Below are 62,296 nucleotides of genomic sequence, written 5' to 3'. Positions count from 1 at the left end.
TTACTTCAATACTTCCCACAATTATGTCAAGTTGGCTGGATGTCCTTTGGGTGGGGGACCAGTCTTGATACACACGGGAAACTGTTGAGCGTGAAAAACCCAACAGTGTTGCAGTTCTTGACACAAACCGGTGCGCCTGGCACCTACTACCATAATCCATTCAAAGGCACTTACATATTTTGTCTTGCCCATTCACCCTCTGAATGGCGCACATACACAATCCATGTCTCAAGGCTTAAACATCCTTCTTTAACCTGTCTCCTCCCCTTCGTCAACACTGATTGAAGTGGATTTAACAAGTGACATCAATAAGGGATCATAGCTTTCACCTGGATTTACCTGGTCAATCCATGTCATGGAAAGAGAAGGTTTTATTAATGTTTTGTACACTCAGTGTATATTATAGGTACTTAGTTTTAGTAGTTGTATTAGTAGTAGCAGTAATTGTACTATTTGTAGGCCTATTAGTAGTTATATAAAACTTGTTATGCTACTAATGTTCATTTATTTTAATATTACATTGTTATTATTAATATTCAACAGCAGTTGCCATATTATTATTGTTACTAAATATTGCAGGTTAAAAAAAAATCATTCGGACACTTGAAAACGAGATATATCTCAAGAGATTTCATAAAAATTACAAATAAATAAATAAACTGTAAATAACTACTGCTGTACACACCTTTCCTATTTATAGCCTACTGTCTATAAACACCATCGTATACATATATTTTGTTATATTCCAGACTCTGAGATTGCTTGTTCAGATATTTCTTAATTGACATTTTGGGTATTTGTGTATATTGTTTTGTATTGTTAGGTACGCTGCACTGTTAGAGCTAGAAACAGAAGCATTTCGCTGCACCTGCGATAACATCTGCAAAATACACTACATGACCAATGGTATGTGGACACCTGCTCATTGAACATCTCATTATAAAAATCATGAGTATTAATATTGAGTTGGTCCCCCTTTGCTGCTTTAACAGCGTTCACTTTTCTGGGAAGACTTTCCACTTGGGAAATTGCTGCGGGGACTTGTGTGCGGCTGCTCGGCTATGGAAACCCATGAAGCTCCTGACTTAACAGTTTTTGTGATGATGTTGCTTCTAGAGGCAGTTTGAAACTCGGTAGTGAGTGTTACAACCGAGGACAGACGATTTGCTACACGTTTCAGCACTCGACGGCCCAGTTCTGTGAGCTTGTGTGGCCTACTACTTCTCGGCTGAGCCGTTGCTTCTCCTAGACGTTGTCGCTCCAAGATGTTCCCACAGCACTTTTGGGAAGCTCTTGCAGGGCCTAAAACTGACCTGTGGAGCGGTGCCAAGTTGAAAGTCACTGAGCTCTTCAGAAATGCCATTCTACTGCCAATGTTTGTCTATGGAAATTGCATGGCTGGTGTGCTCGATTTTATGCATGTGTCAGCAACGGGTGTGGCAGAAATAGCCGAATACACTATGTTGAAGGGGTGTCCACATACGCGACCAATACAATTTGATTGATTTGAAGCTTGCTGTAGCAAAGCACCAGCACGCTTCCATTCAAAGCCTGATCACGTGAAAAAGTAGTGATGGGGCGGGATTAAATAATGTACTGCTACACATCCGCCAATCACAGCCTTTGTTTTGCGGCTTCCCATTCGACGATAAACATTCTGACCTGTCGCTGTAGCATTCGGTGAGGCAAGGGGTGAAGGCGAGCAATGTAAGAGTCGGGCTGAAGGTGTGTCGGGGTATAAGTATAGCACAACGAATTGGATTCATTCACTAGACAAACACATCCACCATGGCAAAATAGTATCTCTGTTAACACGGAAGAGACGCAAAGTCACTGTCGTAACCGCGAAGTTTTCAGTCAGGGGAAGGCAACGGTTAGCCTGGGAAGCTAGGTACTGTAGCTAACGCGTTACATATACTCGCTTTTGCTAGCAACTGACCTCCAGCACAACACGGCGCATTGGGCTAGTGATCAATAAGTTACCCATTCATTGTCGTCAGCCCCCCTTGTCTCCGAACCCAGAGTGGTGCCCTGCGTCCGGGTCCTGGGAATATGAGACAGAATGAGTCAGAGAGATACCCTAGTTCATCTGTTTGCTGGAGGGTGAGTATCATGGCTAATCGCTAGTTAGTAATACAGTCCAGTGTAACGTTAGTTACCATCATGGAATGGAAGACGAAACTAGCTAGCAAGCTATATAACATGCAAAGATGTCTAGTTGGCTAGCACGTTAGATGTTGCTAGTCTAGAGGTATCCATGATGATGTGCCTGCAGCAGCTGTTTTGCTAGCTAACATTAGCTAGCTGAATTCAATGACATAGCTGACGCTGTCTAGTTTTGGTAGGGAAATCTATTTTCCGGTACTATGTAAAAGTTTTTCACCCACATAACATTGCCAGCTCTTCAATTGTATACGAGTTTTGTTATTACCATTGTCCGACTATTAGCCATAACCCACGCGGATGCACTCTTTTTAGCACGTGCGCTCGGATGCCATTGTTTTGACCTTATTTCACATATTCTGACGTTAGCTAATGTTAACGTTGCCTGTCATCCTTTACTATCAATCTATTGAGATAATCGTGCAACTAAAGAAAGAAGGAAGTCTAACATTATGGTAAGCCGTAAACTATCCGGTTTCTCTCAGAGGTATAAGGGGTTTCTCTCATAGGCATCTGATCAAGATGCGGCGTCAGAACCAAAACAAATGCCCTCCAAGGTCATACCATGGTCAGCTATAAATTACCTGAACTGCCACAGCCGATGGGGAAACTCTTCTCCGATTAAACCATTCTAGCTACGCAGCCCGAAGTTGTAATGGTAAATACACAGTAAGGATGCTCACAATGTGTTGGTGTGACATTGTAGCGAGCTAGCCCAAGATGTACTCGTAAAGAGCCTAAAGTTACCGTTACTCCTTAAGGTCCAAGGTATGCTAATTTCAGAGGTAGACTGGCTTTGGCAGCCAACTATTCCACCAAAACGTGAATCGATTCGAAATTACCACAAGGTTCTAGAAACATAAAGCCCTCTTCTTTCATATAATATCAAAATAATTTAATAAATGCAAAAAAAACACTTACTGTACTCTGTTTTAACCAGCCTTCCTTCATTACACTCATGTGTTTGGAGCATGCCTGATAGCTAATTAGCACATTAAACATGGCTGTAACATTTGAGATATGGCAGTGAGGCAACACTAACAAGTTTCAAGTTTATTTTATATAGCCCTTCATACATCAGCTAATATCTCGAAGTGCTGTACAGAAACCCAGCCTAAAACCCCAAACAGCAAGCAATGCAGGTGTAGAAGCACGGTGGCTAGGAAAAACTCCCTAGAAAGGCCAAAACCTAGGAAGATACCTAGAGAGGAACCAGACTAACCCTATATATAGGTGTATCAATTTAACTTTTTGTTTTTAGAAGGGGAAAAAATCTTGCTGATATGAAAGATAAGGTCCTTATGCTTCCAAAACTGTACTTCAATGATGCTTGTTAATGTTCAGACTGAGAGTCAGGGCTTTTAACAATACTTTCCCATACAGAAGACTCCTTTGTCCAATGACTCTCATGTGTATTGTAATGGAACTGAGATTCAAGACAAGGGCTAGATGAGGACTTGATTTGTTATATAGACTCTTACTATGCACATTCATATGGATAATTGCGTGACCAACAGATGGAGTGTTTTAAAGATTATGTTGAAGATTTCAGGACTCACGTTTCAGCTGGTTCGCTGTAGTTTGTGTAGGCGCATGCTGAGTTTGAGGCTTCAGGGCAAGAAGCATTCCTGTATGTGTTGCTCACAGACTCATGGCAAAAGACAGAGATGGATGAATAGAGAGCAAGAGAGCTCCTGAATGCTTGTAAACGAAGGCACATGGGCAATTTCAGCTCAGACAACCAGTTGTGTAATGTCTCAGGGAGGGTTGGAAGACCCCTACAGTATGTGGTATGAGAGTAACTTGACATCAATACATTAGTGTACCTCCATATTCCTTCCAGAATTGTTATTGTTAGATCATGATGGGCTGTAGCCTAATCAACAGGGCTGGAGTTCCCGACATCACATACAATTATGTTTTTATAAAAGAAAACGTATTTCAGCACCCAAAGAATAGCCTGCATTCACACAGTACAATGTAATTTACACAGTACTATTTTTGGGGTGCTGCATTTGTCCTGTGTAAATGCGGGTTGTTCTTTGGGTGCTGAAATCTGTAGTTTTTTAATAAAAACATAATTTTATGTGATGTTGGAAATCCAGGCAGCCCACAGTAGTCGCTGCTCAACTCCATCGTAAATCGTAGAGTTGAGTTTAATCGGATAGTCCTTTCCCTATAACTGTGTCATGCGGGTTTCCAGAACATTTGGCTACATCTAAAGTCTTTTATTGTCTCTTATCTTTTTATTGAACTCATAATAAAAAAACACAAGGGTTTGTGGCATTACACATGATAGACATATTGAGTAATAGGCCTAGACATGTTCTCCTTTCCTTCAAAATAACATCAGTAGCTTGACATAGGACTATTGGTCCCAGGTAAGGAAGAAATAGTTTAGCCCTGCAAACTCCCTTTGTTTACCTTTTCTAATGTTCTCCACAGTGCTCATGCTCTGTCGCAGTCCACATGTGCCAGGCGTGTATGTCGGCTTCCCTCAGTTCCACCTCTGTTTACTGTGGCCATCTCCCTCTGTGTCTGCCTCAATAGAATTATGGATTCATGATCAACCATCATACCAACAGCGTTAGGCCTGTATCTGTAATCTACTCGGGTTTGGCTGAAAAGATTCCCTCACTGTCTTGTCATTCACACTCTTATCATAGTTTACGATACAACACGGGGCAATTGCTCGGGGCTAGGTTATAAACACATACTTTCTACTCGCCATATTTCCCCCAAAGGACTCGTACAACTTAGTCTACTTCTTTCAAATCATCCCGCTCCCATTGCGTTCAAAACCGTGTTGTATTCATGAGTTGCTATAAAGAAGCTCAGACTCAACAGTCAATGGTAGCCTGGTCATTTGTGTGCTTTTGGAAAGTGTTAGGTCCAATTAGGTGTGTGAAAGGTACTGGCACAAAGTATTTGTTATTGCATTTATTCATTCCAGCCGAGAACAGTTGTCCTCAGACGGAGGGCATTACTGTGCTGACTCGCCAAGCCTCCCCTAGTCTCCACACGGATCCACAAGCCTCCCCCCTAGTCTCCACACGGATCCACAAGCCTCCCCCCTTGTCTCCACACGGATCCACAAGCCTCCCCCCTAGTCTCCACACGGATCCACAAGCCTCCCCCCTAGTCTCCACACGGATCCACAAGCCTCCCCCCTAGTCTCCACACGGATCCACAAGCCTCCCCCCTAGTCTCCACACGGATCCACAAGCCTCCCCCCTAGTCTCCACACGGATCCACAAGCCTCCCCCCTAGTCTCCACACGGATCCACAAGCCTCCCCCCTAGTCTCCACACGGATCCACAAGCCTCCCCTGGTCTCCACACGGATCCACAAGCCTCCCCTGGTCTCCACACGGATCCACAAGCCTCCGCTGGTCTCCACACGGATCCACAAGCCTCCCCTGGTCTCCACACGGATCCACAAGCCTCCGCTGGTCTCCACACGGATCCACAAGCCTCCGCTGGTCTCCACACGGATCCACAAGCCTCCCCTGGTCTCCACACGGATCCACAAGCCTCCGCTGGTCTCCACACGGATCCACAAGCCTCCCCTGGTCTCCACACGGATCCACAAGCCTCCCCTGGTCTCCACACGGATCCACAAGCCTCCCCTGGTCTCCACACGGATCCACAAGCCTCCCCTGGTCTCCACACGGATCCACAAGCCTCCCCTGGTCTCCACACGGATCCACAAGCCTCCCCTGGTCTCCACACGGATCCACAAGCCTCCCCTGGTCTCCACACGGATCCACAAGCCTCCCCTGGTCTCCACACGGATCCACAAGCCTCCCCTGGTCTCCACACGGATCCACAAGCCTCCCCTGGTCTCCACACGGATCCACAAGCCTCCCCTGGTCTCCACACGGATCCACAAGCCTCCCCTGGTCTCCACACGGATCCACAAGCCTCCCCTGGTCTCCACACGGATCCACAAGCCCCAGATCCTCTGGATTCCTTCCACCGTGTATTTCTGTAATGGAATCAGCACCTTCCAGACAGACAGTTTGTCTGCTGCTTTTCTCAAGCAGCTGAGCAAAATTTGCTGCCACCTCAAAAAAGCACACAATTCTATGTCTGTCCTTGTAGCTGTTCCATTAGTTTGTGTGGGTTGTTTGCTCTGACACGCTCGCTCTCTCTACCCTTTCCCATCCATCCCTCTGTTCTCTTTGCTCTCCTCTAGGTGTGGGGGAACGGTAGGAGCCATCCTGACCTGTCCCCTGGAGGTGGTGAAGACCAGGCTACAGTCATCCCACATCACACTCTACGTGTCTGGGGTGCAGCTCAGTACCGTCAATGGGCCCAGCGTAGCACGCATGTCCCCTCCAGGACCCCTGCACTGCCTCAAGTGGGTATTATGTTCTGCCTGCACAACTTGATTTACTAGCATTGTCATACTAACATACAGTCTATCAGCTCACAAGATCAAACATGCGTAGGCTTTTATTTCAAAGTCTAGGGATGTTTATTGTTAACCATCAAACACTACAAATACTATACTTTATGCTTGTGTTATTGGTTTAGATTGTTTTGGATTTATTACTGTCATTGCCCCCTAACTTTGCACATTAAACTTCACAGTAAACAGTTCTAAGTAGTCTAACGTGTAGAAATCTCAAGAAACCAGAGTAAAAATTAGCTGGTCTATTTTGGGTGTTTACGCGCCCTCCGCTTTACCCCCTATCCCCTTGTGGGGTTTGGCTGCTGGATCCCACCATCCACACAAAACCCCGTGTTGTTGTTTGCTCTGGCCCATGTCTCCTTGGCAGGCAGAGCCACGTGGACTAAAATCCAACTCCTAGAGCGCCCCTCTCTCTCCTACCTTCAGGAAAAGGCCTGTCTGGGGATCTGTAGCCTACCCCAGCAGCAGGATATATCCCATCACTCCTATCATACATCATGTTTTTCTCTCTACAAGTTGTTGTTGCAAGTCTTTCGGCAGACCCTATTCCTACTTCATTGTTATGAACTCCACTGAAGTTTCAGTCAAACGAAGGCACATGGACAATTTCAGCTCAGACAACCAGTTGTGTAATGTCTCAGGGAGGGTTGGAAGACCCCTACAGTATGTGGTATGAGAGTAACTTGACATCAATACATTAGTGTACCTCCATATTCCTTCCAGAATTGTTATTGTTAGATCATGATGGGCAGTAGCCTAATCAACAGGGCTGGAGTTCCCGACATCACATACAATTATGTTTTTATAAAATAAAATGTATTTCAGCACCCAAAGAATAGCCTGCATTCACACAGTACAATGTCATTTACACAGTACTATTTTTGGGGTGCTGTATTTGTCCTGTGTAAATGCGGGTTGTTCTTTGGGTGCTGAAATATGTAGTTTTTGAATATTTGTGAGTGGTGGGTAAGGGAATTCTGTTTTTGTCTTCAGGTTGATTCTTGAGAAAGAAGGAGCCCGCTCTCTGTTCAGGGGCCTGGGTCCTAATCTAGTGGGTGTGGCCCCCTCCAGGTAAGCGCCTAACATTACCAAAAAATAGTAGATTAATGAAATTGTAGTACTGTATGATAATTTCATATTTCAGGATAAACAATATCACCAACCACATTTCCATCTAACTATTTCATGCAGATTAATTACCTGACGCATGAAAAAAGTCACAACTGGGCTGATGGAAACATTAAATACCGGTACAAGTTTATATATGAAGACAGACAATTTGTTCATTCAACATGATGGGATCTTTTTGTCAGTAAAATGGATTATGTGAGAAATGGTGGTGGAAACGCCACTATGCGCAAATATTGATATAATAACCATCATTTTGAAGTAAACTTGGAGTCGTGATGACATGGTTGTGGTCCTCCCACTACGACTCGGGAAGCATGCAGTTTATTAGGCTACAGATGAAATAATATGTTATTCACAGGGTGGTGAAAGTGGACGGTGATGAGCTTGATGCTCCTTCCCAATAAATATTGAGGGTCTTATTCTGGTGACATGATTATCGATGCTTGGCTGCTGTTTGACAAATACAAAGAATACAAAGCTCTTATCCATAATAATCTCATAATGTAGGTAGCCTACCCGCACTGTATCTGCGAGCTGTTGGCTAGATCGCATGTGCCAAGACTAGTGGACACATTTGCTATATAGCGCAACAGTTTTTGTGACAAAACCATCAGTAAAGTTGCAAATGCGATGGAAACCCATTTAACTTTTTTTTTTTCATTCGGTACATGGGAATTTAAGGGTAAAAGTAATTTTTATGTGCACTGTCATCACGCACAGCTTTTTATCTGCAAAAGTATGTTTGATGAGAACATCTCTGGTGGGAAAGTTTATTTTTTTATACAGAGTTTAGAATATTCACATGTAAATCTGTCGCAAATTGAATGGAAACGGAGCTGAGCCAAATCATATCTCATTCCAATTGCCCCAAAAGTGATTAAAGTTACTGTCCAGTGAAAATCTCACTTTTTAAAGTTCATATATTCTGTTAACTCATTCCCAAATATTGTTGTTTACTTGTCCTATACTCGTATTTGTGGCCAAACATAAATTGGGGGGAAAAACACTTCAAAAACCCCATCTCAAACAGACATTTCAAAAATGCTATTTCCTTATATAACATGTCATGTTGGCTCATTGGCTGAGTTGGCCAATCAGCACTCTACTCGCATGGATATTTTTAATGACCGGTATACGCCCACACCATTCTGTTGTTGGGGTACGCCCACACCATACCAACGCAGAAGTAGCTTTTTGACATAATTTAAGACATCCTTTTAATGTTGAAAGGCGATATCCCAAGTATAAATACACTAAAGTACACACACAGTTTTTATTGTCATTTAAAAAAAAATTGCAAAATGGTGCTATGGTGCAAAATGGTGTAATGTCTACATTTCAAAGAGTAGGAAATTCAAGGAACATGATTTAACTCCTATTTTAATTAAGCAATAAGGATAAGCGGCAGTGCTGTATCATGAATACAGTCACAGGTAAATGGCATTATGGGCCCGACGCAATGATATAGCATTGCCTTACTGCTTTCCTAAAACTGTTACCAGCATATTAAAATAACAATGAATTGTGTATTTTTATTAAAACGTTATTTTGATAAGTCAATTCATACAATTTAATTCTTTCTCCAGAAGATACAGTCCGGACAAAAATCTTGTTAGTTATTTTGGTCATGTTGCTACAGATGAGACCCAATAGTACATTCCTTTTGCATAGTTGCTATGCAAAACAAAATAGTTGCTATGCAGGCTGGATAATGTACTTTTCACTTGCTAGCTAGCCAACTTCAGCTAACTCAGTCACATTGAACCTGGAATGACAGTACACTAGCTGCATTTTTGTTTGTTTGAGCTTCTTTTCTATTGGCGTTTACTTGTGATAATGACGTTGATGTGTGATTTTGACTGGCTCAGGAAAAAGTTGTCTCCTTTCATCTGGGCACTGTTTAATCTATGTGTGCTACTACAGAGATCAAAATCCAACAGTTAAACATTGTTTCCAAGGTCAGACAGGCAAGGCTTATATTAACCCCCGCCATACCAAACTATATGCTAGGCTGGAAGCAAGGGGAAATGATGTGCGAGGTTGAAGTAAATGCATGAATTCAGACAGCAACAAGAATTCTTATGGAGGTGCAGGGCAAATTCTCAGATGGAATTGTTAGCGGGCATAGGTGTTTCTGTGATAGCCAATACAGCACGGTTTGGAACGCTGCTCGTCCAATCAGCATCCAGGATCCAAACAACCAGTTTTATAATTCATTATAGGTCATATTTCACAGAAATCTAGAAACACTGGACAGTTATTTTAATGATAAAAATGATTCCATCATAATCTGTTCCTAGTCATAGTTCAAAGTCTGAGTCTCAGGCTAATGTTGTGATGCAGCAGAGGTAAAAACAGAGCAGCATTCTTTTCACGTCTACAGTAATGTCTACAGTGCATTTGGAAAGTATTCAGACCCGATGACATTTTCCACATTTTGTTACATTACAGCCTTATTCTAAAATTGATTATAGATTGTTTCTAAAAACAAATATATATATATATATATGTATTCAGACCCTTTACTCAGTACTTTGCTGAAGCACCTTTGGCAGTGATTACAGCCTCAAGTCTTGTTTCGTATGACTCTACAAGCTTGGCACACCTGTATTTGGCGAGTTTCTCCCATTCTTCTCTGCAGATCCTCTCAAGAGCTGTCAGGTTGGATGGGGAGCGTCGCTGCACAGCTACAGTGCCTTGCAAAAGTATTCATCCCCCTTGGCGTTTTTCCTATTTTGTTGCATTACAACCTGTAATTTAAATGTATTTTTATTTGTATTTCATGTAATGGACATACACAAAATAGTCAAAATTGGTGAAATTAAATGGAAAAAAATGACTTGTTTCAAAAAATAAATGGAAAAGTGGTGCGTCCATATGTATTCACCCCCTTTGCTATGAAGCCCCTTAATATGATCTGGTGCAAACGACTACCTTCAGACGTCTCATAATTAGTTTAAATAAAGTCCACCTTTGTGCAAACTAAGTGTCACATGGTCTGTGACATGATCTCAGTATACATACACCTGTTCTGGAAGGCCCCGGAGTCTGAACCACTACTCAGCAAGGGGCACCATGAAGACGAAGGAGCGCTCTAAACAGGTCATGGACAAACATCCCACGGAGCACCATTTCATCTTTTATTAAAAAATGGAAAGAATATGGCACCAAAACAAACCTGCCAAGAGAGGGCTGCCCACCAAAACTCACAGGCCAGGTAAGGAGGGCATTAATCAGAGGCAACAAAGAGACCAAAGATGACCCTGAAGGAGCTACAAAGCTCCACAGCAGAGATTGGAGTTATTGTCCAAAGGACCACTTTAAGCCATACACTCCACAGAGCTGGGCTTTATGGAAGAGTGGCCAGCAAACACGTTTGGTTTCACCAAAAGGCATGTGGGAGACTATGGAAGAAGGTATGTCCTCTGGTCAGATGAGACTAAAATTGAGCTTTTTGGCCATCAAGGAAAATGTCTGGCGCAAACAACACATCTCATCACATCGAGAACATCATCCCCACAGTGAAACATGGTGGTGGCAGCATCATGCTGTGGGGATGTTTTTCATTGGCAAGGACTGGGAAACTGGTCAGAATTAAAGGAATGATGGATGGCACTAAATACAGGGAAATTCACAAGGGAAACCTGTTTCAGTCTTCCAGAGATTTGAGACTGGGATGGAGGTTCACCTTCCAGCAGGACAATGACCCTAAGCATACTGTTATAGCAACACTTGAGTGGTTTAAGGGGAAACATTTAAATGTCTTGGAATGGCCTAGTCAAAACCCAGACCTCAATCCAATTGATAATCTGTGGTATGACTTAAAGATTGCTGTACACCAGCGGAACCCATCCAACTTGAAGGAGCTGGAGCAGTTTTGCCTTGAAGAATGGGCAAAAATCGCAGTGGCTAGATGTGCCAAGCGTATAGAGACATACCCCAAGAGACTTACAGCTGTAATTGCTGCAAAGGGGGGGGGGGGGGGGGTGAATAGTTATGCATGCTCAAGTTAAGTTGTTTTGTCTTATTTCTTGTTTGTTTCACAATAACAAATATTTTGCATCTTCAAAGTGGTAGGCATGTTGTTTAAACCCCCCAAAAATCTGTTTCATTTCTAGTTTGTAAGGCAACAAAATAGGAAAAATGCCAAGGGGGTGAATACTTTCACAAGCCACTGTATTTTCTCTTCAGAGATGTTTGATTGGGTTCAAGTCCGGGCTCTGGCTGGGTCACTCAAGGACATTCAGAGATTTGTCCCGAAGCCACTCCTGCATTGTCTTGGCTGTGTGCTTAGGGTTGTTGTCCTGTTAGAAGGTGAACCTTTGCCCCAGTCTGAGGTCCTGATCACTCTGGAGCAGGTTTTCATTCAGGATCTCTCTGTACTCTGCTCTGTTAATCTTTCCCTCGATCCTGACTAGTCTCCCAGTCCCTGCCGCTGAAAAACATTCCCACAGCATGATGCTGCCACCCCCATGCTTCACCGTTGGGATGGTGCCAGGTTTCCTCCAGACGTGACGCTTGGCATTCAGTCCAAAGAGTTCAATCTTGGTTTCATCATACTAGAGAATCTTGTTTCTCATGGTCTGAGAGGCTTTAGCTGCCTTTTGGCAAACTCCAAGCGGACTGTCATGTGCCTTTTACCGAGGAGTGGCTTCTGTCTGGCCACTCTACCATAATGGCCTGATTTGGTGGAGTGCTGCAGTGATGGTTGTCCACCTGGAAGGTTCTCCCATCTCCACAGAGGAACTCTGGAGTTCTGTCAGAGTGACCATTGGGTTCTTGGTCACCTCCCTTACCAAGGCCCTTCTCCCCCGATTTCCCAGTTCTATTTAAGAATGTTTGACGCCACTGTGTTCTTGGAAACCTTTAATGCTATTTTTTGGGGTACCTATACCCAGATCTGTGCCTTGACACAATCCTGTCTCAGCACTCTATGGACAATTCCTTCGACCTCTTGGCTTGGTTTTTGCTCTGACATGCACTGTCATCTGTGGGACCTTTTATATAGACAGGTGTGCCTTTCCAAATCATGTCCAATCAATTGAATTTACCACAGGTGGACTCCAAGTTGTAGAAACATCAAGGATGATCAATGGAAACAGGATGCACCTGAGCTCAATTTGTAGTCTCATAGCAAAGGGCCTGATTACTATGTAAGGTATTTTTTCTAAATGTCAAATTTCTGACCCTGTTTTCGCTTTGTCATTATGGGGTATTTTGTGTAGATTGAGAACAAAAATGTATTTAATACATTTTAGGATAAGGCTGTAACGTAACAAAATGTGGAAAAAGAGAAGGGTTCTGAATACTTTCCTACTGTATACACACACACACACACACACACACACACACGTGTTGAAACCCTCATATTAAAGGTAGACTCAGTAAAATGACGTTGCCACAAGCAGCACCGGAGATATTGAGATGAGCAAGATACAATACTTCGCTGTCACACACAGTATCTGTGCACGGGTTCGCTTCACGCTGTTCATAGCATGGTAGCCAGGGCACCAAAACAGCAGAGAAGTTGACCCTCATGCTTCAACACTCTTAGCTGTTGCTTAAATTGACCCACTATCCTGTTTACTTTCTGCATCTACATCATATCGCTGAGTCTACCTTTAAACACCAATGGTATTCACAAAGTTTAAATGTAGAATAATATTTGACAACTTTTTCAATCCATTTTGTTTATTTTAAAATCTAATTTATATTTGTTCATCTATTTTACGTGTTAAGGCCACACAGAGGACCAGAGACTATTAGACACCTGTGATAATCTAAGTTACCCAAAAGACCAGCTAGATATCTTGATATATTACTTAACATCCTTGATAGATACCAAAATTCTAGTAGTTGACTGGTAAATGTCAAAAGTTTCCTGTAGTATACCCTCCCTTTACAACCCTAATCTAGCCTAGACTATGTGGAAGGAGCTACTATTAACATTATCTGACATTGACCCACTGGCGGTCAACTGCACTGTCTTTGAGTTGTCAGTTGTGGGAATGTCTAAGGGGTCACGTTGTTTATAGAGTTAAAGAGTTCTGGGAAGTTACTGTCACTATAGTGTTTGGTGTCATCAAGTTGACAGGGATCCATTTTACATCTTACAATGATGCTTTTACAGAGAGGAGTTGTGAATCAATCACAATCACAGTGATTATCTTACTCTTGGTTAATTTTTTAGACTGGACAAACGGCACTAATGCTCAGCACCAGGCTGTCCATCCCACAGGTTTAATGCTGTTACATAACACTGTCAGACGCTGTGGAGGATAAATTAGGGTTTCTGGATGAGCGAGATAAGCCGATGACAGCTGCAATGATCAGGGCTCTGAGTAGCACTGTACTCTAGCCAGCCAGTTAGCTAACCATCTGTAGGACTGGAAGCGAAAAGATTATATGCTAAATTGCTACAAATGCTAATTAGCCCCTGGCCCGCTGATGATGATGAGTCTAAGTGGTAGCTAATGGTAGACTAGCTAATGCTACGTCTATCAAGAGCTTGTGCTAAGCGTGTTCAGAGTGCTTTGTTGACACTGTCAGGGTAGATGCTGAAGCAGATCTCTCCCAGGGTCAAACCACCTGGACCTCTGACACAACACAAAATATATAGCCTAGGCTAAACACACACACACACACACACACACACCACACACTGTGACTGATAAGCTTTTAGTGGTCAGTTCTGAAGTGTTTTTAGATTATTATTTTTTGCTCAGGGCAAGTTTGACATAACATGTACGATGGATGAAGGTATAAACTACCTGTAGTTTGCCTGACTGACTGTCTCTATGGTCAACAATGCTACATCTCTGCCTACCCAAACACGGTGAGACAATGACACATTTACTGAAGAAGCAGAAACAGCCTGGCACTGGCTAGGCACAAACTTTGTCACTTTGAAAATGTGCTTCTAGACCTACAGGTAGCTAATTGTTGAAAAAAGACTAAGAGATTAGGCCTAGTACTTGTGTGTGTACTGAATGTATTTATTTTATGGTTGCAAAATTCCAGTCACTGCCCCAAAATTCCTAGGTTTGTCATGAATCCTGGTTGGAAGTTTCCTAGTACCAGGAGGGAATAAGCAGGAAATCCGGAATCCTCCAACGAGGACTTCTGGTTAGAGGATGATTTTAAAAGTGTTAAAAGTATACCAGAATTGTGCAACCCTACTCCTTTTAGCACTTTGTGTTTTGTCCAATAATGCCTATTTAAACTGATACACTCAGCCCAGTCGTTATTGCTGTTGGCTTTATTCTTAATTAGTATGGGTGTAATGGTTCACCAAATCCATGGTTCGTTACGTATTGCAGTTTTGCTGTCAGTTTTGTTACAGGGGGAAAGTGAAATGCCAACAGGAACTATATTTATAGATGCACTATGCAGAAATTGCTCAGCCATTTCCTGGTTGATAAAATTTTAATAGTTTGCCTAATTTCAGTTTGTGACAAAACAAGCAAGTATATTGTAGAGAATCATTGTACCGTCTAAACTGCTGTGAAATATATTTCCTATAACCAAAAATATAGTATTTTTCAGCTCTTGGAAGCTAGTGTACAAAACCGAAAGTAAAAGATGAAAAAACAAAACTTAAAAACGGGAAGCCTAAAAATAGCACCCATAGAATAGCTCTACTTCTTCTTAGACTGCGTTTCAAACTCATAAAAGACACACCCTTGTCCACTTATCCTCGCCTTATGCCCTTAGGGGAATCCCCGTCACCATCTTGTACGTCGGTCCAAACGATTAGCCAAACAAGGGAAGTTCGCATCGTAAGTCCCTAAGCTCTTGTTTTTGATGAAGTTTGCGAGTGTACAATTATGTTCACTTTGGGTCCTGAAACGCCCCATAATTCAATTCGCGACGATTGTAAATCCGCTAAGAAAAGTCAGCCGAAACTTAAAACCTCAACATCAATATGGGTAAGTTACATTTACATTTAAGTCATTTAGCAGACGCTCTTATCCAGAGCGACTCACAAGTACATACATTCATACTTTTTTTGTACTGGCCCCCCGTGGGAATCGAACCCACAACCCTGGCGTTGCAAGCGCCATGCTCTACCAACTGAGCCACACGGGGCCCTAAGTTAACATACAAGTGTAAGTACAAACTATTGTAAAAAGGTTAGAAATTGTGATACTAGTGCACATGACGGCACAAACGCATCTCGTAAAAGTAATAATGTTTTTGTTTGGTTAGCTTTTGGAAATTGTAGAAATAAATCATTGTCCTTCAGAAGTTCCAGCTAGGCAGGCTAATGTTAGTTAGCTAATTAATTTGCTAGCTATCATACAGTATGCGTATATTTCTAATATAAGTAGGCATGCAATCATAATTAACTGTAGCGCATATAAAGCACCCACAAGCTACCGGTGGCTGAAAACACAATCATCGCAGGATGAACGAGTGATGAATTTCCGGGCAAGGACGGTCCATTTTTAAAAATCATTCCTTCCTCCCTCACCCGTTGCCCTACAAGTGTATACTCGTCAGACGTCATCAGAAGTGTCCACTTAATTTGAGGGCTGAGGGGATAAGGGTGTGTCTTTTTAAAGTGTTTGGAATGCAGCCATGCTTTCAATGACAATTCACATTTCCATGTGAATTTTGTTGTGTTGCCCAAAAAGTTAATACAAAGTGTTGGTATTCCTGACTCCATATATGATCACATTCAGGAATAACAACACTATTTTCTTAAATGAAAACACGATTACTCATGAACAACCCTGAAATAAATTGCAATATGTGTGAAATCAGTATGTAAACATAGCTGACATTGTATAGTTTGTTTTGTTTTCTAGTTTGCTATGTTTTGTTTTCTTACAGAGAGAGAAATATGGGCACTTATGTGACTCAAAGGGGGCGTGTCTGTAGCACGTACTTTTCATTTCTCCCTCTGGGGTAATTGACATTTTTATTTGGCCTTTTTTTTAACTAGGCAAGTCAGTTAAGAACAAATTCTTATTTACAATGACGGCCTAGGAACAGTGGGTTAACTGCCTTGTTCAGGGGTAGAATGATAGATTTTTACGTTGTCAGCTCGGGAATTTGATCTAGCAACCTTTCGGTTACTGGCCCAACGCTCTAACCACTAGGCTACCTGCTAATGTGATAATGTGATGGGCTGTCACTGTTAAGTAGCTCTTTGTAGCCCTGGAGGTCCATCCATCAGTAGTAAGTGCAACACGGGTGCATTGGCCAATTCGTTGACAACTTTGGCTCTAGCTTCTTAGGGCTGCAATCCCGTTAACGGGATCGATATGACAACAGCCAGTGAAAGTGCAGGGCGCCAAATTCAAACAACAGAAATCTCAAAATTAAAATTCCTCAAGCATACAAGTATTTCACACCATTTTAAAGATACACTTCTTGTTAATCCCACCACAGTGTTCGATTTCAAAAAGGCTTTACAGCGAAAGCACCACAAACAATTATGCTAGGTCACCGCCAAATCACAGAAAAACACAGCCATTTTTCCAGCCAAAGATATGAGTCACAAAAAGCAGAAATAGAGATAGAATTAACCTTTGATCTTCATCAGATGACACTCATAGGACTTCATGTTTATATATGTATTGTGTGTTTTGTTCGATAAAGTTCATATTTATATCCAAAAACCTCAGTTTACATTGGCGCCATGTTCAGAAATGCCTCCAGAAATTGCAAAGAGCCACATCAAATAACAGAAATACTTATCATAAACTTTGATGAAAGACACATGTTTTACATAGAATTAAAGATAAACTTGTTCTTAATGCAACCGCTGTGTCAGATTTCAAAAAAGCTTTAGGGCAAAAGCACAATATTCAATAATCTGAGAACAGCGTTCAGCCATAAAAGCAAGCCATACAGTTACCCGCTAAATTGTGGAGTCAACAAAAGTCATAAATAGCATTATAAATCTACACTTACCTTTGCTCATCTTCGTCAGAATGCACTCCCAGGACTCCCAGATCCACAAGCAATGTTCGTTTTGTTCGGTAATGTCCATCATTTATGTCCAAATAGCTAATTTTTTTTTAGCACGTTTGGTAAACAAATCCAAAGTCACGAAGCGCGTTCACTAAAAGCAGATAATGTCAAAACGTTCCGTAACAGTCAGTAGAAACATGTCAAACGATGTATTGAATCAATCTTTAGGATGTTTTTAACATACATCTTGAATAACGTTCCAACCGGAGAATTACATTGACTTCAGTTGAGCGATGGAACGGAGCTGCCTCTCACATGAACGCGCGTGTTCAATGCGCGGTCACCTCATGGCAGTGGTGAATCATTCCTGTCTCCTTCGGCCCCCCTTCACATTAGAGTCATCAGACAAAGTTCTATTGACATCTAGTGGAAGCTGTAGAAAGTGAAAACTCATCCATATCTCGCTGTAATTTCAATGGGAGCTTGTTTGAAAATCTAGCAGCCTCAGAAAAAATCCAAACAGGAAGTGGAACTTCTCAGGTTTTTGCCTGCCATATGAGTTCTGTTATACTCACAGACATAATTCAAACAGTTTTAGAAAATTCAGAGTGTTTTCTATCCAATACTACTAATAATATGCATATATTAGCAACTATGACTGAGGAGCAGGCTGTTTACTCTGGGCACCTTTCATCCAAGCTACTCAATACTGCCCCTGCAGCAATAAGAAGTTAACATAAATCTTCAATAATGTTCCAACCGGAGAATTCCTTTGTCTTCAGAAGTGCGATGGAACAGAGCTCGCTCTCACATGAACGCGCATGGTCAGCGCATGTTCAGGTCATGATAGACCTTACTCAATCCCCTCTCCTTCGGCCCCACATCACAGTATAAGCATCAGACAAGGTTCTAAAGACTGTTGACATCTAGTGGAAGCCATAGGAAGTGCAAAAATACCCCGTGTATTCGATAGGCGATGCGTTGAAAACCTACAAACCTCAGATTTCCCACTTCCTGGTTGGATTTTTTTTCTTCAGGTTTTTGTCTGCCAAATGAGTTCTGTTATACTCAGACACCATTCAAACAGTTTTAGAAACTTCAGAGTGTTTTCTATCCAATACTAATAATAATATGCATATATTAGCAACTGGGACTGAGGAGCAGGCAGTTTACTCTGGTCACCTTTTCATCCAAGCTACTTGATACTGCCCCTGCAGCCATAAAAAGCTAGCTTGCTTTATATATAGAGCGGGTACTACCCAAAGTTCGTAATGTGGCTCGAGCACTTTCACGAGGTGCTGAAACCTACTATTCTTCTCAACCACCGAGAATGGGCGCATATCCGCGGCTATAAACATACAGTGCCTTTGGAAAGTATTCAGACCCCTTGACTTTTTCCACATTTTGTTACATTAGACTTATTCTAAAATTGATTAAATAATCCTCAGCAATCAACGCACAATACCCAATAAAATTTTTTTTGTTGCATTTGTATAAAATAAGAAAAAACGGTACCTTTATTTACATAAGGATTCAGGCCCTTTGCTATGAGACACGAAATTGAGCTCGAGTGCATCCTGTTTCCATTGAGCATCCTTGATCTTTCTACAACTTGGAGTCCACCTGTGGTAAATTCAATTGGACATGATTTGGAAAGGCACACACCTGTCTATATAAGGTCCCACAGTCGATGGTGATTGTCATCAAAAATCAAGCCATGAGGTTGAAGGAATTGTCCGTAGAGCTCCGAGACAGGATTGTGTCGAGACACAGATCTGTGGAAGGGTACCAAAAAATGTCTGCAGCATTGAAGGTCCCCAAGGACCCAGTGGCCTCCATCATTCTTAAATGGAAGACGTTTGGAACCACCAAGACTCTTCCTAGAGCTGGCCTCCCAGCCAAACTGGGCAGTTGGGGGAGAAGGGCCTTGGTCAGGGAGGTGACAAAGATCCCGATGGTCACTCTGACAGAGCTCCAGAGTTCCTCTGTGGAGATGGGAGAACCTTCCAAAAGGACAAGCAGCACTCCACCAATCAGGCCTTTATGGTAGAGTGGCCAGACGGAAGCCACTCTTCAGTAAAAGGCACATGACAGCCCGCTTGGAGTTATCCAAGAGGCACCTAAAGACTCAAAAACAAGACTCTCTGGTCTGATGAAACCAAGATTGAACTGTCTGGCCTGAATACCAAGCGTCACGTCTGGAGGACCATCCCTATGGTGAAGCGTGGTGGCAGCATCATGCTTTGGGGATGTTTTTCAGTGGCAAGGACTGGGAGACTAGTCAGGATTGGGGCAAAGTACAGAGATCCTTAATGAAAACCTGCTCAGGACCTCAGACTGGGGTCCTGGTTCACCTTCCAACAGGACAACGATCCTAAGCACACAGCCAAGACAACGCAGGAGTGGCTTTGGGACAAGTCTCTGAATGTCCTGGACTTGAACTCGATCGAGCATCTCTGGAGAGACCTGAAAATAGCTGTGCAGCGACACTCCCCATCCAACCTGACAGAGCTTGAGAGGATCTGCAGAGAAGAACGGGAGAAACTCAAAAATACAGGTGTGCCAAGCTTCTAGCGTCATACCCAAGAAGACTCGAGTCTGTAGTGTCTAGCCAAGTTTTTTCAACAAAGTACTGAGTAAAAGGTCTGAATACGTATGTAAATGTCACATTTCTGTTTATTTTTAATAGATTTGCAAAAATGTCTATAAACATGTTTTTGCTTTGTCATTATGGGGTATGATTGCTCCGGTGGTAGGAATACTGGGCTGACGTCGGCGTAAATGTGTCAACATGTTTGAGGTGTTAGCAGCTGCATAGGTTATTCTCATTGAGCAGTAGCGACTTACTGTTAACAGTATATCCACAGCTCTGTCAATTGCCATTGTAATCTACTGGGAAACCAACATTTTCCCAAACTGGAGATTTAAACAATGATGGAGAATCCTCCTGGTTTATCCACCCTACCACTCACCACCTCAGACAGTTTGAAATGCGGACATTAAGATTCAAATTTTGATTCCAATGTGTGCATAGGCTCTCGTTGTTTTAACAGAATAGCCTGATGTTAAAAAAAAAAAAAAAAGATTTACTTGAGGCATACAACGCAGCATAGGCAATGCCTATAGGCTTAGTGTGTTTTCAATGTTTATAAAAAATAAATAAATTGATTGTTCATTCGGGTTCAAGTGTTGACCGAACCAAGGTCCCCATACCGAACGGTTCGGTAGGAATACATGTACCGTTACACCCCTATTAATCTGCCCAGTCGTTGTGGCTTTATTCATAATTAACCCAGTCAGATTAGTAGCTAGCTGGACAATACAGTTTAGTGTGTTAAGTAATGTTGTGTCATTAACTAGCTACACTGCTGCTGGAAGAAGACTAGTGGCTTACATGCATAAGAGGCTGTTGTTCTTTACATAACTTGGGTTACGAGAGAGACTAATTAGTTTTGCAGTAAAGATGTTGCCCAACCATAACATTCAATACTTTATTTTCTTAATTGTGGCCTTCTACTGTTTGTCATAAGTTCCTTGGCAGGACAAGGGATTCCCCACCAGGGATGGTGAAGGTATTGATTCCTGTGCTGTAACGTATCATTTTCTCTGTTTAATCGCTGGATCCTGTCTCCTCCTCCAGAGCCATCTATTTTGCTGCGTACTCCAGTGCCAAAGAGAGACTGAATGGAGTGTTTCAGCCAGACTCCACACAGGTCCACATGGTATCTGCTGGCTTGGCAGGTAACCACACCCACCTTCTAACACTATACGTGTAGTCTTATTTCAGTTTTATTTCTAGATTTTTCATTGGTAGTTATACTTTTCAGTCATACATTTTTCTGTGAGTATTCAGTCAGCTCTAGGTAGTACATTTGGATGATAGCCTAACCTGGAGTGTCAGACATGCCAGAGGACTGGACCTGACCGGGTCAGTGGTGGTAAGTCCAGTCTAACGCAGACTGACTAGTTCTGTAGAGGTCCCCTACCTCACCTTCCTATTCTAGGTTTCTATATTCTAGATTAGGAAATAGTCTCTCTAGAAGATTCGTTCTGTCCAGTGACACAGTGATCCTAAGAGGAATGCAATATGTCATGCAGCCTAGACTCCTGGCTTCTACCCTTTAGAATTGAGGTCAGTCAGGCAAGCTGGGCTTTTAAAGAGCACTGCATGTTTCTGTAATGGAGAACCAGAGCCAACGTGAGACTGTTTTTTTGACAGGTTTCTGTTAACACCCTATCCCTCTGAGCAGCATGGCTTGGTCCTTCCACCAGTCTAGCCAAGGTCGGCTCTGCTTTATTTAGTAAGCACATGTACGCCTCAAATACCCCCTCTAGTGGCTATGCCATGAGGTGCTGCTACCTGTAGAACTAGTTTTGCCACATAACTGGCTTCTCTCTGTGATACAGGAGAGGGGAATAGTCTGGCCCCGGTATGAGGCTGATGTGTTGACAGTCAGGTGAGAAAAGACGCCTGTTTGCCATTGGTAGAGAGATATGTGACACATAGAGCTCATTGGTACATGGTAGTGATGTGATACAGAGAGCTGTGTAGCCAAGTGGCTTCTGCAGAGCTAGGAATAACTCTGAGATCAGTGTCAACATGACTGCTGGGCAAAAGCATCCTAACACTGATTATTATGGGAGTGTAACCTTTACACACACTAACATGCACACGTTACAGCACACATGCGGTCACGACACAGATATCCTTGGCCTTGTCATACTGTGGTATGTTAATGAGCTCCTTTCTCTCTTGGAAGTGGGGTTGACAGTTAATTTAACCCGCCACTATTTCTGATCGTTTTGAACAGTGTTTTGTTCTGCAGCTTGGTAGACAAACACTCCAAGTGTTAGTGGTGTTTAGTCTATTAAGTAAAGTGTGTCTAAATGTGAGCTCTTGTCCTTCCTCTCAGGGTTCACAGCCATCACAGCTACCAACCCTATCTGGCTCATCAAGACTCGCATGCAGCTGGACTCCAGGTAAACACACGTCTGAGTAGGTAGTGGCTAGAGGGGGAGTTAGGATGTGGTGTCGGTTGTACCATTGGTAAATCCCAATTCCGCCTGTCTTTTCATAGGAACCGCGGGGAGAAGCCCATGAATGCGTTTGAGTGTTTGCGGCGGGTGTACCAGACAGAAGGCCTGCGAGGGTTCTACCGGGGAATGTCAGCGTCCTACGCTGGAATCTCGGAGACTGTGATCCACTTTGTCATCTATGAGAGCATCAAGCGGCGCATCCTGGAGGCCAAGGCAGCGCAGCACATGGACGAGGAGGAGGAGGCGTCCAAGGACGCCTCGGACTTTGTGGGGATGATGCTCGCCGCCGCCACCTCCAAGACCTGTGCTACGTCCATCGCTTACCCCCATGGTGAGAGCAGTGTGTTCTGGGAGCAGGAGGGTGGGAGTGGTCTGAGTGGAGGAGAGGGGGGTTCTAGTCAGTCGTGTGTTTTTTGTCCTTATACTAGTTAGCACCTGTAGTTAATATTGGTTGTCCTTTTTATTTTATTTAACTTTATTTAACTAGGCAAGTCAGTTAAGAACAAATTCTTATTTACAATGATGGCCTACCCCGGCCAAACCCGTATGACGTTGGGCCAATTGTGCGCTGCCCTATGGGACTCCCAATCACGGTCGGATGTGATGCAGCCTAGATTCAAACCAGGTACTGCAGTGACGCCTCTTAGACCGCTGCACCACTCGGGAGCCCACACGTGCATCTTAGACCATGTTACTGTGAGAGTAAATTATATTTAAGTCCAGTATGGAATCTAGTATTGGGAAAGTATTTATTTTGAGTCACCAGGAAATGAGCGTGCTCCTCTCCCCTCTTTACAGAAGTGATCCGGACCCGGCTACGGGAGGAAGGCACCAAGTACCGTTCCTTCTTCCAGACTCTGACCACGGTGCCCAAGGAAGAGGGCTACCGGGCGCTGTACCGCGGCCTCACCACCCACCTGGTGCGCCAGATCCCTAACACCGCCATCATGATGTGCACCTACGAGCTAGTGGTCTACATGCTGAATGGTTAACCTCTGACCCTTGACCTACGACCCAAGATGAAACCCCAGAGAGAGATGGGCCGACGTGGACGGATGGCATAAAGAGACCCCAGAGAAATTAAACAGGAGAGGGACCAGGGACTGTCATCTCTCCCACCTCCAGTCCCTCCATCCTGTCTTTCTAAAACTAAAGCAAATTGTCCCAAAAGCACCCTGTTTTTGGGATGGGGAGTTGGGTTGTTTTCAGGGTGCACGACACAGAAAGAGGGGTTGGTAGACGGGAAATCAATGTTTGTTTTGGGGATATGGTTTAAAGTTGTTTAAAAGAAGCTGTCTCATTGAAAATTAGTCCTTAGGAGCCCTTTCTCTCTTGTTTTCTTGCCCTCTCTTATTGTGTCTCTCCTAAAATAAGCTTTACAAGCGCATAGCTTACTGGAGCAGGTACATTGGGGAGAGCACTCAAGCTAGTTTAGAGTCTAACAATGCTAATCATTTCTCTGGTTTGTGTCTCACGGGGGCAATTGGTAGTAGAGGCTTGTTGAGTGCAGGGAGGTCTTGAGGTGAGGATAGTGTGGAGCGAGGTGGATAGGGGATGTGCCTTGCATGACGACTTCAACTGACCTGTACAGATGCATAATAATGATATGTGGGGAAGCAAAGGTCAGACCAGCCCTGGTTTCTGGATCTCAGTAGACCACAGTTGGACCGCAGGCATTTAGAACCACACACAGTGCTGGTTGGGTCCACTTGGTACTCAGGACGAAGCCTGGTCCCCTCCACCCCAGTTGGTCAACATACACACACACACAGGAGCTAGTCCACTCTGACAGGCTAGCCCTGACTGACATCCTGACTAACACTGTAGACAGTACTGACTCCTACTGGAAGACATCTGCAGAAGTCTTTACTGTACAGCCTGGTCAGTGTGGACAGCACTTTGGGCTCTTTCTCTGTTTGCATTCTGTAAAGTGAGTTGGGTGACCGTAAGAACCTCTGACCCACTCCCTCAGCACCTAGACTGACCAGAATCATCCGCCCTTTTTAACTACTTGAATGCTAACCAACTCAAGGAATAACAAACTAAAGACGATGGGAGCATTGTCTCGCATCAGAAGCCATCGTGCTATGGTAGTGAAATAACCACCAACCTTGTGAATATACTAAGAATGAAAAAATATTTACATAAAATCAATAACTTAACAAGACAATTTTGTATACTGAACAAAAATATAAACGTTAGAATTTCACTGAGTTTACAGTTCGTATAAGGAAATCAGTCAATTGAAATAAATAAATTAGGCCCTAAATCTATGGATTCCACATGCCTGGGAAGAGGGCGCAGCTAATCAGAATGAGTTATTCCCCACAGAAATACCCCAGTTCCATCAGCTGTCCGGGTGGCTGGTCTCAGATGATCCCGCAGGTGAAGAAGACGGATATGGAGGTCCTGGGTTGGCGTAGTTACACGTGGTCTGCGATTGTGAGGCCGGTTGGATGTACTGCCAAATTCTCTAAAACGACGGCTTATGTTAGAGAAATGAACATTCAATTCTCTGAACACCTCTAGTGGACATTCTTGCAGTCAGTATGCCAATTGCACACTCCCTTAACTTGAGACATCTGTGGCATTGTGTTGTGGTTTTATCTTGGCAAATTAGAAATGCTCACTAACAGGGACGTCAACAAATTTGTGCACAACATTTGAGAGAAATAAGCTTTTTGTGCGTATGGAACATTTCTGGGATCTTTTATTTCAGCTCATGAAACATGGGACCAAGACTTTACATTTTGCTTTTATATCTTTGTTCAGTATAATAATGATATTAAATGGTATATATTAATGTCTTCATAAGATGTAATATTGTTGAATTTTTCTGCCCAGTCATGGGAGCGTAAACTCTATGTTTTGGGTGAACCTCTGAACCCCCAAGGTTTCCTCTCCCCCTTAGACAAATGTGTGATTCTTTATGCACTTTTCTGTAGACCTGCTCTGACCTACAGTTGCATCTCTTCTTTCTCTGCCTCAGAATCCAAGCAAGTGTTACAGATGAGACAATCCTCTGTCCAGTTTTCACTTTGGAGGTGTGTTGTACAGTTTAGTCTGCGTATGAGAATAGATGGGATACTCGAGTGTACGTGATGCAGTATATGTGTAGTTACTAGAAAAAAGACTGCTTTTCAAAAATGTTTCATTTTGCAACGTCTTTTTTTCTGGTTTGTTTTGTTTGATTTCTAATCGGACTGTTTTTCGATGGAAAGCAAAAAGATGCTCTCTACCTACTTCGCCTCCATTTTATTTAGCAGTTTTTCCTGTTATTTTGTTTGAGTTCTGTTTCAAGATGACAATGTTCATCTCCTTGTCTACCTGTTGTTTACATTCAGCTGTGTGTAACCATAGAGATGCCCTCACCTACTGACCTTTCCCCGCTCACATGATAGAGCACAAAGCCTTTCCAGCACATGTAAGCTTACATTTACATTTACATTTAAGTCATTTAGCAGACGCTCTTATCCAGAGCGACTTACAAATTGGTGCATTCACTCCAGCCATTCACTCAAATATCCACAGGTCACACTAATGCTAGAAAGAAGAATTAGGTTTATATCATGACCGTTCCTTAACAGAAAAGGACTATTGCTACTCAATATTCACTCTGGAACCCAGAAAATTAAGACGGTAATGACTGGAGTTGTGTTAATATCTAGATAAACTGTAGCTAGTTTTCTTTTGAGATGTGTGCATTGCTCAAATGCACCTCGTCACTCTCCATGCCAACAGATCTGGGTGACAGGGCTGGGACAATCATGAAGGCTGTAGAAGCAACAAACAACCTCACTAAAACAACTAAGGTTGTATGTAGTAAGCACCATCTCTAAAGAGGGTCAACGGTGAAATCCGCTTGTGCTCCGCAAACAAAACAATCTGTACCTCTGAGTGACTACACCAAGGATTTCCGAGCTCTCCTTAGGGACCACTGAACGTTTCACATATTTCTTGTAGCTCTAAACTGGCACACCTGATTCAATTAGTCAACTATCGCCAATTTGTGGCGCCAACTAATATGTGAACCATCTGGTGGTCCCTGAGGAGAGGTTTGGGAAGTATTACTCTACACCAGGGATGGGCAACTTTGATGGGGGTGGGGGCCACTAAATCTGAACTCATCATGAGGGGCCACATTTGCTCACAGGTCTGTGTACCTACATCCATAAAAAAATCATTAAAACACTTATTGCACACAGTGAGTGCATGCAACTTATGTGACTACAAGTAGCTAGCCACCTTTAGCTTGGGTGCTTGACTGCCATTGAATGTTCGGATCAACCCTACCCCTCGGCCAGAGCGTCCAGTGTACGCTCCCAATTTATGAATGGACAATCTGGCAGCACAGTTGCAGTCACCAATGCTCTGGAAAACATAACAGCCCAACCAGCTCTGCTAGGGCAGGTAATGTTTAGTGAGCTGTTCTCTCATTTGTGTCTGGAAGTAGCTAGCAAGTTAACTTGGGTGCTTGACTGCTGTTAGTACAGAATGCTCGGCTCAACCTTTAAAAAGATGGGTGGGGCTAAAGCTTAAGAGGGTGTGAACGATGCTGAATGGGTGTAGACAAAGGGCTCTTCACTGGATACCAAAACATTCAAAGGCCATTTTCTCAAAAGTGAGTTAACAAGTTTATCAACTTCCAAAGCAAAATGACTTCCCCATTGTTCTTCAACTGTTGTGTATGGTATAGAATGTTGTAGCTCTGAGTCTCTACTTTTATCCAATGTAAAAAACACGATTTCAAATTTTGAGCCGGTCGGTTACAAATGTTCACTCCTAGACTTGCCACAACAAAAGGGGTTGAATACATATCGACTTAAGACATTTCAGCTTTTAATTTTGTATTAATTTGTAAGCATTTCTAAAAACAATTCCGCTTTCACAGGGGGTTGAATGGGGTATTGTGTGTAGGCCAGTGACAAATCTCAATTGAATCCATTTTAAATTCAGGCTGTAAAACAAGTCAAGGGGAGTGAATACTTTCTGAAGGCGCTGTCATTTCCTGCAATTCTACACATTTTGACACAGGGCAGATAAATTATACTTTTTATAGCTAACTTCCTGCAATTCTACTCATTTTGACACAGGGCAGATAAATTATACTTTTTATAGCTAACTTCCTGCAATTCTACTCATTTTGACACAGGGCAGAGAAATTATACTTTTTATAGCTAACTTCCTGCAATTCTACTCATTTTGACACAGGGCAGAGAAATTATACTTTTATAGCTAACTTCCTGCAATTCTACACATTTTGACACAGGGCAGATAAAATATACTTTTTATAGCTAACTTCCTGCAATTCTACTCATTTTGACACAGGGCAGAGAAATTATACTTTTTATAGCTAACTTCCTGCAATTCTACTCATTTTGACACAGGGCAGAGAAATTATACTTTTTACAGCTAACTTCCTGCAATTCTACACATTTTGACACAGGGCAGATAAAATATATTTTTTATAGCTAACTTCCTGCAATTCTACTCATTTTGACAGAGTTGCGAGAAATGTTTGCAGTTTATAATACATCTGAGGGAGACTGACTAACAAATTCACTGGGGGCCATCCGGCCAGTAATTCTACCATAATTACTAAGTATAGCTGGCCGCTAGACTAATTTACCAATCTAATCATTTTTTTGCTGACATCAGTGGTGGAAAAAGTACCCAATTGTCATACTGAATAAAGATACCTTAATAGAAAATTACTCAAGTAAAATACTACTAGAGTAATAGTCGAAGTATTTGGTTTTAAATATACTTTAGTATCAAATGTAAAATAAATCATTTCACATTCCTTATATTAAGCAACCCAGACGGCACTTTATTATTCAAGGATTTTATTTAATTTTTATTTAACTAGGAAAGTCAGTTAAGAACAAATTCTTATTTACAATGACAGCCTACCCCGGCTAAACCCGGATGACGCTGGGCCAATTGTGCGCCGCCCTATGGGACTCCCAATCACAGTCGGATGTGATGCAGCCTGGATAGCCAGGGGCACACTCCAACACTGACATTTACAAACAGCATTTTGTTTAGTGAGTCTCAGATCAGAGGCAGTTGGGATATTCTCTTTATAACTGTTTGAATTGGACCATTTCTGTCCTGCTATGTATTGAAAATGTAACAAGTACTTTTAGGTGTCAGGGAAAATGGAGTAAAAAGTAAATGATCTTCTTTAGGAATGTAGTGGGGTAAAAGTTGAAAAAATATATAAATAGTACAGATACTCAAACTACATAAGTAAAAATATTTTAAAAGTACTTTACCTGGCTGTCAGTGACTGACATGAGAAAAACTGCTGATGCACAACATTTTGAAATTGTACAAATTCAAACTGTCAACAGTAAGTTGAGACCCAGAGTGAGTTTCCACAATAATATATTCAGGGAGCTCAAAGTATTGGGAGTGACAATTTGTTGTTTTGTCGCTGTACTCCAGCACTTTGAAATTATGCAATGGCTGTGAGGTTAAAGTGCAGACTGTCAGATTTAATTTGAGGGGATTTTCATCCATAATCAGGTGAACCGTCGAGAAATTACAGCACTTTGTACATAGTCCCTCCATTTTAGGGGACCAATTCACTTGTGTATTAAAGTAGTAAACATTTTAGTTTTTGGTAATATATTCATAGCATGCATTGACTACATCAATCTTGTGACTATAATTGATTGGATGCATGTTGTTTGTTTTTGGTTGTTTCAGATTATATATCATTAATTTCTATTGGGCACAAAATAATGTATTGCCATTTGAGTCACTTTTATCACAAATTATAGAATATATTTCGAAACACTTCAGGATAATCCTGAATGAATCGTGAATAATGAGAAAGTTAGACGCACAAATATCATACCCCCCCAAAAATGCTAACCTCCCCTCTTATTGTAATGGAGAGAGGTTAGCATTTCTTGGGGGTATGATATTTGTGCATCCAAATCTGTCATCGTCATTCACGACTCATTTAGGATACACATCTGAATTTGTCCCAATACTTTGTCCCCCAATTTTATGGGACCATGTACAAAAAGTGGTGTTTAGAATTTAACTGTTCATCCAATATGCATGAAAATACTCTCAAATTAAAGCTGACAGCTTGCACTTTAACCTCAGTCATTGCATCATTTCAAATCCAAAGTGCTGGAATAGAGCCAAAACAACGTGTCCCTGTCCCAATACTTTGGGCGTTCTCTGTATAATATATATTTTTATTGATCCCTGCTCTACACGTACGTACTTCTACTCTGGGTGTATCGCTGTGTGTTTATATCTAGAGACATTTGGTACACAGTTCCTTCACATGGGTCTGTTCTCGCTTTGCCCTTGAATGTCTGAATTGTGTGTTAGTGTTTCCGTTCCATATGATTATCATGCCCTTCTGTTTTGTAGGTGTGAGAGAGACCCTGTAGGGGTGGGTGTGTCCTTTAGAAGTCTATTAATTACTAACAAGTGTGTTCCTTTTCCATTTATTTCCTCTAATTTGTATTTTTTCCATGTCTCTGACGAGCCTCTTAGAAGTGTGGCTGACTCTATGCATTCTCTTCACCCCTAGTTTGTGAAACAAATCTATTAAAAAGTGGTTGGAGCGTTTTGGCATTTGTGTGGTTTAATTGTGACCAGAACATTACCATACGATTCCCTTATCACATGTCTGTCACACTTTTTACCGACAGAGGAAACAGTTCAGTTTGTTTATAACCAGCAGATGGCAGTATTGACTACAGGTACCAGCAGCTCTACCAAGTTGCTCAAAACAAACAAGTTTCCAGTTGGATTAGTCCTATGTACGGTATACACCATCCAACTAAATGCTTACTTGCATGTTCCTTTGATAATGCAACAATGAAAAATAAAAGATAAGAATACGAACTAAGTAAATAGCTCAGAATAGAAAACATTTTAGCATAAGTATAATACAGGAAGGCACAATTTATAGTCCAATATTTACATGTGTTTGAGGAAGGGGGTGATTGGGGGCCAAGTGTTTAAATAGTGCAGTATTTAGACATAGTCTGCTAGACACAGGTGTGTGGATGACCGTGGGCGAGAGTCAGTGCAGGCGTTCAGCAGGGGCTAAAAGAGTGACTTGTCAGCAGGGTCTAGATGGAGGATATTCACATCAACAACCATCCTACATCTCCATACATGACATGCCCCGTCCTTTCAGTAGACTTACCATCACAATACCATGGACCACAACATTGACGTCAAACCAGTGAGGTGCTCTTTTCACTGAAATGTCCAACAATGTGCCTGTACTTTCCATTCTTCATACAGTTCATTGACATCACAGCAACAATGTCCTGTAATGTTCTTTTCAATGTGGCAGCATTTGTTGAAAAGGAAAATGCTCCTTCGTCTCTCATGGTCTTCCTTCCCTAGTCCATACCCTCGAAGTACCTCAGGAAGCCATTGGACTTTTTGTGATTTTCCCACGTCGCTTCGGTTGTTTCCTTGAGTAGACAATCGCCCCCAGGTCTACTCACAGGTTAATGTGTGTCTGTTAGAATGTGACCACAACACAGCTCTGGGAAGAAGAGACGTGATGACGGCCATGCGCTGAGGGATGCTGACCTTTATTTGGACGCCTCTAAGTGCTAGTGGTTCTGCCAATTCCGTTCCATGCCTGCACTGACCACATTCACTGCCCCCTTCACTGGTTGCAATGACTCATGGTTCTTAAAACGTTTTTGATTGACAGTTACCTAAAGTGAGTAAAGGGCTATTTTCTGTTTAGTGTGTGCACCTTGTCTAGAAGATTGACTATGTACCTTTTTAAAGATCATTCAAATAGGTCAAAGAAAAGTCGCTTTGAGAAGTCAAGCACTCATTCATTTAATCTGAGAGAAACAGACCACAATACATAACTCTGCAGGAGATAAGACCAAACCTCAAGGTGATTTTCTTTTAGGAATTATACATTTCTTCATCTTCCCTCCATGCAGCCTCTGTGGAAGACAACAGCCCTTCAACTGCTACAGTTCTCCTCCCTCCATGTCACTCAATACAGGATGAGAGGGAGGGAAAGGAATGAGGGAGTGAGGTAAAGACGGGGGAGCAAAGAAGAGTGAAAGGAGGAATGTTGATGGGCATCATGGAGAGTGTGAAGGCAGTAGAATAGACCGGTGAGGGGAGAGATTACACCTTTCGTGATGAATATGATGGAAAGTACAGGCATAAGAGGTAAAGGACAGGAGAGTGCAGAGAGTAATAATATGGACGATGATGGAAAACTGGTTGGAGAGGGTGAGAAGTAGGGAGAAATAAATGGGTTGAGTAGGGGGAGAGGGAAGGGAGGGAGCCAATAGCCACTGTTGTAAGATTATACCCCAGTCAACAGGATATAAGAGCTCAATTGTAAATCAGCATAGTAGCGCAGCTCAAATCAAGCTGCCACAACAAACTGTCAAGAAACGGGGTGTATCAAGGATAAGCCCCTTTTAGACAGATCAAGCACCAGCTTTTATCCTGATTTGATCCTACCTTTCCGCAAGGGAGTAAATTAATTACTAAATCCCAAGGGCAGGGATGATCTCATTTAACTGATATTTGATTTCCAATGCCTGGTCTTAGCCTCAAACTGTGATGCTGTGTCCATCATGCCCTGAAGCGCTTCCTCATCCTTCAAATCCTTGCTTCTTACATTTCAGCACTAAAGCCTTCGCCTGAGATCCATTTTTTTGTAACCCTTATTTTACCAGGTAAGTTGACAAGAAAAATATTCATTTACAGCAATGACCTGGTGAATAGTTACAGGGGAAAGGGAGGGGGGGGGGGGGGGGGCAAATGAGCCAATTGCTATAACACAAGGTTATGTACACTTCTGGTAATGGGCAGGTAACCCTACCTATAGGATGATTGTAACCATTTAGGGAAATGTTTCCTTCTTTACAACTGAACTCTAACACCACTTGTGTTAAATCATCAGTAGCACTTTGCTGTCCTGCTGTGATCTTGATATGATCGACAGACAGATGTATGCTGTAAAACATGACAGGGTTTTCTGAATGGTCAGGGAAAGCTGCTTTGTCTGAACTGTGATCACAGAACAGGCTTTGTTCTCTGTTCAAAGCCTGCCCCATGGGACATCAGCTTCAGAAAACGTCCCTGACTAAATATCAAACACAGGCATCCAACTACAGCGACATACTTTAAGTCACAGTGAAATAACTGAATGACTATATTTTTGGTTCAAAGGCATAGTGTTGTGAATGTGCTGGGCAGCATTGAGGCTTCCATTCATTTGGATGACACTGGCATACTGAGGTGACAGTAGGTCCAACTGGACAGAAAACACCAGCGTGTTTGGTTCAGTTTCTTTGTGTTTTATTCACATTTAAAAGATTATCATGGCAGCACATTCCTCGATCAGTCTCTCTCAGCGAGACTTCCTGTCTCACCCGGGTCACTTCCTGTCCGGCAAATAGAGCTCAAAACCATAGAAAACAAAAATCAGAAACAAAGTAAACCCCCAGTCATAAAAACAGAACAATATACTTAAAGGAATAGTCACCATCAGGATAAGAACGGAAAGAGGGAAAAAAGCAGCAGGTCTTTTTTTTTGGTCTCCTGTGAGATGTGCTTTCGCTGAGCAGGCACATGAACAGTAACAGCAGATTGGCCCTCAGACCAACCTCAGCTTTAAACACATCACACTGACTGACAACATGCCATGTATGTCCACAACGGCACCCTATTCCCTACATAGTGCACACCATTTGATCAAGCTGATCAAACGCAGTGCACTATGTAGGAAATAGGGTGCCACTGTGGACGCACACCCAGTCACTCACCCAGACAGAGTCATGGATCCAATGAAACCCACTGATAAATAAAGGGAGACTGCCAGTTGAGAGGGAGGTGCAGTGCAGCAGGGGACTAGAGATATCAGGGCTGCAGTGTTGTCAGACTGATGTCTTGGGGTGCCTGTTGTAGAGCAAGGCCGACACGCACCAACCCACACATGCATAAAACCTCACACACTGAAAACAGCCCCTCGGAGCATGAGCTAGTGTTTGCATATGCATGCTTTGAACGATGTTCGCGTCCCTGTGGCTAGGGGCTGGTGAGCCTCAGTAGAGCCTGCTAGAGTCTAAATATCTACATGTGCAGAGAGGCTTCCAGAGAGTCTATAGATGTACAGTAACTGTGCATCATCCCCAAAATGCCCTGTTCCTCCAGGAATATATTCTAGAAGCTTCCACGCTATAGACCCAATGAGAAGACAGCATCATAGCCCAACACTTCTGCTAGAGTCCAGTCTCAAGCCCATCCACCTCTGTCCATCAATCGCTCATCTGTCCATCTGGGGGACAGCAGTGAGCAAATTGAAACAATGGAGTTCAAAATGGACACAAATCCTAAAAGGAAACTCGCAACTCCATTATAGGCTTCCTCCCGACCATCATCATCCTCAGTAGATGTCCAGTGGTTCAGGGTTCAATTGTTTGTGGTTGACCGTAGTGAAATGTAGCTGTCGTCAAGCAGTTCGTTGTCCTGGTGAGTGTAGGTTCACTGGTACTGGAGGTAGTTCTTGATGGTCTCTGGCAGAGGGAGGGTGTCTATCTGGTTGACTCGGTCCCGCCCCAGAGCCAGCCTGGCCACTCGCCTGCACAGGTCCATCAGGGGGAGGGGCTCCGCTGTGACAGACAGGAGAGGAGGACTTTAAAACGGGGTAAAAAAATATGAATGTTTACATACATTTACAGATGTAATATATGCTATTTCAGAGGGAGTGCATTTAATATAAGTGTAGACTGAGCAATATGATATCATCCTCAGAAGAGCTTTTAAGTGCATGTGTTTGTCAGAGAGATCTTCCCACACACACAAACTTTTATAATGAGTGCGCCCTTCACGGACGTCAGCTTGACCGTTCCACCTGCCATGACCATGTGTTTGTACTGGACAGAGCAGACACTCTCCTGAGCATCTGTGTGAAGGTGATACTCAGGGGCTCGCCACACACAGTCTCCCTCACTGTTGAGTCACTGGCCACATGGCTTTGAATAGACAGGGTGGACGGTGTCAAGGAGGACCCTAGGGAATCCTCTAAATGGACTGGTGCCCTTGTAGCTACGTGACCACTAGACAACACAGTAAGATATATAGACACACTAACATTAGCCTCTCCTGTATTTTACACTAAGATGTTTCCATAGGAAGGTTGTGATACCAACGCAGGCTTGCTGGTACACTACTCAACATGATCTATTTCACCATTTCATCATCATATAATTCATGTTCTTAAATGAACAAAGATGAAAAAGAAACTTGCGAGGCGTTGGGTTGAGTAAACCACTTCAAGGAACAGTAACATAGCATGTTATTCAGTAGAGCCATGGGAATTGCATACATTTACATTTAAGTCATTTAGCAGACGCTCTTATCCAGAGCGACTTACAAGTACATACATTCATACTTTTTTGTAGGAGGGATGATAATTATGATGCTGCTTCCTGGAAACTGTCCAATCACCCAGCTGGCGCAAATGTTGCCGTCCGGCGACCAATGGTGCCGTCAAATAGCGGGTCAAACAGCGGGAATCTGAGCAGGAACCTGCTATTGTCTTCGGTGCATCAACTGTCTGGCTGAGCTATTAGACACCACACTGCGCCAGTGAGTGTGCCTGCATGGAGAAACGTGTATGGTGCTCATCTTTTGAGAGTCATGCTTAGTTTGAAATAGTCCTGAGAAAAACAAGGACAAAGGGGACAGGAAGGGGGAAGAAGACACACAGAGCCCAACGGAGTCCATAACAGCTACATGTTGAACCAGCACATCTGCCTTGGCGTGCTGGACTGCATGCCATGTGAGCTCATGAAAACCCAAATCATACTTCAAACATGGGGGAAAAAGCAAAAACAGGACAGGAGGTATTAAGTATTAATGGAAGCAAATGAACTGGAAGTGGTTCAGTTAAATGGACTAGAAAGTAACTCTCCATCCTGCTCTTCCTGTCCCCCCCGCAGGGACTCTGATTCAGGCCTGGGCTCAGGTCCTACCCTACCTACCCAGGGGCTATAGCTCTGGGAGGATCAGTAGCATGCATTAGGCTTGTATATAAGTGGTAACAGATGACCTACATATAGGCCTACACATACATGTAGACACACCTTCCTATGACTAATACACAGAGCAGTCCCAGTACAAAGTGTCTGAGATAGAGGGAGCAGGGGAATTTGGGACAGCAACAGAGCTCTCTCTCCCCCTCTGTGTGAGAAGAAAGCAGACTGACTGGTGCATTGAGGTGTAACAGGTTGGTCCCTTTCACTGACACCATCCTCCAGGCTATTTCAGAGCTACTGGATGCAGGTGACCCAAAAAGTGTGCTGTGTGTGTTCAACCCACTTGTGTAATTTCAGGAGACACGCATTAAGGTATCTTGATCCTGCTGTCCCAGTTTCCTTCTCCATCTGTGTCTCGGATCAATCTCTGCCTCCAGCTCTCGTTTCCTCTCAGCCAGGAGTGATGCCAATAGAACTGACGTCAGGATATTCAGTGAGGAACAGACTTGTTGACTCCAGACTGGGAGCTTATCTAATCAATATGGAGAACTGTCAGTGAAGCGTGTGGAGAAGGATAACATCTCAAACTGTGCACCAGTTCCAATGACCACCTCGTGATTTGGAGTGAGTGTGTGTGTGATGTACATGTATAATGTGTGTGTGTGCGGGGGGGGCAAATGTATAAAATGACCATCTTGTGACAAGACCTGTGTGTGTGTGTGTGTGTCAATGCATAAAATGTGCACCTCATCCTGACAAGGAACGTCTGCGTGACTGATTTTTCCAATAAGTACGCATGGGAAAGTACGTACAACAGTGACTACGTAGAAGTGGAGCATCTCTGAGTCTAATTCATTGACCAATCCAAGAGAACATCACAGGTAGAGTGAGAAAGAATGAATGGAAAGAGCAATGAGTAAGAGAAAGGAGGGAGAGAAAGGGCAAGCCTCAGCCTCTCAAATTGGAAATCATTGACTTGAGCTGAATCCAATTGCTCACTGAACTAAGATGACGGTAGAAATGTCACTCTTCCTTTTGGGCTGGAGCGTTATTACCCGACCGAACCAAATGATCTAGCCCCTGATCTCCAGACAGAACCAAACGCTCCAGTCCATTCAACCACCGATCCCTGCAGTGCCTCTCTACACTCTGGTCCTCAGCATAATAAAGCCTGTTATAGCCCTGATTACTCACAGACCCTACGGGCACACACACACTTTAGAAAAGTCTGAACCTAGCCATGAGCATTGTAAGAATATGAGCGCTATTGTCTGAGTATCTATTCAGAGACATTGAGTCTGATGCTCTAAAGCACTGTACCAGAAAGGGTTTACACCACTGTGCAAGACATTGAGTCCACAAACAATACAATTGTGGATAGTCAGATTAATATAGTTTAAACCATTTACATGATTTGCAAAATAACGATTTCCCTAATAATCCTGATGGGACTTAAATGCAGAAAATCACCAATTAAAAATATTATTTCTACCACATTGACAATGTTATTTTTACGAAGCCCTTTTTTGATTCTGAGTTGTGATTCCGAGTTTGTAAGTGAAAATTAGTTCTAAGATTCATACTCTGTTTTTCCCAAGCTCACTTCACTCGTGCATAACAGGGAGGCTTGCGCTACCCAGTGCTGGCACATGTGCAGAGCAAATGCACCACTGCAATCAAATCAAATTTGTCACATGCGCCAAATACAACAACCTTACCTTGAAATACTTACAAGACCTTAACAATGCAGTTCAAGAAAGAGTTGATAAAATATTTACAGAATAAAAAAATCTTACAAAAGTAACAAATGTATATAACAAGGCTAGATATAGGGGGTACTGGTACCGAGTCAATGTAGATAGTCCGGGTGGCCATTTGATTAGTTGTCTTACGGCTTGCGGGTAGAAGCTGTTAAGGAGCCTTTTGGTCCTAGACTTGGCGCTCCAGTACCGCTTGCCGTGCAGTAGCAGAGAGAAGTCTGACCATTTTTTGGGCCTTCCTCTGACACCGCCTACTAGGTCCTGGATGTCAGGAAGCTTGTCCCCAGTGATGTACTGGGCCGTACACACCACCCTCTGTAGTGCCTAACGGTCAGATCCCGAGCAGTTGCCATACCAGACAGTGATGCAACCTGTCAGGATGCTCTCGATGGTGCAGCTGTAGAACTGAGGATCTGGGGACATACCAAATCTTTCCAGTCTCCCGAGGGGGAAAGGTGTTGTGCCTTCTTTACAACTGTCTTGGTGTGTTTGGACCATGATAGTTTGTTGGGGATGTGGACACCAAGGAACTTGAAACACTCGACCCAATCCACTTCAGGACCTGTTCGGCCCTCCTATTCCTATAGTTCACGATCAACTCCTCGGGCGGTAATGGTTTAGGCAGGCTACCTTCGCTTTCTTGGGCACAGGGACTACGGTGGTCTGTTTGAAGCATGTACACAACCATTCAAAAGTTTGGGGTCACTTAGAAAAAGTCCTTGTTTTTGAAAGAAAAGCTCATTTTTGGTCCATTAAAATATAAAATTGATCAGAAGTAGTGTAGACATTGTTAATGTTGTAAATGACTATTGTAGCTGGAAACGGATGATTTTTAATGGAATATCTACATAGGTATACAAAGGCCCATTATCAGCAACCATCACTCCTGTGTTCCAATGGCACGTTGTGCTATCCAATCCAAGTGTATCATTTTAAAAGGCTAATTGATCATTAGAAAACCCTTTTGCAATTATGTTAGCACAGCTGAAACTTGTTCTGATTAAAGAAGCAATAAAACTGGCCTTCTTTAGACTAGTTGAGTATCTGGAGCATCAGCAATTGTGGGTTCGATTTGTGAATTGTGGGTATTATTTAAATTAAAAATCATTATTTATAACCTTGTCAATGTCTTGACAATATTTCCTATTCATTTTGCAACTCATTTCATGTATGTTTTCATGGAAAACAAGGACATTTCTAAGTGACACCAAACTTTTGAACGATAGGTAGGTATTAGACTCGGACAAGGAGAAGTTGAAAATGCCAGTCGTGGCACTTTCCAGTTGGTCCGCGCATGCTCGCAGTACACATCCTGGTAATCCATATGTCCCGCAGCTTTATGAATGTGAATGTAAAAAGGTCTTGCTCACATCGGCTACGGAGAGCGTGGTCACACAGTCGTCCGGAACAGTTGGTAGTCTCATGCATGCTTCAGTGTTGCTTAACTCGAAGGTAGCATAAAAAGGCATTTAGCTCGTCTGGTAGGCTCGCGTCACTGGGCAGCCCACGGCAGGGTTTCGCTTTGTAGTCTAATAGTTTTCAAGCCCTGCCACATCTGACAAGCGTCAGAGCCGGTGTAGTAGGATTCAACCTTAATCCTGAATTGACACTGCCTGTTTGATGGTTCGCCTGAGGGCATAGCGGGATTGCTTATACGCATCCGGATTAGTGTCCCGCTCGTTGAAAGCGGCAGCCTTTAGCTCGGTGCAGATGTTGCCTGTAATCCATTGGTTCTGGTTGGGAAATGTACGTACGGTCACGTTGTCGATGCATTTATTGATGAAGCCGGTGACTGAGGTGATATACTCCTCAATGCCATTGAATGAATCCCGGAACATATTCCAGTCTGTGCTAGCGAAACAGCCACTAGGAGCGCCGCTTCTGGATGAGCATTTTCTTGTTTGCTTATGGCCTTATACAACTCGTTGAGTGCGGTCTTAGTACCAGTATCGTTTTGTGGTGGTAAATAGACAGCTACGAATAATATAGATGAGAACTCTTGGTAGATAGAATACCTCATAAGCTGTAGACAACACTACCTCAGAAGAGCAATACCTCAAGACTTCTTTAATATTAGAAATTGCACACCAGCAGCTTTTGACAAATACACACCCCCGCCCCTCGTCTTACCAGACGTAGCTGCTCTGCCCTGCCGAAACACGGAGAAGCCAGCTCTATATTGTCCGTGTCGTTCAGGCAAGTCTCGGTGAAACATAAAATATTCATTTTTAATGTCCTGTTGGTAGGATAGTCTTAAATCATAGATCGTCCAGTTTGCTTTCCAATGCACGTTGGCCAATTAGGAGGGAAGTGGTGGTTTACCTACTCATCTGCGATGAGTAGATCCCCCCCCCCCCTTTTGTTTACGCTGAAGACAGGATTTGGGCCTTGTTGAGACAAAGCAATATATAAAGAAAAAAATCTTTGTCCAGTTCTTAGGTGAGTAATCGCTGTTCTGGTGTCCAGAAGATCTTTTCGGTCATAAGAGACAGTAGTAGCAACATTATGTACAAGATGAGATAAACAATGTGAGGAAGAGAAAAAAAAAGCCACCCCCTCCGGCACCATTCTCTACTGAAACGCCGATTAAGAGGTTTAAGTCCTAATAATTCGAAAGGTTGCTCAGAAAACCAGGTGTTTGAAATTGCTGTATGCTTTGTTTGATTTGACCTTACACCGATTAAAATAAGCAGAACGAAGTGGTTAAAAATCAATGTAGAGTCAAAATTGAACTAAGCATACGCCGATTTAAAACCAGGTTTTCTGAGCAATCTTTCCAATTATTAGGACATGACTACTGGCATAACCAGATTAATATTGAATGATTAGTGTGCATATAAATGTACTCACTGTCTATGAATCTATTCTCCACACTATCAGGGGACACAGCAGAGTTCCATGGCACCGAACAAGAGGAGCCATCCATTCCCAGGCTAGATCTCCCTCCCCAAGCCAGCACTTACTGTACCGTCTCCTCTCCCCATTCAAATAACCGGTTTCTACAGCAACTCCCTGCCATGATTAGAAGTGTAAATATTGAAGCAGGGACTTCAGCATAAATTAAAGAGCGGGAGTGAGTGACAGAGCGAGAGAATGAAAGAGCCAGTATGAAATAGTGTTAATTTCCAATGGAGGTTTTGCAAAGTGATTGCCTCGTTATTCTCTTGTTTAGCAGTGAATGAGTCCGGCTGCTGGCAGCAAGCCTGTATTGTTGCGTTTTGTGTAGTGCCATCTTATGGGAAGAACAACAGTGCCATAAGAAAAGCGCTAGCAGTACAGCCTCATCCCCCCTCTCCTATTGTTGTCTATTTACAGGCTTTGGGGAACACAAACACTAAAGAAATCGATAAAGCTTCCATCAGTGTGAAAGTCGTGCAGAGAAGAAACTAAGTGTTTGTGAGAAATAGAGGATCAGAGAATTGCATTAACTCTGTGTTAAGGGACAATTTATTTTATTGAAAGAGAAGACTCCTTTACCACGGTGAGTCTAAAACAAACACGGAAAAGATACCTTTGGGAATACGAGCCAATGCATACTAACAAATTGTCTGCATTTTCCTGTGAGTTACATGGGGATTTTTCCCCATTTCCACAGCATAATTAAGCAACAAGGCCAGGGGGGTGTGGTAAGGGTTGTTCTCAGGCACAACACACATATCACAAACCCCAGGTGCCTTATTTCTATTATAAACTGGTTACTAAGATAAATAGAACAGTAAATAAGTATTTTTGCGTCAGACCAGTGGTATATTGTCTGATATACCCTTGGCTAAAATGCTGTTTCAGCCAATCAGCATCCATTCCCAAGAGAACTCCAGCAGAAGGAATAAATCCTCTTAACATCACTGCAGAAAACACTCAAACACTTACCCCTACATAATGTCTATAGAAGACTAACATGAGGCTACAGAGCTGTGAATTGGGGTGGATAAAGTCCTGCCTTATAAGCTGCTTCCATTAGCTTCTCTGACATTATCAAACTATAGTGAACATAAAATGCAACAGTTTAAAAGATTTTACTGAGTTACAGAACATGAGGAAATCAGTCAATTGAAATAAATAGGCCTCACAACAGGCCTCAGGATCTCGTCACAGTATTTGTGCATTCACATTGTCATCGATAAAATGCCATTGTGTTCGTTGTCCATTGCTTATGCCTGCCCATACCATAACCCCACGGGGCACTGTTCACTATATCAAACTGCTAGCCCACACAACACCATACACGTGGTCTGCGGTTGTGAGGCCAGTTGGACGTACTGCCAAATTCTCTCAAACAATGTTTGAGGCAGCTTATAGAGAAATTAACATTCAATTCACTGACAACAGCTACGGTGAACATTCTTGCAATTAGTATGTCAATTGCGTGCTCCCTCAATTTGAGACATCTGTGGCATTGTGTTGCGTGACAAACTGTACATTTTAGTGGTCTTTTATTGTTCCCTGCACAAGGTGCACCTGTGTAATGATCATGCCGTTTAATCAGCTTCTTGATATGCCACACTTGTCAGGTGGATGGATTATCTTGGCAAAGGAGAAATGATCACTAACAGGGATGTAAACAAATGTGTGCATGTATTGAAAATGTACGTATGGAAAATGCTTTTTGTATGTATGGAAAATATCCTCTTGAAAGTAAACCAGTTGATAAAGAATAGGCCTTGTGTTCCAATGGGATCTAGATAAATGCATTAATGTCACACATTCTACACAAACAGCCCAGTGTGTTTGTCTGTGAGATAGAGAAAACCATTCAACAGAGGGTGACTGTATGGGGCACAATAAACACACACCTCCCTTCGCAAGGCCAGACGTTGAGCTCAGAGGCACACTGGGACTGCCTCCAGAATTTCAACACTCCTGGCTCCCTTCTGTGAACTCACACACAAACAAACACCTGGCTTGCAGCCATGGACATGTAGTTCTTGTCTGACCATCTAAGAGCCCTCATCCTGCTTTGGGTCTTTCTGTAACATACAGTGGGGGAGGGTGATGCTGTTACACAATCCAAAATGGACAGAACGGTCCTAAATGACTCCCACAGTAGGTGACATTCATGTCTGCTATACTTAGACACCCACACACAGAGAGACACACCCACCCATAAAGACCCAGACAGCTTCCTATGGGTAAACACACATTTTTATAGATCAGAGCAGGGCCAGACAGAGAAACACCAACAGGCCCTCCCCCACTCTTTCTCCACTGTAGCGGAGCCAGTTACTCCACACAGTACTGTATACAGTCAACCAGGCCAGTCTGCAGTATAAAACACTATCCATCAGCCAGTCTCTCTGTACTGACATACCATGATTAGTGTACTGGAGGCTGTAGATTGACAGTGGCCAACTCTCCTGGAGAGCTACTGTGTATTATAGCTCCTGCCTTGCTCTAACACAGCTTGATATAGCTAATCTAGGTCTTGAGGAGCAGCTGATTGGTAGAATCTCACTATCCAGTAGGTCTGCAGGAAGAGGGTAGGCCACCACTGGTTTACGCCATCTCTAGTCATGCTCTGACTGACTGTCACTACTACAGTATTATTCAGACTGAGTGTCTCTGGGACTAACCTAGTGAGGAAACGGTCACTTAATCTTTCTGCTCAACACACACAGCCTCATCATCTCCAGTCTATTATGTCCAAAACACATGACTGACAGACACATGTTTAAATCCAAAATGTTTTTCTCCATCAACCTCTTTTGAGCAGCTTTCTCCAGTTGTCAGCTTCAGGGAGGACTATTCTGGACTGATGTGCAGTGTGCTTCTCTGATACCTTCGCGGCTGTTGTGGCTTCCCCCAGTGGTGGGTGAAGCCACAACTCTGAAATCAGACTTCCAATGGAGTCGGACTTCAGAGAATACTAATGAGAAGCCCTGCTTCAGTGACAGCACCCTGATAAACAGCTCTGAACCAGTCTGAAATCCCTTGGATGTGACGCCCCTCTGTTTCATCTCTGAACTACCTCTACTCTAGCCTTCCTCCTGATGCTGACTGCTCAAGCCATTAATGTACTACCCTGCCTGCCATAATCGTCCATTAACTATTTGTTTTTGGAAGAAGAAAAAAAGTGGTTGTTGCTTAAAGTGCTTTGAGATTGTAATGAAAAGCACAAAGTTTAATGTACTATTAATCACTCGCCCTCTTATTCTTTTCTTCATCCATCCCTCCTCCCAGTCACATTCAGGGCTGTGTCGCGCTGTGCTCTGTAGATTCAGCAGAAATCTCCCCCCGGGACAGAGCAATTGCCTTAGCACTTCGAAAATAAACCCTGGCTCCAAACAATATCATTGTGGAGCTCAACATTTCCTACAGACGCCTGCCCTCATCTACACAGTAAGCAATTCAAAGCGAGCTCTCTGACTATTCAGAGATTGAGAGAGTATGGTTGTATGAGTCACTGGCTTTCGACATTGTGCTTTATTGTTTTCTAAACAAGAGCCAGAGAGAAAGTAAAGTGAGCACCGTTAAGGCATAATGCACCATTGACGTTCTGATATTATAGTTTCTTTGAGCTACAGCACAGATTACAGAAAATCTCACAATATAACGTAGGCAGAGAATAAACAGAAAGAGAGAGAGGGGTAGACAGAAAGAGAGGGGGGTAGACAGAAAGAGAGAGGGGTAGACAGAAAGAGAGAGGGGTAGACAGAAAGAGAGAGGGGTAGACAGAAAGAGAGAGGGGTAGACAGAAAGAGAGAGGGGTAGACAGAAAGAGAGAGGGGTAGACAGAAAGAGAGAGGGGTAGACAGAAAGAGAGGGGGGTAGACAAAGAGAGGGGGGTAGAAAGATGTTTCCCACTGTCAAGCCATAAGGACATTGACTTACGATCCAGTCCATTGACGTAGTGGATGGAGACCTCACAGTGTCCCCACACGGCACTGACGATAGGGTACAGCCTCCTGCCCTTTAACCCTCTGAAGGCCACGCCCAGGTACTGGCCGTCCACCATGAAGCTGAGCGAGCCCTCATCCATGTCCAGCACCACCAGCAGGGCATCCGGCAGAACAAACGACTCGTCTGCCTCCAGGAAACACGGGTATGTTGGTGCCGAGGTGGAGGCCGGCCGGTTCTTACTGTCGTGGTAGAGTCTGTTCCGGCCCAAGTCCCAGCCCCACGACTCACAGTCCGAACCCACCAGGGCTGTGTAACCCACAGAGTGTAGAAGAGAGTCAGCCGTGCCCACCCCTACGACAGCGTGTGTTCCTCGTTGTCTCGCCGGCCAGTGGATCCGCCAGACATGGAGCCCCCGTGTGTAGCCCACCTGGCCGCGGATGCAGTCAGTGCTCTGGGCCACCGGGTGGCGGTGGAAGGTCAGCTTGTCGTCCTCCTTGACAAAGACGTTGAGCGAGCGGTCCTCTGGGTTCCAGGCATGGTGGAGCTGCAGGTCAGAGGTCGCAGGGGGCATGTCCAAAAGTAGGTCAAGACGAGGAGGCCGGCAGAAGTCTGGACCCCGCAGCTCACGGCGGACAGGCCGATATGAGGGCTCGCCCCGTGCGTCAACCGACTTGATGCTGCCCGAGATCTTCTGACCCATCGCTGGAGAGGGATGGAGGGATAGAGGGAGATGGGGTGGAGGGCGGAGCGAGGGTGGTATGGGACTTCACACCGTTACCTCATGGGCGCTGTGGCCAGAAGGGCAGTCGTCCCTGGCTGAGAGCCGCTCTCACAGAGACACTCGGTTCCTCTGACAGTGAACTTCGCTCCTACAGGAGACACACAGAAGAAAACATTAGTTGACTTTATCATGACATATTCTCACTTTCCCAAACTCCTGTTACACACAGCAGCAATGGCAAGACAACACAATGAAAGCCCTTTTCCTTACATATCGAAATTCAACTCAGACAGGCTAATGCAGCAGGCTTCCTTCCCCCAGAATAAAAACAGTCAAAAGAGCAGAGAAAGGGGGAGGAGAGGAAGCACAAGAGAAAGAAAGAGATGTATCAGTCTGAAACAGCCTCAGGCTGCTCTGTAGTTCCTAACAGCTCTCTGGAAGAAGAGGGGGGGAACATCTGAGCAACAAAAAGGGAGGAGGAACTCTTCTCTTCTACGGACTCACTCAAAGACGTTACCAGCCTCACACGCCAAGGGCACCACCCCTACAGACACTGCGTGTGCATGTGTCAAACACGACATGAACTTTCACAAACTATGCACCAAACGAGACTGCACACCCCCAGAAATGTAGCTGCTCAGTTTTAACCACACATTCACCAGATACTGAACAGAGAGGACCATACATTGTATAACGAAACACGACAAACACAATGAAAAGGCCTGTGTGTGTGTTCTTAAAAAGGAAGGATATTCAGACAGAACGCTAACATTACTGTGGGTGATTCAGATTTATGAGGGCCCTTTCAGAAGGAGTGGAGACTAAACAAGACCAAAAAGATTTGAGAAATCATTCCACAACAAAGATTTCAAAACAGTCAGTTACAGTGACCGATTTTACATGATTATCTCTGGCACAGTCATCCTGCCATTACATTTCCCATAAACCCACTGACACCCCTGTTACCAAGCCCTGTGCCCAGCTGTTCCAACATTTCTGTTCCAAAAACCCTCCCTCCCTGTTTTTGAGGAACAAGACCTACTCTGCTTGCAGAGAACAGAGAGAGAACCCTTAACTGTCACCCTGCACCTCCCTGTGAGAGCAGAGCTGCTGCGGGGACACAATGGAGGGAGTAGGTCACACTCTGAACCCAAACATCAAGGGGAGAGACAGAGGTGGCTAGCCAGCTCCAGATTTAAACCACATAACAAACACTGACAAACTATTGTCTGTGTGAAGTAGGACGTACGTGCCTGTGTGAGTTCCAGACCTCATTTACATTGTGCAGGCTCTACACAAATAAAAGCTACACATCTAAGATTTACATATTTATTAATTTATAAGTCTATAAATGACTCCTGATGCCATTTGTGCTGGAATGAAGGGTGCTATTTATCACAGTGTAATGAGGCCCACTGACTTACTGATCACAGCGATGCGCCATCAGACACAGTCACTCTGCCTCTGTGTGTATGAAACAGACAGACACTTGTTTGCTGACTGAGCTAGCGCATCTTTTGTAATGAGTGGTGTGTCTAGTCTGAGGGAAGGTACTCGTCATCATATTACCCCTACGGGGAAAACACCATAGCAGACAATTAGATGACAAACTAAAGAGGGAAGAGAGGAAAGAGAAATCAAATGGTGCATAATGGACAGAGTGACACTCTCCTGCTGACCTCAACTTCATTACCAAGATGTCTGCAGTCACATGTGCCCTCGTGTGTGAAGTCCAATCTCTGTGTGTGCACTCTTGACCCCTTTGGCCAGTGTGTGAAGGTACGCACACCCCCCCCACCCAAACCATCTGGTGTTTATACTATCCAGGGCCTCTATCTCCTCTTGAATATAGTTGCGGAGGAGACGAAATGTGGGAGAGCGAGGGAGAGATATGACAGGAGATGAGATGAGTGAAAGAGGGATGAGGAGATTGGTGGTAGAGAGTGAAAGGGAGATGCGAGCCCACAAGGGGAGATGGGTCTAAGGGAGCGCAAACACCGTGACGAATGTCAATCTGTCGTTCATTATTAGTATTTTATTTAACTAGGCAAGTCAGTTAAGAACAAATTCTTATTTACAATGACGTCCTACCCCGGCCAATTGTGTACCGCCCAACGGGACTCCCAATCATGGTCAGTTGTGATACAGCCTGGAATCAAACCAGGGTTTGTAGTGACACGTCTAGCACTGAGATGCAGTGCCTTAGAACGCTACACCATTTGTTCGGCGCAATGTGTTTTAGGAATCTCCCCGCCGGTGGGGGTCAATGCCAAACGTTTTAGTGCGATTCTACATGGTTTGCAAATTATGGCTCACACTCGGTTCAGAGGTGCTAAGTACTCTGTCGGCAAACGCTACCGGTGTGTGAAAGGGGGTAGATGACGGGTAAAGGAGTGGAATAGGAACATCTCTAGTTATTCTAGCAGACCTCTCCGTTAGTATAGGTTAGAGCAGCTGGCATGTAGGCCACTGCTAGCCGGCTGGCGTTGGCAGTGTTGTTGTCAGCATATCAAAACAGAGACTGGCCGGACAACACAAGGCCACACAGACTCATATATACCTTGAAGACGCATTATAGCTAGATCAAACGAGTGACAGCAGCTTTGAACCGACACACACAGAAAACAGACATGAACAGATGTAGTTTTGCACACGCACACCGTCTGAGTTGGAGAGCTTTTAAATTGCAGATTCTCTTATTCCAAGAGAATTTGACATCCTATCCTCCATCTCCCCTTAGTTCTCCTCACTCTCAGCGACGTGCCATCCCTTATTGCCAAGATAGTGGTGCTTCCCCATCCCTTGTTCCTCCCCACCATCTCATGTGCTTTGTGGAGGAGCAGATGTCCGCCACACAGTCCTAACTCAGTATAAATGGATTCGCATAACATTGTGTTGTGTCACGGGCCATTGGCTGGCTGGGGGATCAACACAACTCTACTGGAGCCCAACCTCTCTAGAAATGACTATTGAGCAGAGGGGAAAACACCAGAGTGATATGTTGCGTATTGGAAGATGAGGGGTTACACTGTTTATTAATGTGAGAGTCCGAGAATAAGTCCATTGATACAAGGTGGGCGGAGTCTGAGCTATTTCAGTGTTCCAGTCCATCTGAGCAAGGACTAGCAGAGAGGTGTGACTGAACTGTTAGGTGATAGGGCAAGCACATCCCTAGTCGTACACACTCAACCTAACAAATATGACTTGCTCTAACAGTAACTTAAATACAACACTGAGGGATTTACTGTGAGACTGAATAATTGTACACTGCCGCAGCGCAAGTATGACAAACCATAGGATACTGTTACAGTGAGAGAGCCACGGTGAAATCCAATACTTTGAGACTTGGAGTATAACATCTTGATGGTGAGTTTGCTTTACAGTTTACTGTTAAAAAGCAAAGCACATCGTCTCACAGGACAGAAAAAGACTGACACAATCACTCTCCAGACCTGTGTAACAGCACATCTTAACAGCTAATGATCTCTCATCCCAACCCTAGAGGAAGTGCCTTCCTCGCTCTCTCTGTGTGCGTGTTAGCCAAACAGCTGTGGAATGATAGAGTACCACAAAGCTCCCTTCATTTGATATTCCCTATACTGAGTGTCTTTAGCACAACGCAGCTTGAACGCAACAGTAACACACGAACGAGACAGAGCAAGAGGGGGAACATGGAGAAAAACACAGAGACTTCTTACCATGCGAAGCGATATCCAAAATCAAGCTGGTCTCAGCATTTAGCTTTCTCACGACAATGTGTACACAAACACTAGGAGGAGAGAGGGAATCAGACTTTTCCTGGATGCCTTGTTCAACTACGGCCAGAATACAGTGTATTGAGAGAGGAAGACAGAGAGAGAGAAATAGGATAGAAAAAGAGTATGTCAGTAAGTGACGTCACAACAGGAAAACAGTCTAGCCTCAGTCAGTTCCCAGCTACGACAGGAAAACAGCCGCTGGAAGGAGAGAGGGAGGGGAAGAAAGAGGGAGCGAGCGAGGAAGGGGGCTAAGCACGAGCCCACAGAAAGTATTTCCCAACGATTACAAAACAATCCTGTCTCGCTTGCTCTGTGCTTCAAGTGGAGCGAGAGAAACAGAGCAGGATCGACATGCCACTGACCACGCCGCCTAGAAGAGACATGCCACTGACCGCGCCGCCTAGGAGAGACATGCCACTGACCGCGCCGCCTAGGAGAGACATGCCACTGACCGCGCCGCCTAGGAGAGACATGCCACTGACCGCGCCGCCTAGGAGAGACATGCCACTGACCGCGCCGCCTAGGAGAGACATGCCACTGACCGCGCCGCCTAGGAGAGACATGCCACTGACCGCGCCGCCTAGGAGAGACATGCCACTGACCGCGCCGCCTAGGAGAGACATGCCACAGACCGCGCCGCCTAGGAGAGACATGCCACAGACCGCGCCGCCTAGGAGAGACATGCCACTGACCGCGCCGCCTAGGAGAGACATGCCACAGACCGCGCCGCCTAGGAGAGACATGCCACTGACCGCGCCGCCTAGGAGAGACATGCCACTGACCGCGCCGCCTAGGAGAGACATGCCACTGACCGCGCCGCCTAGGAGAGACATGCCACTGACCGCGCCGCCTAGGAGAGACATGCCACAGACCGCGCCGCCTAGGAGACATGCCACTGACCGCGCCGCCTAGGAGACATGCCACTGACCGCGCCGCCTAGGAGACATGCCACTGACCGCGCCGCCTAGGAGACATGCCACTGACCGCGCCGCCTAGGAGACATGCCACTGACCGCGCCGCCGAAGAGACATGCCACTGACCGCGCCGCCGAAGAGACATGCCACTGACCGCGCCGCCGAAGAGACATGCCACTGACCGCGCCGCCTAGGAGACATGCCACTGACCGCGCCGCCTAGGAGACATGCCACTGACCGCGCCGCCTAGGAGACATGCCACTGACCGCGCCGCCTAGGAGACATGCCACTGACCGCGCCGCCTAGGAGACATGCCACTGACCGCGCCGCCTAGGAGACATGCCACTGACCGCGCCGCCTAGGAGACATGCCACTGACCGCGCCGCCTAGGAGACATGCCACTGACCGCGCCGCCTAGGAGACATGCCACTGACCGCGCCGCCTAGGAGACATGCCACTGACCGCGCCGCCTAGGAGACATGCCACTGACCGCGCCGCCTAGGAGAGACATGCCACTGACCGCGCCGCCTAGGAGACATGCCACTGACCGCGCCGCCTAGAGGAGACATGCCACTGACCGCGCCGCCTAGGAGACATGCCACTGACCGCGCCGCCTAGGAGACATGCCACTGACCGCGCCGCCTAGGAGACATGCCACTGACCGCGCCGCCTAGAAGAGACATGCCACTGACCGCGCCGCCTAGAAGAGACATGCCACTGACCGCGCCGTCTAGGAGACATGCCACTGACCGCGCTGCCTAGGAGACATGCCACTGACCGCGCCGCCTAGGAGAGACATGCCACTGACCGCGCCGCCTAGGAGAGACATGCCACTGACCACGCCACCTAGAAGAGACATGCCACTCAGAGCTGAAAGCCTCCCTGGCTGGAATGTACTTGGCTGGTTGCTGCAGAGACAGCCTCATGTGAGTGAGAGCACTGTAGTGTTACTTCAGTAGGAGAGACTGAAGAGGCAAACTGAGGCAGAATGGTGGGAGAGCTGTATCACGTTACTCCTCTCACAGGCGTCACCTTCCAAGCATGGAGAGAGCATGAAGACATACTTGTTCATGTTAACATTTCAACCCTGTCCCATCTAACCTTCTCACTGTTCAGCTCTGCAACCACGCCCGCCTCGTCGCTACCCTTCAGCGCCTATCCATCCGCTTTCCCTCTCATGTTTCTCCCATGAGAGACAAGAAAGCCTTCCCACCATCTCTACAGCCACACACTTTAGAGAGTGGCATTCCTCTCACCATGCCCTTTCCTCAATCTGGGGTGGCTTAATTACACAAGCTGTAGAGAGCAGAGTCAAGTCTATACCCCACACAGATTCTACAACCACCAGCTAATAAATTGAAATGCATACTGTATAAAAATCCCAATGCAGCTTCTGCGTATGAGTACATTAAGATGTGTCTGTTCCATTGCTTTGTTTTCACATGGGCTCCTGTTTAGTGACAGCATCGCTACGTGAGGAGTCCCGAGGCCAGCAGAGCACAGGCTGGAAACCCTTTCAACCCCGCTGCGTGTGTCTACATTCCAGTCCATTTCAACACACAATACAGTCAACCATGTATGAGTCAGTCAACTAGCTAGTAACAACTGTTGTCTCACAACTGTCAAACAGAGAAGGGAGCATTGATCATTAACATGAAGAGTGAGGGTGGACAAGGTGGGGAGATGAGCGAAAGATGGCTAAAGACGAGGAAGGCAGTGTGGGGGAGAGGGGGACAAGGTGGAGAGATGAGTGAAAGACGAGGAAGACAGTGTGGGGGAGAGGGGGACAAGGTGGAGAGATGAGGGAAAGACGAAGAAGGCAGTGTGGGGGAGAGGGGGACAAGGTGGAGAGATGAGGGAAAGACGAAGAAGGCAGTGTGGGGGAGAGGGGGACAAGGTGGAGTGATGAGGGAAAGACGAGGAAGGCAGTGTGGGGGAGAGGGGGACAAGGTGGAGAGATGAGGGAAAGACGAGGAAGGCAGTGTGGGGGAGAGGGGGACAAGGTGGAGAGACGAGGAAGGCAGTGTGGGGGAGAGGGGGACAAGGTGGAAAGACGAGGAAGGCAGTGTGGGGGAGAGGGGGACAAGGTGGAAAGACGAGGAAGGCAGTGTGGGGGAGAGGGGGACAAGGTGGAGAGATGAGGGAAAGACGAGGAAGGCAGTGTGGGGGAGAGGGGGACAAGGTGGAGAGACGAGGAAGGCAGTGTGGGGGAGAGGGGGACAAGGTGGAAAGACGAGGAAGGCAGTGTGGGGGAGAGGGGGACAAGGTGGAGAGATGAGAGAAAGACGAGGAAGGCAGTGTGGGGGAGAGGGGGACAAGGTGGAGAGACGAGGAAGGCAGTGTGGGGGAGAGGGGGACAAGGTGGAGAGACGAGGAAGGCAGTGTGGGGGAGAGGGGGACAAGGTGGAGAGACGAGGAAGGCAGTGTGGGGGAGAGGGGGACAAGGTGGAGAGACGAGGAAGGCAGTGTGGGGGAGAGGGGGACAAGGTGGAGAGACGAGGAAGGCAGTGTGGGGGAGAGGGGGACAAGGTGGAGAGACGAGGAAGGCAGTGTGGGGGAGAGGGGGACAAGGTGGAGAGACGAGGAAGGCAGTGTGGGGGAGAGGGGGACAAGGTGGAGAGACGAGGAAGGCAGTGTGGGGGAGAGGGGGACAAGGTGGAGAGACGAGGAAGGCAGTGTGGGGGAGAGGGGGACAAGGTGGAGAGACGAGGAAGGCAGTGTGGGGGAGAGGGGGACAAGGTGGAGAGACGAGGAAGGCAGTGTGGGGGAGAGGGGGACAAGGTGGAGAGACGAGGAAGGCAGTGTGGGGGAGAGGGGGACAAGGTGGAAAGACGAGCAAGGCAGTGTGGGGGAGAGGGGGACAAGGTGGAGAGATGAGAGAAAGACGAGGAAGGTAGTGTGGGGGAGAGGGGGACAAGGTGGAGAGATGAGAGAAAGAGATGGCTAAAGACGAGGAAGGCAGGGTGGGGGAGAGGGGGACAAGGTGGAGAGATGAGAGAAAGACGAGGAAGGCAGTGTGGGGGAGAGGGGGACAAGGTGGAGAGATGAGAGAAAGAGATGGCTAAAGACGAGGAAGGCAGGGTGGGGAAGAGGGGGACAAGGTGGAGAGATGAGAGAAAGAGATGGCTAAAGACGAGGAAGGCAGGGTGGGGGAGAGGGGGACAAGGTGGAGAGATGAGCGAAAGCAGTTAAAGAGGAACAGAACACGTTTTGCAGAGGAAGAGGAATGGTAGAAGCATTATTAATCAAACTGTGTGCAAACACACTCCATCAAAAAAGATGAAACAGAAAAACCTTGCAGGACGCTAGCTATAAAATAGTAACACGTCATCACAAACAGCTATCTTGACAGATTGGTGCTACTTTTATCTCTTAAAACAGACCCACAGACAGTGAATATGAATCACTTCACAACAAAGATCAAAAGGGAGTTCAGCCAGGGTTGGTCAATGAGGCCATTAGTCCAAATGACTTCCCATCTCATGTACAAAAGGAGACTGAAGAGCACAATAGCACCCCCTTACCCACTGCTTCTGTAATCCAGCTCCTCCAGATATGCACCCAGCTGAGAGCAGAATGGACAGTTCCCTATATAGCTGGATCACAGAAGATCAGACAGGCATCATACACTAGCACTGCTCTGGGGGTCAGTAGATACATTGCCACAAGTTGGATCCAGATAGTGAAGTATTTGAAACCTGGCCCCAGTACAGACAAAGCCGTTTGTTCCAAGTCCTGTCAGACTTTGCAGGAGCTGTTTTACTAGAAGCTCAAGGTGTATTCTAGAGGCGTAATCCACTTGGGTCGAGTACACACCAAGGTGCTATTAACACGAGGTCAGTCAAGTTGAAAGGTCAGCAGGTGTCTCCTCTTTCACAACTCGTCTATTCCTTCTCATACGCTTCCTTTGTAAACTCAAAATCCCTGTGCTACAATTCAGCTGCCTGCCTTGCCAGAGCCACACATCCATCCCATCAGCCAACAATTATGCAAATTAATGGATAGATTACAGATAATGACTTGTCATCACACAATAGCACTGTACTGGCAACAAAGCAGCCCAGAAAAACAGGTTTGAGTAGCTCCTGGGAACAGACTGTGGCAGGTTGATGCTACACATGGGTAGAACTAGTGCACGAGACGAGAAGCTCCTATACAATTTATAAAGGGCTTGGGGTACATGGACAAATAATGCTCTAGAATGAAATCCACAATGGGGGGGACGTGGGTTATCAACGTAGTCTAGCACTCACTGTATATTGTCTTTGTGGTACTAGTATCATACAGTTGGTTAAAACTCAAGCCATTCTCTCCAGGTCCACAGAACATTTCAGCTGTTTGGGCTGAGCCCTGTTCAAATATTAATAGGTACCCAGGTTGAAGGCTCTGGTTACCTGGGCGAGCAGATAGGTAAGCCCAAACTGGTCTGATCAGGTTCCCCACCCTGCCCCATGGGTAACAGAAACGGGAACAATCTCATTGGTGGCTCCATCAACAGGAATGAACAATCAAAAGCACTCTGAGCCAATTGGCTTCATGACATGTCCAAGATATTTTATTAGTATCTCTGAATAAAACGACAGCACCTCATCTCTGCACTTTTGTTGCGTCAGGAAGGTCAAGTGGCACAGCGGTCTAAAGGCACTGCATCGCTAGAGGCGTCGCTACAGACCCTGGTTCGATACCAACCTGTATCACAACCAACCGTGATTTGGAGTCCCATGTGGTTGCGCACAATTGGCCCAGCATCGTCCAGGGTAGGCTGTTATTGTAAATAAGAATTTGTTCTTAACTGACTTGCCTAGTTTAATTTTTTTAAATAAAATAAAAATCCACTCGTTTTGTGCACATTTTACACTTTGAATGGGTCTGAAGTGCAGTCAATGAACAATAAAGGAATTGGGTACATCAACTGTGAGGAGCAAATTATTAGTAGCCGAGTTATGCTGGCTGTGGCTGAGCTCACTTGTTAATCCATCCGAGAGCTGGCATCCACAGCAAACCACCACATCACCAAGTCCTAAAAGAACAGGTCAATCCCTTGACAGTGGTTCTGCCTACTTCCTGAGGAAAAACAGAAGGGAGCCAATGAGGCAGCAGGTAGAATCAGGACAGTACATAGTGTCTGGAAACATTACTTGCGGTCCTCACCTCTCTTAAAAGTGGATTGGAGGAGAGGATCCAATGAGACAACCAGTAGAAGACAGGACACAGGCCTAGACAGTGACGTGGGATAAGGCAGGAGGAGCCTTGGGAGGTGAAAGATAAGGACACTAAAATGTAAGGTAGCGCTAAAATGTAAGGTGTAGCGCTATTAAGAGTCAAACAGTGACCTAGTAAACCTAAGGGTAAGGGACTTCACTAACCTGGATGTGCAGTACACTTGGCTACTTTATAGGCCTCTGCACTAGACACTTCCTCAGACCAGATCACAGAACTGAATCCTCTAACCACTACATAACCAGTCTGCTGTAGGCAGAAGATAATCTGTACCAAGTGAGAATAGCTCAATACCAATGAACCAAGTCATTAAGTCAGAAAGAGCGAGATATGGAGAGAAACCGTATTCATGAGGCGTCGCAATCTTAATGTTTTTTCTCCCCAATTTCGTGATATCCAAATTGGTAGATACAGTCTCGCCCCAACGCTTCAAATCCTGTACGGACTATGGAGAGGCTAAGGTCGAGAGCCATGCGTCCTCCGAAACACGACACTGCCAAGTCGCACTGCTCGCTTAACCCGGAAGCCAGCCGCACCAATGCGTCGGACAAAACACCATACACATTGCGACCGTGTCAGCATGCATGCGCACGGCCCGCCACAGGTGTCGCTAGAGCGCGATGGCACAAGGACATCCCGGCTGGCCAAAACCTCCCCTAAACTGGACGGATTGTGCGTCACCTCATGGGTCTCCCGGTCGAGGCTGGCAGCGACACAGCCTGGGATCGAACCCGGATCTGTAGTGACGCCTCAAGCACTTCCTTAGACTGTTGCGGCACTTGGGAGGCCTGCAATCTCAATGTTCATCAAATGTTCAGGTGACTCCTCTTCAAACGTTAACCAGGTGTGTAGTGCCTCAACGCCTGTCGTTTGCTGGCTAAATTGGCCATTAGGCCGGGGCGGAATTGATGAAATGACTCCGTCGATATAGTACATTTCTCAGCCTCAGGCAAACAGGCCTCTAATCACAATGTGACTACAAGGTCTCTCGTGTACAGAATAATTCCCAGCCTCCACACACACACACACACACACTTCTCCAGACAACAAACCTATCCTCACGGTGCCCCTGCTGCTTCCACCTTCCAGCAAAATAGACCCAAACACACTTAACAAATCCAAATTGACACCAAACACCAAACCAGCAGTAACTTCCATCCTCAACCACGTGATGAACCACTGGAGACTAGACTACCCAGCCAAGACTACATCTATCAGCTGTGTAAAGTGCTGCAGCCTCCGGTTTCACTTAGGTGGAAACCTGGTTCTAATTGGGAGTTTATCCACCTGCTGAGTCTCCAGATGTTGCTGGGCGGAACTGGGGGCTCTCAGCCACTTGATGAGACTAGAGGGGATGAGAGATGTCAGCCCTGATTAATACATCACGCCTTTCTCATTAGAGCTACTTTCACCTCTCCCACAATCTCCCCGCTCACTCTCCCTCAGTCTCCAGCGGTCAGCAGCAATTAAGCAAAATGAGGATAGGAGAGCAGGCCGTTTGGTAGCTAAGTCGCTAAATAAAAACTTCAGTTAAAGCAGTGGGAGCCGGATGTGATATCTATTGGCTGCTGCTGTGAAGCTGCATTTTCATAGACGATAAAAATAATATTGTATGAGCAGAGTCTTGTTAACAGTTACACAGCTGAATAGAAACAGCATCCTTTTCACTACACAAAAAGGTAGTGCGTTTTGTTCAAAAGAGTTCCAGGTATGCCAGTGTGCTCCAAGAGAAAGTGGTGTGGTTCTCACATTCATGTGGCGATTAATCCAAAGGATACTCTACATCAAATGAACAGGAAAAAGGACTTAAGAAAAAAGAAATAACAATTCAACCTTTTAGGAATCTTAATCTGAGATCCATGTAGCATACATGCAAATGTTTCCATAGCAGGGCAGACTATAGTGCATAAGGGATATATTGAGGGCACTTTGCATCATACGGAAAACCTGGGGGGGGAGAAGTTGGACATGCTGGGCAGATCAGTGCCCTTCCCTCAGGCCCAAAGTCCAGCATCATCATGACTGATCTACTGATTAAAGGGGACACCTGTCCCAGCTCACCAGGCCCACAGGCAAAAAGAAACAGATGTGAGAGATGGGCAGCAGGTTGGAACAGCTAGAGTTGAGACTGTCTCTTATTGCTCCTCCTTTACAATTGACCACCTGTTTCCTCCCCCTCATTCACCCACTGAATCTTCTTCAGTAAGGGTCTTTATTATTCCACTGTGCCCCCCCCCCCCCCCCCCCCCCCCCCTTATACACACGCCGAGGTTACCCGGACTCCAGCACTTAAATCGATAACCACTCTTTATGTGGACAGACCGGTATGAGGGTTGAATGGGCATTGAAAAGATAATTCCACTAAGGTCACAGCAAAACAAACTGAAAAAAAGGTCAGATTCCTCGTTTGTTTGGGGTCCTGGTTTCTCTCAACACTAAAACAAGTCATTATCTTTCGGTAAGTCCCTAAATGACTGGCACACACACAAAAGCAGGTATGTACTACATCAAGACAATGATGATTTGGCTTGTGCTGCATCAAGCTCATAAGTGCCCACTGGGCTAAATCAGAGAAAACTGTGGGAAGCTGCTTTGATTTGACTGCAGATCAGGTCCCATCCATTGATGTAGGCTGTTTTATCTCCCAAATAAGCAGTCTTCCTGCTACAGTATCAACAAGCAAGGGCTGCCACATTAATCGCATAACTGACAATTATGGCCAATAACCATGAACTTTTCAAGTAGATATATTATTTCCAGGTAGATATAGTTCACCCAATAGCAGTTCCTTACCGGCAAAACTTCTGCTCTGGTGATTACAGAGAACATTACATCATCATCATAAAAAGCACAGTGACTCTCAGCAAGCCTATTGCAGTAAACAAAAAACTTCAGGTAAATAACTGAAGAACGTTTTTTTACATGAAGCAGGTAAAGTTGGTAATTTATTGTATTTATCAAGTTGTAGCGTTATGATGTACTCCAATAAAACATTTTCTTTTAAATGACAACTGTGGCCATTTTGCATGACAATTAATAGTTACCCAACATTTCTAAATCACAACCCTAACCAACAGCATGTAATGGCACGGTATGACAGACCTCGCCACCTTCTGTCTTCTCCAATTCTAGAAAAGACAATCATAGCAGGACTGAGGCTGCTTCAATTTAGCTCACATGCACTTGGGAATGCAATTTATAGGACGTGGTGGTGGTGGAGGAAACCCCTATGGTACAATTGAGTGTTTTGCAGGTCAGGGGGAGAGAGGCTGGAAGAGTGAGTACCGTTTTCAATGATTTGACATTTCTATGTCAGTTGGAAGACAGGGGCGAGGCATTTATCAGTGTGAGCCACTGGGGAGACCGCTATCTCCCTTCAACCCTGTGCTCTTTCTTAATCTCTCCACAAAACACTCAGGGTGCGTTTCTCCCCCAGACTGTACTTGACTTGTATGCAAGTGCCGGGCTGAATAGCGTCGTAGGCACAAACATTAAATGGTGAAACAAAATAAAAATCTGCATGTCTTGCCAATGCAGCATGGAGATGAATCACCCTGGGTGCATCTCATACACCGCTCCCTCCTTCCCCACCACCCCCATGAGAGAGACAGTAAATTAGCTCCCAAAATACCCAGCTGGCCCGCCAGACACGACAGCATGAGCCTACAGACAGAGGGACTCTATAAGAACACAATCCTGAGACATGGGGCTCTGTTCCAGCCACTACTGGTCCACCCTGGCAGAGAGCACATAACAGGCCCATCACTGATAACAGGAATAATTAAAGTAATGAAATACTGAGAGATTGTTATTAAAATGACAAATCAGACATTTGAAGCCCTGAGCCTCCGAGAACCCTCGAGACCGAGAACTAGAGCAAGGATGCACGTTCAGTAAACCTTCACTAAACTCCACCTGTTGTCAGTAATTTAACTCATTTGGAGCAGTCAGTTAATTGTACTCCACAAAGCCTTGGCGACTGGTAATGATGCATGTGAATTCATTTTGAACAAACAAAGCACAGACAAACGGTGTGCATTCGGAAAGTATTCAGACATTAACTTTGCCGAAATTTTTACCTTACAGCCTTATTCAAAAAAACAAATTGTTTTTCTCCCTCATCTCGGTAGCTACACACAATACCCCATAATGATTTGCAAAAACAGGTTCAGACAAATGTAGAAAAAATAAACTGAAATATCACTTTTACATAATTATTCAGACCCTTTTGCTCTATACTTTCTTGAAGCACCTTTGGCAGCGATTACAGCCTTGATCCTTAAGCTTCACACACCTGTATTTTGGGAGTTTCTGCCGTTATTCTCTGTAGATCCGCTTAAGCTCCGTCAGGTTGGATGGGGAGCGTTGCTTCACAGCCATTTTCAGGTCTCTCCAAACATGTTTGATTGGGGTTCAAGTCCGGGCTCCGACTGGGCCACGAAAGGACATTCAGAAACGTGTCCCGAAGCCACTCCTGTGTTGTCTTGGCTGTGTGCTTGGGGTCGTTGTCCTGTTGGAAGGTGAACATTCACCATAGTCCGATGTCTTGAACACACTGAAGCAGGTTTGTCAAGGATCTCTGTACTTTGTTCCGTTCATCTTTCTCTCAAATCCTGAATAGTCTCCCAGTCCCTGCCGCTGAAAAACATCCCCACAGCATGATTTTGCCATCACCACACTTCACCGTAGGGATGGTGCCAGGTTTCGACCAATTAATCGGAATGGCCGATTTCAAGTTTTCAGAACAATCGGAAATCGGTAATTTTGGACGCCGATTTTGCTGATTTCTTCTCTTTTTTTTCACCTTTATTTAACTAGGCAAGTCAGTTAAAACCTCTTGAAGCTAGGGGGCAGTATTTTTATGTTTGGAAAAATAACTTTCCCAAAGTAAACTGCCCATCTCAGGCCCAGATGCTAGAAAATGCATATAATTGACAGATTAGGATAGAAAACTCTAAAGTTTCCAAAACTGTCAAAATATTGTCTGTGAGAATAACATAACTGATTTTGCAGTCAAAAACCTGAGGAAATCCAACCAGGAAGTGCCTCTTATGAAAAGAGGTCATTTTGCAGGGCTCTGGCAGTGCACCTCCTTGCACTAAGGCGGAGGTACCGGTCCTGCTGCTGGGTTGTTGCCCTCCTACGGCCTCCTCCACGTCTCCTGATGTACTGGCCTGTCTCCTGGTAGCGCCTGCATGCTCTGGACACTACGCTGACAGACACAGCAAACCTTTTTGCCACAGTTTGCATTGATGTGCCATCCTGGATGAACTGCACTACCTGAGCCACTTGTGTGGGTTGTAGACTCCGTCTCATGCTACCACTAGAGTGAGAGCACCGCCAGCATTCAAAAGTGACCAAAACATCAGCCAGGAAGCATAGGAACTGAGAAGTGGTCTGTGGTCACCACCTGCAGAATCACTCCTGTTTTGGGGGGTGTCTTGCTAATTGCCTATAAATTTCCACCTTTTGTCTATTCCATTTGCACAACAGCATGTGAAATGTATTGTCAATCAGTGTTGCTTCCTAAGTGGACAGTTTGATTTCACAGAAGTGTGATTGACTTGGAGTTACATTGTGTTGTTTAAGTGTTCCCTTTATTTTTTTGAGCAGTGTATATGGACGGAATTAATCGAACAAAAGGACCATGTGATGTTTATAGTACATATTGGAGTGCCAACAACAGAAGCTCGTCAAAGGTAAGGCATGAATTATATTTTTATTTCTGCGTTTCGTGTCGCGCCTGCAGGGTTGAAATATGCTTCTTTGTTTACAATGTTGCTATCCTCAGAAAATAGCATTGTTTGCTTTCGCCGAAAAGCCTATTTGAATTCTGACATGTTGGCTGGATTCACAACCAGTGTCGCTTTAATTTGGCATCTTTCATGTGTGATTTAATGAAAGTTTGATTTTTAAAGTATTTTATTTGAATTTGGCCCGCTGCATTTTCTCTGGCTTTTGGCCAAGTGAGACAGTAGCGTCCCGCCTAAACTCAGATTTTGGATATAAATATGAACTTTACCGAACAAAACATACATGTATTGTGTAACATGAAGTCCTATGAGTGTCTTCTGATGATCATCAAAGGTTAGTGATTAATTTTAACTCTATTTCTGTTTTTTGTTACTCCTCTCTTTGGCTGGAAAAATGGCTGTGTTTTTCTGTGGCTATGTACTGACCTAACATAAATCGCAAGGTGTGCTTTCGCAGTAAATCCTTTTTGAAATCAGACACTTTGGTTGGATTAACAAGACGTTTATCTTTAAAATGGTGTATAATATTTGTATGTTTGAGGAATATTAATTATGAGATTTGTTGTTTTGAATTTGGCGCCCTGCAATTTCACTGGCTGTTGGTTAGGTGGGACGCTACCGTCCCACATATCCCAGAGAAGTTAAAGGGATATCAACCAGATTCCTTTTCCAATGGCTTCCACAGGGTGTGAACAGTCTTTAGACATAGTTTCAAGCTCGACATTTTCTTTATCTCTTGTATTGAATAGTTTACCGTCCGGTTGAAATATTATCGATTATTTATGTTAAAAACAACCTGACGATTGATTATAAAACAACGTTTGACATGTTTCTACGAACTTTACGGATACTATTTGGAATTGTGTCTGCCCTTCAGTAATCCACAGGCTCGTGCAGGTCATGAACATAACGCGCCAACCAAATGGGGGTTTTTGCATATAAAAATGAATCTTTATCGAACAAAAGGAACATTTGTGTAACTGGGAGTCTCGTCTCTGCAAGCATCCGAAGATCAAAAGGTAAGCGATTAATTTTATTGCTTTTCTGACTTGTGACCAATCTACATTGCTGACAATTTGCCAGAATTTTACGTAATTATGACATGACATTGAAGGTTGTGCAATGTAACAGGAATATTTAGACTGATGGATGCCACCCGTTAGATAAAATACGGAACGGTTCCGTATTTCACTGAAAGAATAAATGTTTTGTTTTCGAGATGATAGTTTCCGGATTCGACCATATTAATGACCTAAGACTCGTATTTCTGTGTGTTATGTTACAACTAAGTCTATGATTTGATAGAGCAGTCTGACTGAGCGATGGTGGGCACCAGCAGGCTCGTAAGCATTCATTCAAACAGCACTCTCCTGCGTTTTGCCAGCAGCTCTGCTGTTTATGAATTCAAGCCTATCAACTCCCGAGATTAGGGTGGTGTGACCGATGTGAAATGGCTAGCAAGTTAGCGGGGTGCGCGCTAATAGCGTTTCAAACGTCACTCGCTCTGAGACTTGGAGTAGTTGTTCCCCTTGCTTTGCATGGGTAACGCTGCTTCGAGGGTGGCTGTTGTTGATATGTTCCTGGTTCGAGCCCAGGTAGCGGTGAGGAGAGGGATGGAAGCTATACTGTTACACTGGCAATACTAAAGT

The 62,296-nt window shown here is 44.6% G+C and overlaps 3 protein-coding genes and 1 non-coding gene across 5 annotated transcripts in view; 2 read left to right on the top strand and 2 right to left on the bottom strand.

Annotated features, from left to right (window-relative positions):
* The first annotated feature begins 1,645 nt into the window (after positions 1-1,645).
* Positions 1,646-30,267, top strand: LOC129831800 (solute carrier family 25 member 36-A-like). Its single transcript, XM_055895260.1, has 7 exons — positions 1,646-2,103; positions 6,361-6,525; positions 7,573-7,650; positions 21,272-21,372; positions 22,545-22,611; positions 22,710-22,999; positions 23,467-30,267. Exons 1-7 carry the CDS (start codon positions 2,063-2,065, stop codon positions 23,658-23,660), a joined length of 936 nt encoding a protein of 311 aa, XP_055751235.1. The 5' UTR covers positions 1,646-2,062; the 3' UTR covers positions 23,661-30,267.
* trnaa-ugc (transfer RNA alanine (anticodon UGC)) lies at positions 15,725-15,800 on the bottom strand. The gene has a single exon. It is a non-coding gene; the product is annotated as a tRNA-Ala (tRNA).
* Positions 30,268-32,981: 2,714 nt separating the features above from the next.
* Positions 32,982-62,296, bottom strand: part of LOC129831801 (SPRY domain-containing SOCS box protein 4-like) — a 41,998-nt gene continuing 12,683 nt past the window's right edge. The window contains exons 1-3 of one of the 2 annotated variants that reach the window (XM_055895263.1): positions 48,701-48,797; positions 44,273-45,150; positions 32,982-34,316 (exon numbers count right to left, since the gene is read on the bottom strand). In XM_055895263.1, coding sequence (XP_055751238.1) covers positions 34,189-34,316; positions 44,273-44,981 — 837 coding nt within the window. In that variant the 5' untranslated portion in view covers positions 44,982-45,150; positions 48,701-48,797 and the 3' untranslated portion in view covers positions 32,982-34,188. Of the gene's footprint in view, positions 34,317-44,272; positions 45,151-48,700; positions 48,798-62,296 lie in introns of those variants that run through there. The other variant, XM_055895262.1, reaches the window with a different exon arrangement.
* Positions 49,112-49,672, top strand: LOC129832532 (uncharacterized). The gene has a single exon (XM_055896652.1). The coding sequence runs from the start codon at positions 49,112-49,114 to the stop codon at positions 49,670-49,672; it is 561 nt and encodes a 186-aa protein (XP_055752627.1).

Source organism: Salvelinus fontinalis, chromosome 33, assembly GCF_029448725.1.
Source record: "Salvelinus fontinalis isolate EN_2023a chromosome 33, ASM2944872v1, whole genome shotgun sequence".
NCBI lineage: Eukaryota > Metazoa > Chordata > Actinopteri > Salmoniformes > Salmonidae > Salvelinus > Salvelinus fontinalis.
Note: the sequence above shows the minus strand (reverse complement) of the source record. Positions and strands in the feature narration are given on the sequence as shown.

Excerpts from the sequence above, each read along its gene's own strand:
- LOC129831800 (XM_055895260.1), top strand. The coding sequence starts at position 2,063 with ATGAGTCAGAGAGATACCCTAGTTCATCTGTTTGCTGGAGG. Across the intron at positions 22,612-22,709 it reads CGCATGCAGCTGGACTCCAG|GAACCGCGGGGAGAAGCCCA; the intron begins GTAAACACACGT and ends GTCTTTTCATAG. Across the intron at positions 23,000-23,466 it reads GTCCATCGCTTACCCCCATG|AAGTGATCCGGACCCGGCTA; the intron begins GTGAGAGCAGTG and ends CCCTCTTTACAG.
- LOC129832532 (XM_055896652.1), top strand. The coding sequence starts at position 49,112 with ATGCCACTGACCACGCCGCCTAGAAGAGACATGCCACTGACCGCGCCG.